General features: G+C 37.2%; 2 protein-coding genes, 2 long non-coding RNA genes and 1 pseudogene across 5 annotated transcripts; 3 read left to right on the top strand and 2 right to left on the bottom strand.

Moving 5' to 3' along the window:
- Positions 1-4,820: 4,820 nt before the first annotated feature.
- LOC110715828 lies at positions 4,821-6,024 on the bottom strand (annotated as a pseudogene).
- Positions 6,025-6,118: 94 nt separating this feature from the next.
- On the bottom strand, positions 6,119-8,944 carry LOC110715334. Its single transcript, XR_002510285.1, has 3 exons — positions 8,379-8,944; positions 8,122-8,257; positions 6,119-6,238 (listed from the first exon to the last, which is right to left on the bottom strand). It is a non-coding gene; the product is annotated as an uncharacterized LOC110715334 (long non-coding RNA).
- A 1,804-nt stretch (positions 8,945-10,748) lies between these two features.
- On the top strand, positions 10,749-12,864 carry LOC110715323 (putative F-box protein At3g25750). The gene has a single exon (XM_021893892.1). It carries the CDS (start codon positions 10,994-10,996, stop codon positions 12,131-12,133), a length of 1,140 nt encoding a protein of 379 aa, XP_021749584.1. The 5' UTR covers positions 10,749-10,993; the 3' UTR covers positions 12,134-12,864.
- A 5,521-nt stretch (positions 12,865-18,385) lies between these two features.
- On the top strand, positions 18,386-20,553 carry LOC110715818. The gene is made up of 3 exons (XM_021894436.1): positions 18,386-19,515; positions 19,870-20,113; positions 20,245-20,553. Exons 1-3 carry the CDS (start codon positions 18,386-18,388, stop codon positions 20,551-20,553), a joined length of 1,683 nt encoding a protein of 560 aa, XP_021750128.1.
- A 1,470-nt stretch (positions 20,554-22,023) lies between these two features.
- On the top strand, positions 22,024-26,803 carry LOC110714915. 2 transcript variants are annotated; one of them, XR_002510174.1, is made up of 3 exons: positions 22,024-22,181; positions 22,325-22,423; positions 26,535-26,803. It is a non-coding gene; the product is annotated as an uncharacterized LOC110714915 (long non-coding RNA). The 2 variants fall into 2 exon arrangements; XR_002510173.1 differs by lacking the exon at positions 22,024-22,181 and having other exon boundaries at positions 22,205-22,423.
- The last annotated feature ends 37,300 nt before the right edge of the window (positions 26,804-64,103 follow it).

Raw genomic sequence — 64,103 nt, 5'->3', positions numbered from 1 at the left:
GGAGGAGGAGGAGAGAGAGGAAAAAAGGGAAGGAGTGGGAGGAGGAGAGAGAGAGAGAGGAGAGAGAGAGAAAGAGAGAGAGAGAGAGGAAAAGAGGGAGGGAGTGGGACGAGAGGGAGAGAGAGATGGATTTAGAGAGAGGGGTGAGAGAGAGAAGGGTTAGGTTAGAGAGAGAGAGTGAGTGAGTGATATAAGCCAGGAGGAGAGGGAGAGAGAGAGGCTGGGAGAAAGTGAGAGAGATAAGGGTCGAAAGAGAAAGAAATAGAGCAATTAAGAGAAAGAGGGGCAGGGAGAGAGAGATAGAGTGATAAAGAGAGAGATAATCCGGGAAAGAGAGAAGGGTCGAGAGAGAGAGAGGCTTACTAAACCCTCAACCTATACAAGAAGAGTGGATAGGAAGGAGAAAAAAAGAACAAGAAGGTGAAAGAAAGTAAGGATGAATAGAAAAGGGAAATGAGATAAGACGAGGAAGAAATATATGAGAGAGGGTATATATGAAGGAAAAAGAGATGGGAAGAACTTAAAAACAAGTTAGTGACTACCACACAAATAAGATCCCCTAATCATCATGTTAATAACACTCCAAACTACGAAACACGATCACAACCACGAATCTTACATATCTTACCGCTGGGGGGGGCACACACGTAGCGCGTTTTCCAATGACTATAATCTTAAATATAAAAAGTGTAAAGTTATTCCCTCCAACCGCATTATCTAAAAATCGTACATTAAATAATTTATAGATAATTAACCAGCAAATAAACTTAAACACATACACATATGATATTTCTCATCCATTTTATACATTCCGTATCGATTACAAACTCTAACAAATATAATTTTCAATAGAAGAACCACTCAAAAATTTTCTACTTTAAAAAGTCTAACAAACAAATATACAATTCTTTCATATATTTTACATTAAATCCATTTTACACAACTTTAACCTTTAGTATTGCATTTCATTATTAGTACTACTTATAATCACAATCATTTTAAAACGAAACTATTTAAAAATTATTTAGGTACTCAATAAGAAACCATATTGCGTTCTAAAATAATATCTAAAACAATAGTATAATTTTTTAAAAAACTGTAAATTCTAACAAATTCTAGATAACTTCACTTATAACAATTGTTTTTCTATAGATATTTCTGCATAGAAACTTTATCACTACTCCTTGTTAGTACTTACAAATTCTTATATCCTTGCTATTACAAAACCCGAACACAACCATGCACGAATGTCACAAAAACTGAACACAACCACGAATTTTACTTATCTTACCGTCGGAGGCGTGCGATCCAACAACTAGTATATATAAAAGTGGTAATTGTGCACGCTTTTAGCTAAAGGTGTGCATCGTGCCGGGCCGTGCCGTGCAACCCAAATTCGCACGCCAGCCCACGGCACGGCACGACCCATGTGCCAAGCGGGCTCGTGCCGGGCTGGCCTGCGTGCTAGCCTGTTGTGCTGGCCTGCTGCTGGCCTGGCGGGCTGCTGCTGGGCTGCCTTTCCTTTCTTCTTATTATAATTTTTTTTTTATTTTTTTATAATTTTTATTATTTATTAATAGTTTATAACTTATAATCTTATATTATTATTTTTCTAAAATAAATTAAGTTTAATATTTATATTTTATTATTTTTTATATTTAATATATATATTTATATATTTAGTTTATACTATTACTTTATAGTTTAATGTTTATAATTTATTATATTTATTTTTGTATTATTAATTATTAATTATTATATATAATTTTTTTTATATGAATTTACATATTATAACTTAACTGGAAAAAAAAGGCAAAATGGACTTTGGATGTGAATAATGCATACTTCATATTATTATTACTTGAAAAAATTGTACAATGATAATAATGATAAAAATCGTACAAGGATATTAAACAAAAATTGGATAATGATAAAAATCGTAAAATGATAATATTGATAATAAAAATCGTACAATATACAAAAATTGTCTATTCTTCTTCTTCTTCTTGGTCGTCTTCGTCTTCGGCTTCGGTTTCAAGGTCATCGGCTAGTTGCATAGATTGGGAACTAATCGAACTCGAACGATCGAAAGCGGAGGTTCCTTCATCGTTGTCGTTGTGTCGTAAGAACGGTATTGTGAGCGATTTTCCGCATCCAACCAATCTTTGAAACACACGCACATTTCAAGTGTTTCGGGTTTTAGACTTGTTCTTCTATCGTCTAAAACCCTCCCGGATGCGCTGAAAGCTCGTTCGGAGGCAACGGAGGAGACTTAGATATCAAGAATGTCTCGTGCCATTGCCGCCATAGTTGGATACTTCGTGCTTTGTTGTTTCCACCATGCAAGGAGGTCGAGGCTGTTTATCTCATCGTCGTCCATGCCCTTGGTGAAGTCGTAACTCAGGTACATTTGCAACTCCGAGACATCGCTTTGCGTTCTCCTTATTGATGAATCACCTGAAAACCTTGAAATCAAGTTAGTAGCTTGTGAAAATAAATGTTTGGCCTTCTTACTTACGTTTTTGGATGGTTGGGAAGGGCCTGAGCAAGGAACGGTGCCATATTTGGTTTCATAGACTCTATATAAAGCAAAAAACTAATCCTTCACACATCATCGTCAAGAAGCATGCATTGAAAATAAATGTCAACTAACATAAATGTATTTTCATACTTTTGTCTAGGATCTAATATGGAAGCAAAAATATAAATCAAAGGAATTTCAGTATAATATTTACGCCATTTTATTTCCATTGCTGAAAGATACTGATCATAATCACTTTGGTTGCGATGATCAGCGAAAAGTTGGGCGAGTAAACATGCATTTGAAAGAAAGTTTTGAGCACAAGGATTATAAACAGAAGAAAAACAATACGTCATGTTATATAATAACTGTAAAAATTGCATAAATCGTTCACATTTATCCCAATCATCCTCATATATAGCATTGTTTGGAAATTTTTTGGTTGTAAAAAATTGTCAACGGATTCTTGTACTCAATTGCCTTGGTTAACATGTCATAGGTGGAATTCCACCTAGTTGGGCAATCGGTTTTGATTTTTATTGTTCTTATCTTTTGTTGTCTTAGAAAACTCTTCCATTCTTGGTATCTCATGTTTGAGCTATTAATAGACATAATAGCATCTCTAATTTTGGTGTAGTATGGACCAATTGCTCTAATTCCATCATGTACACACAAGTTAAGAACACGACAAACACATCTAGTATGAAGTGCGTCACCATCTAATATTACATCGGTCAAGTTTTGTTTGACATAATTAGCGGTATATGTGATTGAGGTTGCATTGTCAAATGTCATAGACATGATTTTTTCTCGAATGTTGTATTCATTTATTGCTTCCATTAAATGGTGAGCAATGTTAATACCGGTGTGGGGGTATTCCAGCATTTTGAAATGGATTATTCGTTTTTCTAACAACCATCACTAGACGAAAAAGATAAAAAGACACCGGTTCAAACCCCCCCTTTGGCACCGGTTTTGAACCGTTGGGTATTTGAGGTATGCCAAATCCATGAAAATTAACTAAAGCATTTAGCACCGGTTAACCGGTGCTAACTACATGATTTGGCACCGGTTAACCGGTGCCAACTACCATGGCGCGATTTTTTTTATTTATTATCAATACTATTGGCACCGGTTCAAAGCAAGAACCGGTGCAAAAAACCCCACTTTTGGCACCGGTTCTGGTCCAAACCAGTGCCAAAAATACCTCAAAAAATAAAAAAAAAAAATTTTTTGCATTTTTTTTCACTTAAATTGATATAGAAACATTAATATATATATAAAGTTACATATTTTCATTAAAAAAGGCTGTAATATTACAATTTTCGTCCAAAAAAATTTAAATAATCCAGACTGCTCTGCTGTTTTTGTTCTGCTGCGCTGCTGTGCCTCTGCCTATTCATGCTGGCTGGGCATCTGTTTGCTTCTGTGGCTGTGTCTCTGTTATGTTCAGGCTGGCTGGGTGACTTGTTTGAGTTCTTGAGCTGCTGTGTTTCTGTTCTGCTCTGGTTAGGCTGTGCTCGATGTTTGCTGCTCTGCTGTAGTGCTTGGTGTTTGCTGCTCTGCTATAGTGCTGTGTTGCTTGCTGGTCAGGCTGCTGTGTTTGCTGGGTTCTGCTGCGTGGTCCTCTGTGTTGCGGTACTGGTGAGCTGCTGTGGTGCTATGCTGGTGGCGCTCTAATGTGCTCCTGTTTGCTGGGCTGTTTTCCTCATTATTGCTCTGATGTCCTAATGCAGTGAAGAAATAAACAATATAGGCAAGCTGATTCTTGTCACAAAGAATATCAACAACTTAAAATACCATGAGAATATAAGATATTGTAAAAAAAATAAAAAGAGTATACCTTCAGCAATATCATGAACTACTGCCATCTTGATACATCTGTGCAAAGCATTGTCAAAAGAAGATAATACAACTCATCAGCAAGGGAAATATCAATATGTCCAAAACAAGCATAATTGGTTAACATCCAACCTCTCCCTGTTCACCACCCGGAATGTCCCCAGCAATCAAACCCATCAACACCATTCGATACATATGATTAGCAATAGTAGTAGCAATTTAATCCTTTTTTTTTATCCCTTGTAATATAATTGTGTATATATGGTAATTATACTAAGAGAAGTGTTTATGTATGTAATACAGGTGACAAAAAATAGCAAATTATTTGTAGAGAACACGACAGATAGGCTAAAGCGGTTTGTCAAGGCATTTTGTGCTAAAGATGATGTATCTTCTCAAGCATTAATCTCTCAAACAAGGTGTTTGGCTGGTAAAGCCAAGAAATTTATCCAGTGCATTAAATAAAAAAAAACAAATGTCTCAGGAGAGGAATTAAAATTAGGCTCACCTCAGTTTCTTTCTAAAGTGGAGTAAGAGCTGTCACAAGAGATCTGGCATTAGGCCTTTCACGAGCTTCATACTGCAAGCAACGTGATGCTAATCGTACTAATTCAGTTCCATCATCATTTGAAAAATGGCCCTCTAAATAGAGTCGATCAACATCAAAAAGTTTTTTCCACGTATGAGATCAAGTGCCTGGGAAAATCAAGAGAATTCTGAGTTAAAATCTTTTGTATTGTGTTCCCAAAACATCTGATAACCATTTAGATTGGTGTGCCAAGACCTAAGGAAATTAGAGAGCCAAAGTGAGCTAAAGAGTTTACAAGATATATACTTTTTTGGGACAGAGGGGTAATTGGAAGGGTGGAGAGCGTGATATGATACTTAACATATTTCGTAGTTTGACAAAACTTAATATCCAAATCCAATTTCTAAAGTATTGCAAACTTTAAATCATTCATGGGAATGTAAAAAGCTAAGCCAACTCCAATAAGAGGACTTACAATTTAGCCCTATAATTCTTTCATGAAAGATTTTTGATGTGTCTAATAAAAACCAAATCTCAAGGATATTTGGATACTAATATATGAGTTCTCAAGGATTCTTAGATGCTTGTTTCTTTCTAGTTCAAGTGGAGTTACTGGAGTAGCACACTGAATATAGAGGTTAATGAAGCATTAAGAGGGTAAAACATGACATGACACACTGAAAGTTGTATGAAAATTTGAAGTTTACATGGCTTGGCGGTATATGTTTCCCACTGAGCAGGTCAAGCAGTAAGGTGCCAAAACTGTAGATCACGCTCTCTGGAGAAATTCGACCTGCCAATTAGAAAGCAGGGCATTAGCTTCCTAGAGAAAGCATGCTTTCAGAAATTAGCAGCTCCATTGCAACAGCTTTATAACGTTCTCTGCACACATAACTAGAGAGAGACCTTCATCATTGAATATGCAATCAGCAAGGAGAACAGGACAAGTCAATATTGTCATGTATACCATTCAGCATAGTCTATATTTACGGCAAAATGAATCATTTAGGAAGGGCCAGGTACCTGTCCTCATGTACTCATGAGGAGTGAAAGCCAAATTTGTACTATAGCTTTTGCCATCTCGGCTGTTTTTCATGAGGCCAAAGCAAGAGAGCCTGGGATTACCATCCTGTCAAAAGCCGAGTCACGACATAGAGTATATGGAGAAAAGGATAGAGACAAGAGAAAAAAATACAAGTTCAATTGTACCTGGTGAAATAGAACTCTATAAGCATTAAGGTGGGGGTGGTACAATGATCTTCCTTTACTGCTACAATATTCCAAGGCTTGTGCTAAACACAATGCCACTCTCAACCTCATAGCCCATTTCAAAGGCTGATTTTCCCCTGAAGTAAATAAACAATTTGAAACTTAAACCAAAATACAATAGCACCATCAACACAACAACTTCACCCATGAATCAAAGTCAACTACATGGAAACTATATCTACAAACGAGCTTTCCTAACCATTTAAGTCTCATAATGAACGTTGTAAAACTGATGTGCACAAACGTACCAAAACCAATCTTAATCAATTAAAAAAACCCTTAAAAAATATTTGAGAGTCCTAAGAAGATTACACCAATGATGTGGTGAAACCCTTTATTAAGAATACACTGGTTGTACATTGACTGTTGCTAACTCGGCACAAACAATTTAGATAGAACTTTTTCTTTTTTTTTTGGTAAATAAGAAATTTTATTACCAAAGAATAAAGAATACAACTTTACAGAATAGCAACCCTGTAAACTCCCAAACAACACAAGCCCTAAAGACAACCAAACTCCGAAAAAACAATCCCAAACTGTTAACCGGCCACCTTCTAGGAAGGGTACCTAAAAACCGAGAGGGAAAACACATTGGACTCAAGTAAACAGGCACCTTCTAGGAAGGATACTGAAAACAAGGACCAGGACAAACAAAAAAAAAAAAATAGCCGAACACCAATATAAACAAAATAGGTAAACAGCAAGACCAACTCAACTAAAACATAATGACCTCCTAAAAAAAAACAGCCTGTAAACAAACACCAAACGAAACGCAGCAAATAAAAACCAGCACCCAGCAAAACATGACAAAAAACAGCAGCAACCAGTTGAGCAGGACCACGCACAACAAGCTAATCAAAAGCATCAGCAAACAAAGTCAGCACAGGACTAGGAACACAGCTTGCACCAGCACCCTAGTAAACCAGCATCACAAGAACTCAGCTACACAGGAACACATCAGCTCCAATCCACATCACAACAACACAGAGCACTGCATAATCAGGAAGAACGAAAACACAGCAGCCAGACAGAAGCTCCCTACAGACCCCCAAAACACAGCCTGCACCAGCACCTCGACAACCCAGAAAACAAGAACTCAGCATCACAAGACCGCTGCAGCTCCAAGACACAACACAGCAACACACAACATTGCAACCCAGAAAAAACGAAAGCACAGCATCAGGCCAGAAACTCCCTGACAGAGACAAAAACTCCCTACAGGCCCTAACAGAGACAGAACCAGCCAGCAACACAATAAAAACAAAGACAAGCACACCCTACTTCACAGAAACGCAGAAACATAGCCCTAGCACTGCACCCAGCCTGCATCAGGAGCACAACAACCCAGCAACTCAAAAAGTCAGCAACACACATCAAAAAACAGCACTCAAGGCCCCAGCACAGAGACAGAAACACGAACAAAAATCAGCATATCCAGATAAGAACACGAGCAGGGATCAGCAGGTCTAGCTAAGGCAGCAGGCAGACAAACATCAGAAGATCAGCAAGCTTACCAGACAGCTTCAGAGACCATTTAAACACAAACAAAAACAGGACCAAAACTCCAGTAACAACCAGAACATCAAACACCAGGCATATTACACTTTAACAATTGCACCCACTTGCAATGATTCCTAGTCCAAGCCCTATCAATCAATTGCTGAATTCTCCCCATCACCTCCACACAAATTAACTTACATAATTTCATAGGAAGGATCACAGCCTTGTCGAAAACATTATACTTTCTCGAAAATTAATAATAGGCATAACCTCTAGCATCTTCAAGCAACGTACCATGGTAATCATACCTCATTGATTATTACATATCGAAAACACAAAAGCAATGCCTAATTCAACACGACACATACAAAGTCCCTTTGATAGAAAAATAACAAATGCATAGTCAAGGTCACAACATTTCAATCTTAAACAGAAAGTTATGAATTTAGATGACACTCACTGTGAAAGAGATGCTTAGAAAGTGTTTCATTGGCCATGAACTCAGCAACTAGCAATCTCTCATCACCCTCACAACAACACCCAACTAAATTTGCCATTTTCTCACTTCTCAGCAGCCCTACTGCTCTTGCTTCCTCCTACATTTTATATCAAAATCCAATCAAACAACCAACTATAAGATCATTTTGTACCATTTTTGCTACTAATAACTAACACATATATAAAACTATAAGAGCATTGGAAAAAATAGCCACTAACCTTTGAATTTGAACTCTTTTTTGAGGAGCAAACAAACTAGATCTACAATTCCTACAAATGATAGAATAAAAAATATTAAAATTAAAAAACTTAGGGTTTATGGTTAATTAATTGAAACTAAATTAAAAAAATAAGAAATAAAACCAGAACCCTAAGATTGCGAAGGAATTTAGTAGATTAAGAAGACCACATTACCTCGAAGCTGCTACAATGGAGGTGAGAAATAAAACAAGAACCCTAAAATTATGAAATTGAAAACCAAATCAACGACAAACCCTAGATTGCGAAGGAATTCAATAGATTAAGAAGACCACATTACCTCGAACCTGCTTCAATGGAGGTGAGAAAGCTCAGAATCGACTTCAATGGAGAATATAGAGCACGAGTTCAATGGAGGCCAGAGATATGGAGAGACAAGGAGGTGCTGCTTCAATGGAGTGAGAAAGCTCGTAAACCACTTCAATGGAGAAGGTGAAAATTCGGGATGGTGGAAGAGAAGGCGAAAACTAGAGGGAAAACAGAAGATGGAAAAAACGGGGGGAAAGAAAGAAAGAAAGAAAAGCAAGAGCCCGGTTTTTTTTTTTTTAATAATTTTTTAAGTGGGCACCGGTTTGAACCGGTGCTAATTAAATGATTGGCACCGGTTTTGGTTGGAACCGGTGCCAACACTGATTTTTTCAATCCCGCCCATTTCTTTTGGCACCGGTTTTCAAGAACCGGTGCTAAAGGGGGGGGGGGGTGCCTATTTCATTTTTTCTACTAGTGCATTGATCATCTACCCAATGACAAGTCACACATAAATAGTGATATTTATAACCACTATCCTAAGAATCGGCAGTCAAAGACACTCTACAATTAAGTTTTTACTCAATTCGTCTTGTAACCGCATTTTGTACTATAGGAAGTTTTTCATGGCGGCGGAACGAACGGTTTTCCTAAAGATTCTTTTATGTTGGGGTTGTAATGCTTTGTTAATGTAAGTGTTAGATGGATCACTTTCGGAGAAAAGAAAAGGTTGTTCGGCGTGTACTATCATTTTCCCTAGTCATCCCTATCCCTCTCATAGTTGTAGGTAAAGCCATGTGGATGGAATTGGGAAATTTTTGGCTGGGTTGGATCACTAGCTGGTTTTGCACAACTTCTCATGTGTCTACTTAAGTGTCCCGTCCCGGACTTGGATTGTGCCGAGTATAATTGACCACATGTTCTACATTTTGCTCTTGTTTGGTTTTTATTTAGGAGGAAATAACGCCATACCTCACTTTTGCGGCTTTTGATATGTACCATCTCACTTTCGGTTAACCATTCCTCATGTGTGTTTGGGAATTGGGTGTTTGTAGAATCGGGGATTTGTTGGTTAGTAGTAGAACCGGAGGCATTTAGGGTATCTTGTTGGCTACCTTGGCTAGAATAAAAATTTTGTGGGTCAAAGAAATTAGGTGGGAATTGACCGAATTGTGGAAATTGGTTTGGTGGTGGAAATTGGTTTGGTGGTGGAAATCCGGGCATATTATTCATGTTATAGGGTTGAAAACCGGAAGTACCATCGTGCCTAATTGGTCAAAGCCTAGAGGGACGTTACCGGGGTCATTGGTTGGAATGGATAGAATCGGAATTTGGGGGCTCGTTGGATTAGGTGATTCCCTAGAACTACTACCACGGACAAGTCGGGCTTTCCCCCTAGATGATGGGTTGTTCGATGCCATAATTAACAATAATAATTTTAATAATAACTAATTAACAATAATAATAATTAATAACAACAATTTTAACAATAATAATAACAATAATTATAACAATAACAATTACAACAATAATAATTAATAACAATAACAACAATAATAAATTAAAGATTAGTTTAGATCTTACAACCGTGCTTCAACGCTTTCCACTAATTACGATTACGAACTTTTAATTTTTTTCGATATTAAGAAATAATAATTAGAGAATTTAAGAGAATTATTAGAAAATATAAGAGATTAAGGATTATTAGAGTTAAGAGAAGAGATTGTGAATTTGTGATTTGGGAAGTGAATGAAATTTGGTATTTATAGGGAATTTGGGAAAAACTAGTCGTTAATGGCCGTTAGAAACAAAGGGGGGCAAGTGGGCAACGGCATTGTAGCCGTTGGCATGCAGGTCGTGCCTGCGGGCCGGCACGCGGGCTCGTGCCGTGCCGTGCTGGAAAAGCAGGACCCTTGTTCGTGACACAGCCCACGGCCCACCGGCGTGTCACCGTGCAGTGCCGGGCCACCACCTCGGGCCGTGCCATGCCCCGCCAAAAATCGTGCTGTGCCGAGCCGCCCGCAGGCCAGCCCGGCCCGTGCCCACCTTTACTTTTAGCTTTTCTATTATAACCTGTACGAATACTTATGTTCAAAATGGAAAAGATGAAAAAGGATAAATTAGTCAACACCAAGCCCAAAAAGCTCTATACTTCCTAAGCCCAAACAAAATCAAGCCCATAAAAAATCATTTAGCTCTATAAATACAGAAGTCACCCTCTCAATTCTGTCATCTGCAATTCAAAAAACCAACCGTAGAGAGTGTTGCCACCTCAAACAATTGCCACCATTACGAAAACCAAAATACATGCTAAATACCACAAACCCTCAATGCCGAAAACCACCATCAACCACCACCGCAAAATCAAACGCTGCAATTCCAGCAACAACGCAAGAAACTGGGCAGATCTTCCCAAAGAATTGCTCGAGAAAATCGGAGAACATCTCAATTCTCGAATCGACGTTTTCCGTTACAGAGCTGTTTGCTCTTCATGGAGGTCCGCCATTTCTCTTTCTCCTTCTTCGTATATCAATGATTTCACATTTCCTTTCATTGTTTGTCGTCTTGAACATAGTCGTCGTAGTTGTTTGGTTAAGCTTATCGAAACGAACCAGGGTGGGTTCAAGGTGTTGAACCCTTTAACTATTCCTAAAGCGGAGTTCATTTGTGGTAAGAGTCTGAATTTGTTGGATTGTCGATTGATTGAATTGGGGGAAGGTTTGCATTTTGATTCGAGTATTGATTATGGTGAATTGAATGTGAAGAAAGCTGTTTTGTTTCGTGGGTTTGGGATTGTTGCTATTTATGATTATGTGAAATTAGGGTTTAGGGGTTTTGGGGATGATAATTGGACCAATTTGGGTAATAATTCGAAAATTCTGTTTACGGATATAGTATTATGTCAGGGTGAAGTTTATGTGATGGATAAAAATGGGAATGTGTATTGGATTGATAAGTTTATGAATGTTGTTAAGTATTTGCCCCGGCTTAATTTGTCGGGGCAACAAAAGAATTTAGTTGAATCTGAAGGGCAATTGTACGTAGTTGACACATATAGTCGTCTGTGGACGGAGTTTGATGAATTTGGGGAGCTTTTTGATAGTGGTACTGAAAAGGTTGATATGAAGGTATACAAGTTGGATGATAAATGGGGGATATGGGTTCAGGTTACTTCGTTGAATGATCGAGTTTTTGTTCTAGGAGAAGATGTTTGTTTCTCTGTTTCGGTTAATGATTTCCCCGGTTGTGAGGGAAATTGCATATATTTCATTGATCGTCTATCTGTGAGGGATGCTGCGTTTTCACATAGGCTTGTAAGATATCATGATGCTAAAATCGGATACTATGTCCCTCGTGTTTTGAAATTGGATGATCGCGTCATGAGAGATATTCAAGTGTCATCACCTAGCCTCAAGCGATTGTTCTCTCCACCCAAGGATTGTTTTTGCTCAACCCTATCCTGCCCCTGATACCAAATGGTAACATTGCACTGTATATACAAGTATTATATTTTCGTTTTGTTTCGTTGAACTAATATGATATATCGGTGCTTCTGTATCCAATGAGGGAGAATCTGCTGCTTTTTGGCATAAGAGTATTGCTGCTGGATATTTGAGCTCTCTAGAAGAAATTGTAACTCAATCTGGTCGTAGTGATCTTGGTGAAATGTAGTCCTTCAAGTTAGTTGTTATTTTTACAGTTTAATTTAGTGGGAATAGGTTGATTAAAAGGGAAAAAAACTTGATCTTGTATATATTTATGCTAAAGCTTTTGAAAGAACCCGGAATCAGCACATTAGTGATACTTTGAGCTTTGTAGTGCTGGGTTCCTAAAGATATGATGGCTGTTGCAAGAAATGTGAGATTGTATATAATGGTCTGTTTGGATTTATGAAATCCTGGAATTGGGCTAAATAGGCTGTTTGGATAACTCAAGAATTTGGAATTGTAATTAGCCCAAATCCAAGCCCTTACAAACATAACTGTAGCTTTAAGAATTTGAAATTCTAATACAGTTGACGTAATTTGAAATTCTTGTTTCTCTCGCCACCACTACCCTCAACTATCACAGCACTCTTCTACCACGATTCTCCCTTCTCCACCATGGCACCGTTGCTTAAATACTTCAACCACCGTCACTTAAACACCATTGCAATGCCACCTAAGCCACCTCCGCCGTCACAATCATTCTAATAATCAATTGGGGAAAAAATTAGGGTTTATAGTCTTAAGTAGAAGCTTTGATTTTGGTTTCACATAAAACAATCAAACTGCAATTTTAATAATAAACTAGATAACACTAAATATAATAGCATAAAATTGTTTTTTTTTTTGGAAGAAATTGACGCTAAAAGAATATTCCAAAACTTTAAATTGATAGTTAGTACAATTATAATTAGTCAATTTTGTTTGTTAATTTTTATTTTTATTTATTTATTTTTTTTTTTTTTTTTTGTTCCTTCAATTAAAAATTATCCACTGATTATAAATTTACCTTTTCAATGTTTGATTACTCTACATATCTGTAGAAAATCTATTCTTCTTCATACATCAGATGGAATTTGAAATCCAGGAATTGAAATTCTACTATTTTCCAAACAAATATTTTGGAATTGAATTCTAAGCATTCAAATTATGAGATTGAAATCTTTCATTTGAAATGAACTGAGTATATCCAAACACAACCTAATGTAATAGTAAGATGCTTATGTTTAATGGTAAATGATTAAGTTTCTTTTCTGACTTAAGTGCAAATTTTAACACATAAAACGAGATATTTACGTTGTTTTTTTTTTATTGTTTGAGAATTTTTTTTTTTCGACAATGTATCAGCATACAAAGTAAGACATTTTTTGACACATAAAACGAGATATTGTCGGTTTTTTTTCTTCACAATTTCGAGCTCAATTTGGCTATTCAAGAGTCAAAATGACCCTAAAATACAAACAAATTGATTTCAGGGCTTGTTTGGTTGGATGCAGGAAGTGGAAATTCCCATGAAAACTCAATGCCCATGAAAATGTAATTCCTATGAATGGCCAAATATTGTTTGGTTGGATGTGGGAATTTCTACTTCCCATGGGAAGTTTCATTTACCTAGGGGGGGGGGGATGCTAGGTAAGTTAATTCCCCTATTTTGTGGGAAGCAGAAGTCCCACTTCCTACATTATTGTTAATCAAACAAGTATACATATATTTATTTCCTAGGTAAATAAACTTCCCATGAATTTGTTAGGCAACCAACAAGTGCTTAGACATGCAAATCAAGGAAAAAAGGTGGGGAGTGGAGCCAACTGACGGTTTCTTTGGCGAAAAACTTTATTTATTATTATTTTTTTTAATAAAGATAGTTAAATTTATAAAAAGTGTGGTAATTAATTGTAAAAGAAAGATAGTATGGTTAATAGTTTATTATAAAGGAAAAATTGAAATTAAAAATCCAACCTTTGCACTTTCTTCCCTTAAAAATCCAACCTTTTATATATCAGAGAAAAATCCAACCCTTACCCCCTATCTTCATCTAAAAATCCATTTGACCTTTAACCTATTAAACAGGTTAATATTTTTTTTTTTTAAATTCTCTCACTTTCCCTTCTCACTCCTCCTCTTTCTCTCTCCTCTCTCCTACACAACAACCCATCACAACAACACCCAATTACATCAGCCTGTGCCGCCACCGTCATCAACCAGCCATCTACTTCCATCATAGCCGCATCAACACCTCGCAGCCCCAGCTCGCCTCCCCACCTAACCAACTCCCAATCGTCACCACCTCAACTGCCACCCTACCAAATAAAACCAAACCACCACCACCTCACCTTCACCCCAAGCCGAAACCACCAAATCACCCCCAACCACTTCTAAGACTACAACCCCCACTCCCCCCACAAAACCCACCACCTATAACCCCACAAAACCCACAAATATCCCACAAAACCCACCACCTACAAACCCACAAAACCCACTACCAAATTGAGCACAAATTAGCGGTGTGGTGAGTGACATTTATGTCACTCCTAGGGTAGTCTTTTCTAGTAGTTTTAGCAATAATTTGGTTCATTCTAGTGTGCTTTTGTTATGTTTTGCCTAATTTAAGTAATCTACCTATGTGTTGTGCAATGTGTTTTTATATGGTCTTAGGTAGTCTTTACTCCCCTCCTTCGTTGTATTACACTTTGCCATCCTATTTCATAATTGCAAATTATTGCTGGTGGTTCGGATTGAGAAGGAACTAGAGCAAGGATCGAAGATATTGCACCAGCGGTTTGGCGCGGGCGAGCAACACCAGCAGCGGTCGCGCCACTTTTGGAGCAGGCGCGCCTCTTCCTGGCGCGGGCGCACGATGAGCTGGCCCAATCCCTTGATACCCATTTTGGAGTGGGCGCGCTTAATCTGGAGTGGCTGCGCCACCATCTAGAGCGCGGGCGCGCCGTTGTTCAGCGCGGGCGCGCCTGTCTGCTGCGATCCGTAACCTAAAATCTGATTAAAATAGCAAGGAAGAGGGAGAGAGGGTGGAGATTTTTTAGAATAGTTTTCAGCAAAAAAAAACTCTCTCTCTTAGTTAGCAACTTCATTAAATTAGTTGATTTAGTTTTAGAAATTTTAAAATCTAATCATTGTAGAAGCAAATTTCAAGATTCATCTTAAGAATTTCAGCAATTATCCAACATTTGTGAAGCTTCAATAGTAACTTCTTTCATTTGTCTTTCATTATTTTCTGATTTAATTTTTGTATTGTAAGTCACTTGATTCTCTCTCAATCTTGATATATTGTTGTTGCATGTTAGCTTTGTCCTTAGATAATCACCTTTTCCCCAATTTTAGAATTACTTATAATCCAAACTTGGAATTTGCACGTTACTCACAATGAATTGTGAGTAGTCCTCTTGGCTAGGGGTTGGGTGAAACTCAACCTATTGGTGATTATGTGAGTATGGGAGTGATTTTGATGATGGATTGCGACTAAATTTGATTATATGGGATTGCTTGTTAGTTCTTCATGATAGGAGTAATTAACCTAGATTATTGAACTTGATGGCATGAAATGTTTGGTTCGACATGAAAATGTGACTTGAATGTTTCATTACCTATTGCAATATGATTATGTGTCTCTTGTTGCTAAGTTAATGAGGGATCTAAGCTTAGTAATTCGAGTTGTTCTCATATCGTTTGATGTTGGTCTTGCATGTGGTCTTTGCTATTCCATTATCCTTATTCCTCCCTACTTGCCTAATTGCTATTGGTTGAGTGAATCCCATTCCCCTAGTGTTCTTAATCCCTTGAATTCAACCCTTAGTTGTAGTTTGTTAGTTAATCACCTCTCATACCTTGATTTCGATTTAGCTTGAGCGTTAAGATTATTTAGCAATTGATTCCCGTTCTCCGTGGACCGAACCCTTGCTTGCCATTGTACTTGTTTGAGTGAGGTGTTTGTTATAAATTTGTTTGAATGAGCCTAAATTGTGCGACCGATTTAGTGCTCGTCAAAATGGCGCCGTTGCCGGGGACCGGCGTTGTTGATTGCTATTTGATTGCTTGAGTCTAATTCATTATAAAAAAAAACACAAAGAGAGTTGTTTTCCTTTTCGGCTACGTTTGTAGCCTTGCTACTAATTGTGTTTGTTGAGTGCGTATGCGTAGGACTCAACATCGTGGGTTGGTGCCTTACGATCCCGAGATTGAGCAAACCTTTAAAAGAAGAAGGAGATCTCGTTCGCGGTCCTCTACTTCCCCAAGAAGAGAGTCCAACCCGGAACCACAAAGAAATCCAATGGGTGACAACCCACCACCACCACCTCCACCTCCAAGACCTTTGAAGGAGATGGGAACTCCAAGAGCTTATAGAGCTTCAAGTGGGATTGCTCCCCCAAACACCCCGGCCAATGACTTCGAGATTAGGCCCGCAATGATAAATTTGATTGAGAGGAGACAATTTAGTGGAGCAAAACACGAGAGCCCTCTTGCACATTTGAACGAGTTTGAGAAATATTGCAACACAATCAAGGTAAATGGGGTTATTCAAGAGTTTGTGAGACTAAAATTATTTCCTTTCTCCTTGATAGGAAGGGCTCTCGAATGGCTTGAAAAGGAGGTGAGACCCAATTCTTTGAGGACTAGGGATGAGGTCACCACAACTTTCTTAGGGTGATTTTACTCTCAAAAGAAAACAGGCGAGGCAAGAGCTCTAATTCAAGGTTTTCGGCAAAGGGGTAGTGAGACTATCTATGAAGCTTGGGAGAGGTACAAGGAGTACCAAAGAGAGTGCCCTCACCATGGAATCCCAACATACCAAGTTTTACAAATCTTCTACGGAGGCTTGAGTCCTCAAGGCAAAACAAGCTTGGATGCGGGAGCCGGTGGGCCAATCATGAATTAAACCGAAGATCAAGTGATTGAGATCATTGAAGATGTGGTAAGGCACCACATGGATTGGCAAGAAAATGAAAGAGAATCCACAAGCAAGAGTGGGGGGGCGGCCTATTCGGTAGATCACCTCAATGCTATAAACAACTTGACATCCCAAATTACAAATCTTGGAAAGGAGATGTCATCGATCAAAGTTAAGCTTGAGTCCTCTACTTCGCGCCAAGATCTTTCCTCCCAATCTAAGGGGAGAGGTATGAGTTCTAACCCTTCTACTTCTACATCTAATAACATTCCCAGTGGATGCTTATTTTGTGATAATTGTGGGTCTTATGACCATGATACATCTTCTTGTAATTTTGATTCCCAATCCCAACCCCTTAATGATGATGGTAATGAGTATGAAAATGAACATGTCAATGCCTTGTCTTATGATAATAGACCTAGGAATGACAACCAACGATACTTACCACCTAATCAAAGAGGGCAAGGGAATAATTTCAATCAAAGAGGAAATGATTATGATTACCACAACCACAACCAATGGGGTGGTAGAAACCAAAGGAACCAAAATCCCCAAGGTAACTACAACCAACAAAGTGGTTATGGTAACCATAACCATAACAATCAAGGAAACTAAGGAAATCAAGGCCAATACCACCAAGGGGGGAGTTCTAATAACCGGAACGATTGGAATAATAATGGTAATAGAGGCTTTAACAACCAAAATGCTAATTCCAATGTGAGAGGTCCTAGAGCACAACAAGACAATTGTTACACTCAACCACCTCCACAAAAGTCTAGCCTAGAAGAGATGATGGAAAGCCAAGCCAAAATGTTTAATACCTTCATGGCCACTAGTGACAAGAAATTCAATGAGGTTATGACTCACAACAAAATGCTAGAAACCCAAATCTCTCAATTAGCCAATGCCATTAAAGAGGGAACTAGCACTTCTAAACTTCCACCCAAGGGATTGACCCCAAGAGACCGGTGAATGCCATTTCTACTAGGAGTGGGAAGTTGTTGAAGGAGAGTGAGCCAAAGAAAACCAATGAGAGAGTGACCGTGAATGAGCCCTCCCTTGAAAGTGAGTTTGAGCAAGAAGATGAGAGAAGTTGTGAAAACGAAAAAAGTGATGAAGTTGAAAAAGAAGTTGGAGTTGAAAATAAATGAGAGATTGAAAATGAAAAGAGAGTTCAAAAAGAGAAAGAGAAAGAGAAGGAACCAACACAATTGCAAAAACTTCCATATCCTCATAAGTTTTTGAGACACAAGCTAGATGTGCAATTTGGTAAGTTCCTAGAAACCTTGAAACAAGTCCACCTCTCAATACCCTTTACCGACGCCATAAAACAAATGCCCAATTATGCTAGGTTTCTAAAGGATATTGTGAGTGGAAGGAGAAGTTGTGATGTTGTTGAAACGGTAAACCTCACCGAAAGTTGTAGTGCTATCATAATGAACAAGATGCCTCCAAAGTTAGGAAATCCGGGTAACTTTTCCATTCCTTGTGCAATAAATCGAATTCAAATTGACAATGCTTTATGTGACTTAGGGGCTAGTGTTAGCCTTATGCCATATACGGTTTACCAAAGACTTGATATAGGGGAGCTTTTGCCTACCAACATTACCCTTCAATTAGCGGATAGATCAATCAAATTTCCTAAGGGTAAGGTAAAGGATGTTCCTCTAAGGGTTGGAAAGTTTGTTATACCGGTTGATTTTGTTGTTCTTGACATGGATGAGGATGTGCATATTCCTATCATTCTAGGGAGACCTTTTCTAGCTACCTCCGGTGCTTTGATTGATGTGAAAAGTGCTAAAATTACACTCAAAGTAGGTGAAGAGGTTCTTGAGTTTGATTTGAATGCAAGCATGAAATATCCTAGTTCTACTTTAGAAAAATGCATGAAAATTGACACCATTGATTGTGTTGTGAATTCTATGCATGAGCACTTGCTCTCTACTAACAATGCCCTTGAGAGTGTCTTGTTAAACAAGGAAAAGATAGGTGATCAAAGCAAGGAAATGGCGTTGTATGAAGAGTTGCTTGATGAGAATGTTGAAGGAAAGGTTGAGCAAGCTTGCATGGGAATCACACTTAAACATGCTATGGAGATTTCCCCTACAATGGAAGGTAAGGGTGTGCCTATGGTAGAGCTAAAACCTTTACCATCACACCTTAGGTATGAATTTCTTGGACCCAATTCCACGTTTCCCGTTATTGTGAATGTATCTTTGAATGAACACCAAACTCGAATGTTATGTGGTGTGTTAAGAAACCACCAAAATGCCTTGGGCTATACCCTTGATAATCTCAAGGGTATTAGTCCCGCTATTTGCATGCACCACATAACATTAGAGAAGGGTGCAAAGCCCTCTATTGAGAGGCAGAGAAAACTCAACCCTCAAATGGGGGAGGTGGTGAAGAAAGAAATCACCAAACTCCTAGATGCCGGCATCATCTTTCCCATTTCGAGCTCAAGGTGGGTTTCCCCCGTGCATGTTGTTCCTAAGAAAGAGGGCATGACCATAGTTGAGAATGAGAATGGTGACCTCATCTCAACTAGGACCGTGACCGGTTGGCGGATGTGCATAGACTATAGACGTCTAAACGCATCTACCAAAAAGGATCATTTCCCTCTCCACTTTATAGATCAAATGCTTGAAAGACTAACTAGGCACAAGTATTATTGCTTTCTCGACGGTTATTCGGGTTTCTTCCAAATTCCCATAAACCCGGATGACCAAGAGAAAACAACCTTTACTTGCCCATATGGTACTTTTGCTTACGGGAGAATGCCATTTGGTCTATGTAATGCACCCACGACGTTTCAAAGATGCATGATGAGCATATTTGGTGACATGCTCGAAGAGGAGATGGAGGTATTCATGGATGATTTTTCGGTTGGTGGCCTTTCATTTGAGGATTGCTTGACAAATTTAGGCAAGTGCTTGGCAAGATGCGAAAAAGTCAATTTGGTCTTGAATTGGGAGAAGTGCCACTTTATGGTTGAGGAAGGAATTGTCCTTGGGCATAAGATCTCCAACAGAGGAATTGAGGTTGACAAAGCCAAGGTTGAAGTAATCGAGAAGCTACACCCCCTATCAACGTGAAGGGAGTAAGATCATTTCTTGGGCATGCGGGGTTTTATAGAAGGTTTATCAAAGACTTCTCATTAATTGCTAGGCCCCTTAATACTCTTCTTCAAAAGGAGGCTGATTTCGTGTTTAATGAAGAGTGCCTCAATGCTTTCAACAAGTTAAAGCAAGCTTTGATTTCTACTCCTATTGTGCAAGGGCTAAGATGGGATTTGCCCTTTGAGCTTATGTGTGATGCTAGTGATGTAGCTATTGGGGGTGTGCTTGGACAAAGAGTTGAAAAGAGACTTTATGTGATCTACTATATGTCCAAGACCTTGAACGAAGCCCAACGCAACTACACCACAACGGAAAAGGAGTTTCTTGCAGTGCACTATAAAAAAATGAAGAATAGGCAACACGTAAAATTGCAACACTATTAAAATTGTTTCCCTTGATTGAGCATGTAAGGCAACAATTCATATATGTTACTTTGAATTAGAACAATCAATACTAGATTGCTAGGAAACATTTATAAAAGTGTTGTTGTAGACCATATAAGGCAACATTTGCTTAAAGTGTTGCCTTTCTAATATCTAAGGCAACATTCACAAAAAAATGTTGCCTGAAAAGATAACAAAAACAAGATTGTTGTTATGTATTATAACACTTATAATTACGTTGCCATCTATAATAACAATTTAAAAAAATAAGGCAATATATAATATGTGATGTTGTCTATAATGTGTGGGAGAATGATTATATGGATATAATCTTAGATTAAATGTTCATTCAAAGAAGTTGTTTTAAAATAAATGAACACATATTTTGGCTTCAAATATTTTGTGCATATTATTTTTCACAATAAATTTTCTATTAAGAAAAAATATAGCAAAAACCTCCTATAGTTTAAAGGATCATCACAGTAATTATACAAAATAGTATATTATAAAACTGTGCATCACAAGGTTGAATTAAATCTAGTAATTACATTTTTATTTTTATTTTGTCAAGATCGAGTAACATTGGGAGCTCTATCAATTAAAATTGAAATCTATGTTCTACAAAATTAAAAGATTATAATATGTGTATTATCTATTTTTTATTTATTTAAAATACAACACAATGAGCGGGTTTAAATAATTTAAGAGCAGGTCGTCGAGTTACTTCGAGTTCAAACTTGATTAGTTCAAATTGTTTACAGTTCGATTTGATAATGGGTACGAGTCATTAACGATTCAATACATTTGGTTCAATTTAACTTCGAGGGAGTTTTTTTTTCCAATAAAGATTTTATAAAAAAAAGTTACGTACAGAGTATATAAAATGATAGTTAGAGATTACAAAAAAAATTTATTTCCTCCGTTCTCCTAAGTGCTACTCACTTATATCATCTTTTTCTTATATATACACAATAATATATTGTATGCGGTTGGTTATACCATATGACCGTTTGTAAAATAACAAAGTAACTCCTATAAAACTAATCGAGTAGTCCTATAATACTACTCGAGTAACACCTATAATGAACACTGATTGAGTAAACCTCATATGTGGCCGGCCACATAACCTCACTTAGGAAAACGGACGTAGTTCTAAATATTATATCCGAAGTAAAAAAAAAATTGTTCATTGTACGGATTTATCTAGTATACTTTATTATGTAATTCATTGAGGTACTTCTCATTAAAATTTTATTTGTGATAGTTTCTTTTGTAAAAATTAAAAGAATATTTTAGTAAACTTAATGCCCACAAATTTATGTTGACAATTTTGGGAAAAACTTGTATATTAGGAGGACAGGATAAGAGAGAAATTAGACCTTTATCTCCAAAAAAATTATTTAATTAAAAAAAAGAGAGAGAGAGAGAGAAATATTATCAATCATATATTTCGGGGTAAATTCATCTGATATGTAAAACCGCGAAAATGGTAAAATAAAAAAAGCTTTGGCTCCAATATTTTCCCACTTAAAATCAGTTACTTATCAGTATCAACTCACTTCACTGCGTCTCACATTCTCACAGGCTGCATCACACTCATATTAACCTCAATTGTCAGTTTCTCAAAGGTATCTCTTTTTACCCTTCATTTTTACCAAATTATGAAATTACTTTGTTTTTCTTGGTTAATTCTATTTAATTTTTTTTTTTATGGGAGTGCTATTGGTATAGATTTGTCGATTAGGGATTAAATTTTCTCACTTGTCTCCAGCGTCTCTCACTCTAAATCCGATTCTGGCTCCCTCAATTTATACAAGAAGTATCTATTGATCTATTAATTTATAGTGGTTATCTCATCCTATATATCAAGGTTAGAATTTTATTATTTTCTCTAAGTTTGTCAATTTTATTGGAATTGGAGTTTGTTTTACTTAATAAATTTAATTCATTATGATTGGCGTGTGAACATGTTGAATTTCAATGTATATAGTCATATCCATACTGATCGATTTTTTACATGCATTTGATTTGGTTGAAGACCTGGAAGTATTTAAATAAGTTTTGGGTTTTTTTCTTCTTCATTATAATTATTGCTACAATGAATTTGTTTTCTATGCCCAATATAGATAGGCGGGATTCGGTTTAGTTTTATCGGCTATGGCTATAGTTTTCGAGGGTGCTGGACTTAATCCATCAATGAAGCAGTTAAGATTATAGCCAATGAGTAGGTCGGCTTGGTAGGATCGTCATGGTTGGGGATAATGTGTTGAGAATCCATAGAGAAGACAACCGAGTATAACAGGAGGAAAACAAAAAAAGATCAAGGCTTTGATATTATATAAGAGAATTTAGAGATAGTTGAAAGTTAGATATTCTCATTAACTTTAGCAAGTACTTTGTATTTATACAAGAAAGATTACAGTGGCTTAACTAATTTTGCTAAAAAAACTTAAGAGTAAGTGTAGGAGTTGTTACGCTAACTATTAAAACACTAAGTAAATGATAAACTTAAGAATAATATCGACAAGAGAAATTCAAGGAGAAAATTGAGTGTGTATTTTGACTTTATATGTAGTTAGATAATTCTGATATACATGAGTTATAACCATTAACATTGTCAAATTAAGGGAGCCGATAAGATAACAAAGCTAGCAACCGGGTTATTAGATATCTTGTTTTGTTCGAACTTATTGAATGATGACAGATCACCTTAATAATTTTATAACTAATATAGGATCTTCTGTAGAACAGGCATTGAGTTATAATATGTCTTAACTTAGCTATTTATAGGTTCCAAATGTTGTTTTTATTAGTGTTTGAAAATATTGAAAACTTGTATTCACAATTATAAGAGTGAACAACATACTTTTGTTTTGTTTTCAGCATGACAAGAAAAAGTCTTAGTTTTAGAAAGAACATTTAAGATGAAGTGAAACATACACACTATACTACGTACTCTTGTGAAAGTTAAATTGAAGAGCATAATAGTTGTCTATGGTTGTCATAAATTAGAGGATTTGTTACTTATTGAATAATTTGATTACGACTAAGTTAGGAATATATTCTTTTATTTATGCATCTCTATGATTCTATGCTAGTGTTATTAGCATTCTTCATATAAATGTTTCTGCGGTTCTTTTAGGTGATTGATGTTCAAGTTAAGGTGGGAATCAACCAATTAATAAACTAATGACCTCATTAGTGTGATGATTAATTTTTTTTTTTATTCCTGATATTTTTGGAGATGAATAGATGTTTGACATATAATTTTTGGTATGTATAAATGAATTTGCTGTGAGGCTCTGGTTGAATGGTCATTTGGCCGGGCACTCATCTTTATGCTTAGTAGAATATAAGTTCATCTTGACCTTAATTACAATTTCCTAATGATTCAAGTAGCTAGTAAAAATAAAATTTTGTATCATCATTTTTATAATAAAAAGCCATGGTGGATGACATGGATCTGATACATATAAATCTCTGAAGCCCATTTTTTTTTTATCAATGATGTTACATCATCAATTGGCCTTGAAAAAGCAAATATTATCTCGGATGTTGGAACTAGAAACGACCCTAGGTATAGTTTAACTAACCCCATACTATGTCAGCCCCAATAATTTTAAGAATAAATGCTTTCATTAACAATTGATATACATTTATTAAAGTATGTATGATATTAGATAATATTGTTCATTAAGAATTGATATACATTTATTAAAGTATGTATGTTATTAGATAATATTGAAATATCAAAATTGATCCAATGATTATGCTGATGATCCGATAATGATAATAGATGCTTAGATTAGCCTGATGATCTGATAAAGTGTAGTGCTATCCACTTGTCTTATTAATATGGCAATTTGCATTTACACTCATAGGACTTATTACTGAAAATGTCCATTTTGAATTGAGAAACTAGCTAGCTTGTATTTTCTAAGTTAATTGTTATTTATCATTTTAAATTTGGATACGCTTCACTGCTTTTTTTTACATGTTTTAGGCTACATATTGGCCAACTTTGGCTAGTCTAACAATTTAAAAAGAAAATCTTAGCCATTTGAAGTAGAATCTAAGTGTCTAACCGGCTTGCAATCCAAGTCCATATTCTAAATAAAATTCCACAGAGAGTAACTGGCTTGCATTCCAAGTTTTGCTCGAAAATTTAATGAAGTGAGCATAACTAAGCTGGGTCCTAAAGGCTCCAAACTTTACTTACAATTCTAATTTTGAACATATATGTTAACCCTTGAACAATTGAGTTGAGGACTATTAGTGTTAAGATCAATTAAAAGTAGCTCGAGATTTGGGATGTGTGTTAAAAAATGTGTAGAACTACCCCTAGATTATTTTCTTGCCCAAGGCACCACCCATGGTTCCTGCTGCCTCTGGTGCCTGTTGTTGTACACTGTTGCTACTGGCGCTACCCACTACTAATCCTCTAAAATGCCAGCACCAACTCCTACACAAACCCCCTTCCTCTGCCTACATGCTGAATCTTAGAAGGCAGTTGAATTAGGACAATTAGTTGAAGACCATGGGTCTTGAATCCTAGGGCATCAGTTGGATTATGTCAAATGAGTTTAAATTTAAAATTCCTAAGTCAAATGACGAAGTCAAAGACAGTGTTCAAGTTGGAGATTGGAGTGATTTGAAGATTCTTTTGATATACATTGTCAAGGAGAATATACTTCAAAAAACTGGGGATTAGGGAAGAAAGGGAGGTTAAGAAATTAAATTTGGAAAAGAGCAAAATCGAGATATGTTGTCGATTGACTGAATAGCTATCTGATAACTTTTGGTATCGATTACTTGTTATTATTAAGTCGAGTGTATCAATAACCAAGGGTTTCTTTTAATTATGTGCCTTATCTGTTGAAGTTCGCTTCTTAGGCATGCCCATATGTTCCTCCCAAGATTTGTTGTTGTTTTCCACAGTCAAATTTAATTTTTTGATGAGTTCATTAGATATCTATATCCCTTTTTCTATTATATTAGACCAAACTAATAAGAAACTAATTTTTGAAGTGATGTTGCGTTGATGGTACTAGCTGTTGGATGAACCTAGATTCTAAGTTATTGGAAGTTTGCCCTCATTCACTCTTGTAATTTTTATTTTTTTTTCCTTATTACAGATATGCTGTACATATAAACATATCTATGAATTTTATACAGGGTACTTTGGGTGTTGTACAGTAAAGAGTCATTAACCTGTTTTGTGGTTTTTTTTTATTAGAGATTTGCTTTAGTACTATAGTTTCATGTTTTTACTGAAACTAATTTACAAGCACTTTATGCAAGAATTAAGAAGGTGAGGGCTTATTTGTCACAAAAAACCAAAAAAAAAAAAAAAAAGGTGGGGGCTGGGGGAGGGGGGAGATAATGAATTAGATGACAATTAAGCTTAATGACACTCAATATTACTAACCCTTCATATGATCCATAAATAGTAACCTGAACTAAGAGTAGAATTCAGGTAGGACCTAAAAATTGTTAGTCTTCAAAGGATTCTTGATCTTATAATTTGTTTTCTTTGTCGATGATCTTTGTTAATTTCACCAACAATTTGGGATACATACTATGCCTAAATTATGGGTCAGCCACATTTTTTTCTTTCTTTTTGTACATCCAAGGTTAAAATTTATGTTACTCCTCAAATCATGTTTATTAATTATATGTGGACATTTGGTTTAGAATGTTAGGTTTTATTCTGCTATACTTAGGACAAGATTGTTCTATGAATGCAATGATTCAATGTAGTGTGCAAATGACAAATTTTTATGGGAATCTAGCTTGTATTTTTGAGGTTTTTTTTTAATCATTTAAAATTTGGATCATCACTGCTTTTGCATGTTTTAGGCTGTATGTTTGTTAGCTTTGGCCTGTTATGATGTTTCAAATTAATACTCAGAGCATGGCAACTATGTACATCCAAAATATACTTATTCTACTCCTTTTCTTTTCTTTATTTATTTGTATAGGTATTAACAAAAAAGTAAGGAAGGGGAAGAAGAAAAAGAAGGCAACAAGTAAAACGAAGAATGTGATGACATTGATCAAATGGGATTTATTTTAGCTTCTCCATCGTTATTCCTCGTTTGGACATTATTTTTTTCTTCTATTTATTAGCTAGACTAATAGTATACTCATCAAGATGGATTTGGTATTGAAAATTAGTGGTTATTACTTTTGATTATATATTCACTATTTTTATTGGTTTGGGATTATCTATTCAAATGTTTATTATTTACTTGTCTTTTGTACTTAACATTTCTCTACTCTAATAACTTCACAAGAATGCAACGATATCTTTCCACTCCTTCAACTTATTATAGCAATATATAAATATTTACAATAGAAAAAAGTAACAATTTATTTTAGTTTGTTCAATTTGTAGGTAACATTTTCCAAGGCGTTGTCTTTAAGATATCTGGCAACACTTTTGTATTATTACTAGTAAATACAACAAGTGAAAAGGTTATTGCTTATTATGACTTAGGATGACAATTTTGAACTATTACCTAAGGTTGCAACAGTTTTTAGTTGTTGCCTTTGTAAAAGTGTTACCTTAGATACTATTTTACCTTGCCTTTTAAAAACGTTGCCTTTGGATAAAAATGTGTTGCCTTAAGAATAGACAACGGGGGCATAAACTACGCCTCATATGTGTTGCCTTAGCTACAAGGCAACACTTTTTTAGATTTAGGCAATGATTTTTCAATGTTACCTATGCTTCATTTTGTTGTAGTGGTGGTACACGCTTTTGAGAAGTTTTGGAACTACCTCATTGGTTCCAAAACTATTGTCTACATCGATAATGCGGCTATTAGGTACCTTGTGGCAAAGAAAGAGTCCAAGCCTCATCTTCTTCGTTGGGTGCTATCACTTCAACAATTCGATGTAGAGATCCAGGACAAAAGAGGGGCCGAAAATGTGGTTGCGGATCATCTATCCCGGTTAGAGAACGTGCAAGCCTATGATGATGGGGCTCCTATTTGCGATGAATTGAAGGATGATGTGCTCTATGTATTGAATAAAAAAGATCTTCCTTGGTTCGCCGACTTGGTGAATTATTTGGCATGTGGGGAATTTCCTCCCGATTCCTCCAAGAACCAAAGGAAGAAGCTCAAAAGAGATGCAAGACACTATATATGGGATGACCCCATTCTCTACAAGAGAGGAGTAGATGGTTTACTCCGTAGATGTGTCCCGGATGAAGAGATGCAAAATGTTTTGAAGATGTGCCATTCCGATCCTTGTGGAGGCCACATGGGGGCCAACAAAATAGCGTTGAAAGTGTTGCAAAGCGGCTTGTGGTGGCCTCATATATTCAAGGATGCTTGGGGGTTTGTAAAGACTTGTGATTCATGTCAAAGAACCGGCAATATAACAAGGAGAAATGAGATGCCGCAACAACCAATTCTTGAGCTTGAAGTTTTTGATGTGTGGGGCATCGACTTTATGGGACCATTTCCCTCATCTCATGGAAATCAATACATCCTTGTGGCGGTTGATTATGTTTCTAAATGGGTTGAAGCCATTGCCTCCCCAACTAATGACCACAAGGTAGTGATGAAGATGTTAAAAAAGGTGATATTTCCAAGATTTGGGATCCCTAGAGCAGTGGTTAGCGATAATGGTTCTCACTTTGTTCACAATGTTTTTCAAAGAATGTTGAGGAAGAATGGAGTTCATCAACGGTTCGGTTCGACCTATCACCCACAAACTAGTGGGCAAGCGGAGGTTTCCAATCGTCAAATCAAGGTGATTCTGGAGAAAACAGTGGCTAGAAATAGAAAAGATTGGTCGGACAAGCTAGTTGATGCCCTTTGAGCCTATAGAACCGCTTTCAAAACCCCCATTGGTACTACCCCCGATTGAACTTGAACACCGTGCTCAATGGGCTATCAAAAAGATCAACTTTGATTTGGCAAGTGCGGGTGAACAAAGGTGGCTAGATTTGCATGAGTTAGAGGAACTAAGGATGGATGCGTATGATTGTGCAAGCTTGTACAAAACCCGTTCAAAGGAGTGGCATGACCGACAAATCGGAAAGAAGACCTTCAATGTTGGTGATAAGGTGTTTCTTTACAATTCAAGGATGAAACTATTTCCCGGAAAACTCATGTCAAGGTGGAGTGGTCCTTTCACCGTTAAGGAGGTGTTCCCCCATGGAGCCGTTGAGCTCAATGATTTGGATGGAACGAGGTCATTCAAGGTCAATGGGCATCGCCTCAAGCTTTACTATGAGGGTGCTCATGTTGGTTTAATTGAAGTGTTGCAATGCAATCTCATCTTTTGAGAGTGAAGTACGTCAAGCTAGTGACGTTAAAGAAGCGCTTACGGGAAGCAACCCGGTTTCTAACCTTTTTTATTCTATTTTCTTCCAAACCGCTTAAATTAATCTCTCCAACACTTTTCTTGTATAATGTGATGTAGGTGTTGTCAAATGTGCTTTAGAGAAAAGAGAGGAGATGAAGCAAAAGTGATTTTTTTGAGAGCTAAAGGTCTTCTGAAGGCGCGGGCGCGTCCAATACAGTTCTGCTAATTGAAGAAAAGACAGTAGGGATCGCGGTTTGTGCGCGACAGAGGGGCGCCCGCGATCTTCTTCTAGCGCGGGCGCGCCATTTGGCGAGCGGCCACGCCTCATCAGGGGTCTTATAATGAAGTAAAAAAAAGCAAAAAGGTTCGCGGTTTGTGCGCGTCTAAGGAGAGAACGTGTTTCAACTGAGGCGCGGGCGTGCTTAATCAGGAGCGGGCGCGCCATTCATGGAGCCATAAATTTCAGTAAAAAAACAGAAGGGTGCGCGGTTTGTGCGCAACTGAGGAGAGATCGCGCATCTGTAGGTAGCGCGATCGCGCCTCTTCCCGTCGCGGGCGCGCCTGTAGATCTGAAGAAACTTTGTATAACCTCTCAGACAAACGTCGCGGGCGTGTGACCTTCAAGAGTAGGCGTACCTGTAAATGGCGCGGTCGCGCCTATGTTGGGAGCGGGCGCGCCTACTGAGTTCGTAAAAAAAAATAGAGTAAAAGAGCCCCTAAAATCCGAAACCCCCTATCTCTCCTCTCACTCTCAGAAAAATAAAACTCTCCTCTCACTCTCTCTCTAAAACTCAAAAAACCCTACCTTTTCCATCCTTCAAATCCACTTCCACCATCATCAACTCAAGTTTCAAAATCATTCTTCACCATCATCGCGGCCGCGCCATCATCATCTCACCACCGCGCCATCATCAACTTCTTCAAGTCCATAAAAACACCAAATTTTCGCACAAAAGGGATAGGTATTCGAATTCTTTGTTCTCTTTATATATTTTGGTTTGTTTGAAGAAAAGATTTTGGTTGCTTTTGGTTAGTATTGAAATACTGCTAATTATTTGTGAAGTTTTGTTGTCTATTATTGATTATTGCCGGATATTCTTGTTGCTCATTGAAAATTGTTGTTAGAATTGTAGACATATTTGGTTGTTGTTGGACTATTATTGTTATAAAGCAGGTACATTGTAGTTTGTGGAGGTTGTGGTTGGAATTAGCCGGAGTTGGCTTGTGTTAAAAAAGAGTGTAGTCATGAGTTCTTTTAGGATTGTGAAAAAGAGGAAAACCGCCAATTCGGGACAATCGTCCCAAAACCCTGATTCCAACACCCCAAGCACTCTTCCTATCCTAAAATTCAGCAACAAAAGCCATACCTCCATCTATAATGATATGAAAAAACGAAAATTCAGACCTTCAAGGCATTACCATAGAGGGGATATGGAGAAATTGGGAATAAATGATGACCTGTGGTTTCTTTTTGAGAATTTGAGGATGGGATCTTTTGTTAACTCCTCATTTACGACTTATTTAGAGCCCTGTTTGGAATTCTTCTCCTCCTTTTCTGTATATACCTTGGATCTGGATAATGATGTTTATAAGATTAAATTCCAACTTTTCAACACCCCACATGAGCTGAATTTAGAGCAATTCAACCAAGCCCTAGATTTCCACCCTGAAGGAGATATCTACCGCCCTCTTTATGAAAACTTTAGAGATTACAATGAGACTAGTTGGTGGCGTCACGTTTCTGGTAGGGATGAATTCACCACGAGGAAATCCATTTCCAGTGAGATGTACCACCCGGCCCTTAGGGTCTTGCACCGGTTGTTAGGATACTCAATTATTAGCAAGCAAGATCTAGGGAAGTTGACTAAAGAGGAGGTGTGTATTTTGTGGATAGCTTCTAGGAGAGAGCAACCCCGTAGGCTTAACTTGGGTTTTCTTTTCATGACCACCTGTGTAGCCATCGCTAAGGGTAAGAGGTCGGGAGACATACATTGCGGAGCAATGGTCACTACGTTGGCCATTAAGTTGGGGCACACCGATATGCTACCTCTTTGCACACTTGTGGGGAGTAGAGGTGACATTTACCTTGACCTAGAACAGCTTTGTAGGTCCGACTTTATCCTGCCAACCACTAACCCTACCTACTACAGTTGGCTTGTGAGAGGGGGACACCACTGCTTTCTTCCCAAACCCCACCTTACCTCCATCACCCGTGACACTGATTATGTGTGGAGAGTCCTGAGAGACAATGGGCGTGTACCCGATATAGAGGGAGAGGATGAGGCACAGGAGGAGTCGGAGGAGAGGCTTAGTAATGGGGGGCAGCAGCAGCAGGTGGGTGCTAAGAAACCCGCAGGTACAGGTACATTTCAGCTATCTGTTATAGCTAGCCAGTTGCAAGCAATTTATGAGTCACAGCAGGGCCATCATTTGCAACAGCAGGCCCTCTATGACTCAGCTATGGATAGAGGAGAGATTGCTCCCCTTGTGAACTACCCTAATTGGCCGCCTCAGCACGACCCTGTTCCTTCTTGGGGGGGGGGGGGCAATCTCCCCACTTACCCCTACTGGCAAGGTCTTTCTGAGCCTAGTAGGTAGCTCCACAGCTTCCCAGAGGATGGGCAATACGATTATCGTGTGCCCGGCGGGTGTGACTTTAGAGGGGACCCTGCTTACCCCTATGTGTATCCTGATCACCCCGCCCCTCTGTATTCCCAGTCTGAGGACACTCCCTCTGATCCTTTGCCCAGTTGGCAAGAGGATCTTTTCAGGGGGCACTACGGTTGGCCGCCGGGCTTTGACAATGGTTGGGGCCTTTTCGGCCCCCCTAGTGGCTTCACTTATGATAAGCCTGGCTCACCTAATGGGCCTAGCTCTAATGGCCAGTAGGCTACGTTCCTTGGGTACATCTCTCTCCCATGTTTTTGCATGCTTATTTTGATGAGTAGGAGATATACTCTTGGTAGGGAGCGACTTGGCTGAGATTCTTACTTGCTTGCCTGCCGGTTTTTCATTGTTTTACTTGTACCTTTATGCTGCTGATTTTGCACCTGTTTTCTTTGGTTGATTTTGCACCTGTTCACTGACACTATTGATGAGTTTTGATATAGCCTTGATGATGATGCTGTTTTGGGGACGCTTCTCTCGGTTTGATGGATACCGGCGAGTCTGCCTCCCCTGTTTTTCCTGTTGATGATGAAGATGATGATTACTGGTATTCGCCGACATGGCGTTTGACCGGTGTATATATGGTTCGACGATTCTTGAGGTAATGTTGATTTTGGAGGAGATCTAGAAATTTTGTCAAGGGTAGATTAGTTTATAGTGAAGCAAAAAAAAAACGATGGAGATTTTGACGTCGGTTACTCCCTCGTTTGAGCATTGAGGACAATGCTCCATTTAAGCTTGGGGGAGAAGTTCTATGCTTTTTGTCTATAGCTTTGTGAGTTTGTGTTGGATAAGCTTGGGGTAGATGTATAATTTTTTTTTTTTTTTTTTTTTTTTGGAAATTGGTGATATTACACTTTGTCTTTGGAGAATTGGCTCCATTCTTTGCTTCACAACTAGGATTTACCACCAAATTTTCATATTTTCCTCACCTTTACCTCCTAGCCTACGCTACAACCCCTTTTAAAGTCCTTTTGACTTTGATTAGTTGAGTCACTAGTCGATGGAGGGAGCTAGATTTCAAGCATATGGAGAGAGCATGACTTGGTAAGATGTCGGGTCACCCTTGTTTCATTTGTTCCGGCTCCTTCGTGGAGTCATGAGATGCTACCTTGAAGGGTGGATTTGAATCTAGATGAGGGAACGCGGTTAGAATGTATAGAATGCGGGTGGAGTGGAGCATGTTAGAGTTCTCTATGCTTAGCATAACTTATCTTTCAATCAACCATTGGTATCCAAAAATGTGCTTACTCTTATTGCTTAGAAAGATTGTCATCCATCTATGCTTGTCTTTTCAATATGCTTTTCATTTCCATGTTTTGTTCCGTGTTTGTAGTTGATTTTCTTTTTTATTTGCTCCTTTGTTTTGGAATTGTTTTGAGCATGTTGCCAAGAGTTGTGGGTTAAACTCTTTGGAAACCCCCACGAGAGCATACTCGTCCTCATTGGCGAATTTGAGGTTTAAATGGCTTGTTGTTTATGCTAAAAACAACCGTGATTCCTAAGAAAGTGAGTTAGTGTATACACCTTTTCCCTTCTTTTCTATTTTCTCATGTTTGAATAATTGCGTCTTATTCTTCTTTATCTTTAGCTTTGCTCGAGGACGAGCAAAGGTTTAGCTTGGGGGAATTTGATGAGTGACATTTATGTCACTCCTAGGGTAGTCTTTTCTAGTAGTTTTAGCAATAATTTGGTTCATTCTAGTGTGCTTTTGTTATGTTTTGCCTAATTTAAGTAGTCTACCTATGTGTTGTGCAATGTGTTTTTATATGGTTTTAGGTAGTCTTTACTCCCCTCCTTCGTTGTATTACGCTTTGCCTTCCTATTTCATAATTGCACATTATTGCTGGTGGTTCGGATTGAGAAGGAACTAGACTAAGGATCGAAGATATTGCACCAGCGATTTGGCGCAGGCAAGCAACACCAGCAGCGGTCGCGCCACTTTTGGAGCGGGCGCGCCTCTTCCTGGCACGGGCGCATGATGAGTTGGCCCAATCCCTTGATACCCATTTTGGAGCGGGCGCGCTTAATCTGGAGTGGCTGCGCCACCATCTAGAGCGCGGGCGCGCCTGTCTGCTGCGATCCATAACCTAAAATATAATTAAAACAGCAAGGAGGAGGGAGAGAGGGCGGAGATTTTTTAGAATAGTTTTCAGCAAAAAAAAAAACTCTCTCTCTTAGTTAGCAACTTCATTAAATTAGCTGATTTAGTTTTAGAAATTTTAAAATCTAATCATTGTAGAAGCAAATTTCAAGATTCATCTTAAGAATTTCAGCAATTATCCAACATTTGTGAAGCTTCAATAGTAACTTCTTTCATTTGTCTTTCATTATTTTCTGATTTTATTTTTGTATTGTAAGTCACTTGATTCTCTCTCAATCTTGATATATTGTTGTTGCATGTTAGCTTTGTCCTTAGATAATCACCTTTTCCCCAATTTTAGAATTACTTATAATCCAAACTTGGAATTTGCACGTTACTCACAATGAATTGTGAGTAGTCCTCTTGGCTAGGGGTTGGGTGGAACTCAACCTATTGGTGATTATGTGAGTTTGGGAGTGATTTTGATGATGGATTGCGATTAAATTTGATTATATGGGATTGCTTGTTAGTTCTTCATGATAGGAGTAATTAACCTAGATTATTGAACTTGATGGCATGAAATGTTTGGTTCGATATGGAAATGTGAGTTGAATGTTTCATTACCTATTGCAATATGATTATGTGTCTCTTGTTGCTAAGTTAATGAGGGATCTAAGCTTAGTAATCCGAGTTGTTCTCATATCGTTTGATGTTGGTCTTGCATGTGGTCTTTGCTATTCCATTATCCTTATTCCTCCCTACTTGCCTAATTGCTATTGGTTGAGTGAATCCCATTCCCCTAGTGTTCTTAATCCCTTGAATTCAACCCTTAGTTGTAGTTTGTTAGTTAATCACCTCGCATACCTTGATTTCGATTTAGCTTGAGCGTTAAGATTATTTAGCAATTGATTCCCGTTCTCCGTGGACCGAACCCTTGCTTGTCATTGTACTTGTTTGAGTGAGGTGTTTGTTATAAATTTGTTTGAATGAGCCTAAATTGTGCGACCGATTTAGTGCTCGTCACGATGGCGGAGCTTCAAACACGGCAGTTGAAGGCGACCTTTAGGGCGGCATTTGAACAAATCGTTTGGGTTGGTTCGAAAAACGGAGGAATGAGTTTCTAATTTGTTTGTGGGTCTTTAAATTTCTGGGCAAAAATCGAAAAAAGATGGTTTTTTTTTGGGTGGATTCTCGCCGAAAGAACAACAGAGGTGGCTTGATTTCAAAAATGGCGAGATGAAGTTTATGGGGTTGTAGGTGGTGGGTTTTGTGAGGTTGTAGGTGGTGGGTGGTGGGTTTTGTGGCAAGTACGGCGGTGGTGATGGTGGGTTGGGTTGCCGGGGAAGAAGAGGTGAGGACGGGGAGAGGAAGGGGGTGGGCCTGCTATTTCGATCGGAATGGCGGGCAAGGGTGGTCATTTGGCCATAAAAGGGGCTAGGTCTTTGCCTTTCTTTTAATTATTTTTGTTTTTATTAATTATTAAAAATAATAATAGGCCTATTTGATGACTCCACCTTGATCTGCTAATTAGATTATATGCTTTACATTTATTTTTGTATGATGGAAGTCAAAAGAGTCCACATGTATATGGAGTCCAACGTAATTTGCTCATGTATGATGGTTTATTTTATCTCTTCATATTTTGTTGGAAGTCTTTATAAAGATAAGTTTCTGACTTCACTTATATTTTTATCCATATGCTATGATTAAGTTTGTTAAAGATAAATATATTTCTCAGTCATATTTTTATCTCTTTATAACTACTATTTAATTTTTTTCAGATTATTTTTGAATAATTATATCTTGTGCTACCTAACCTAGTTTCAAGGATATTGTTAGCTTTATTGTTGCACAGGATAAGGCTGATGTTTTATTCAAAGATGAACGTTGAAACAAAACAGCAAGATGAATCCAACGTTTGAATTTTGAAAGCTGCTAATTTGAAGGAGCTGTTTTGAAGGGATTCGGTTGAAGTTTCAAACATTCAAAATCAGCCATACATCTCTATAAATATTGTTCAAGTGTGCTGAAGAAACAACGTAGAACAAGAACACTCAATAATTATCAAGCTTTATACACTATAGCAAGAGTGTTAAATTTTTTCTCTCTAAGTTCTTTAATACCTTATTGTGTGATTAAATTGAGAGAAAAGAAAAGTGTATCTTAGAGTGGAAAAAGAATATATCAAAAGATAGATATACTTAGAGTAATTCTATAATACTCAAAGTGTTTTAGGTAGTCTTTTATTTCTCGGAATTAAGTTGCTAAAGTGTAGCCGGGCGGTTACGGAGAGAAGAGAGGTCATCTTCTAGGTGCTTTAGGACTCTAAGGGACTAAATAAAGGAAGTTTAAAATCCTACGGGTTGGATAACCCTAGGCGGAGACGTAGGCACATTTGCCGAATTTCGTAAAAATTGCTCTGTCTCTTGGCTCATGTTTTTATTTGTTTTACTTTACTCGTATTTATTTTTGCTTAATTCGTAAATTACATTCTGTCTAAGTTTCAAAGCCTTGACTCTGATAAGTAAATCGGTTTTATTTTATAAACTGTTTTCAAAGCTTTGAATTTAAAACTGAGATTAGTTTATTCCGCCTTGAAACTAATCTTAAGACCTTGAAATATTTGTTTTTTGCGAAAATTGCCCATACTCTATTCACCCCCCCCCTTCTAGAGTATTATTGTATTCATTCCATTACCATTGTGATCCTTTCACTATTAAAAGTTGACATGTGTCATATAACTTATAAAAACCGGTCACCAACAAGTAATGGATTTTTATATGAAGATAGGGGGTAAAGGTTGGATTTTTCTGGGATGAACAAAATGTTGGATTTTTAAGGGAAGAATGTGCAAAGGTTGGATTTTTAATTTCCATTTTCCTATTATAAATTAATGAATGTGAGAAAATAATTACTATTAAAACAGTGTAATAGTGAATTTTTTTTTGTTTTGATGGGAATGTAATAGTGAATTTAGATGAGACTAAAGAAAGATATAATATTTTAATGTAATTTGTATATATTTTTTTTGCTATAAAAGAAAATGTAACACTAACAAAAGGACTGTATTTAATAAAATTAACACTAAAAAACAGAGGGAGTATCTAAAAGGTAAAATTTCCACAAAAAAATTAAAACAATTCCGAATATAGTTGATCATTCCCCCAGCAATTTAAGGTGTGTTTATGGCCCAATAAGGTAGGCACATTGCGCAGTGCCACGAACACGAGTTGAACCAAATCGGCCGCATAGCAGTAGCGATGCACGTGTGGGGATGTCCCCTTCTAGCCCACAGCACAAAGGATAGTATTTTAAACATTTATGTTTAAACACACATATTTTAACCATGCATGTAAAACTTTTCTTCTCTCACCAATGTGGGACAAATCCATTTCCTCCAAAATATAAAACAAGTAAAATCTTCTTTAACGTGGGATAACATATTTTCCTCCAAAACAAATATGTTGTTTATATGAATATTGGAGGGGGTAGCTTAATTAAATTCTATAGCATCATTTATTCGAATGGATCTCCAATTAAACTTACTTGTCTTATTCTAATGTATACGTCTGTTTAGTTCTTACTATTCGACTTACCTCATTTCATCATCTCCATGTTTTGAGTTTTAAAAATGAGTTATAGTTTAAACAAATTTTGAATGCATGTTTGTTTAGATTCTTTAGTATCAATTGGACATTGATTTCAAATGCATTCTCATATGTAGTCCAAGTGACCGAAACAAAATTAGTATCTTAGCATGTAGAATATTGACAACAATTTTCCATTAATCTAGGTAGGGTCATTAAGTGCGTAGAGAAAGCATATTAAAGAACAAAAAAACCCACGAGACAATCACCCGAAATAATCTACTATATGAAAAACCCACGACTAGGAGTAGTACAAAAGGAGTGAAGTCGAAATAAAGAAGGTGGATATATAGAATACAAGGAGGGTAGATTAGGAAGATCTGTGTGTATATATGACCTCTTGTGTGTGTATGCCTTCATTGAATGCTCATCACCAATATTTATAGTTGAAGATGGAAGTTGAAAGAAATGGCTAGAATATTCCAAAACTCCCTTCATCGTTCTTGTAGTCATAATATTCTGGAATTTTCACAAACTATATCTTCTATTTGCTTTTATTTTCTAGAACATTCAAATAAATAATTCTAAAGAGATCATGAGCAAATACCTTGCTTGCTTTTTGCGGAAATATCTTACAAAATTTTCCCTAGACCCAAGTGTATCTATTACTACCTACACCCCTATCAAACTACATCGTTTTAATTAATATTCTCAAGCCCCTATTTACTCAAAGAGTATTACTCTAATAGTAAACCACTGCTTTCCACCGCCGCTCTTCCACAACAAGCAAATCATGAGTATAATCGTAGCAGCGAAGCCATTTCAGCAAACTAACATTAATCATTCAAATAATTTGATCCAAAATTGCTTATTGTTGTTGATTTGTTGTGGTAGTGACGATGACGAGGCAACAATAGTTGAAGTTCAAATATTTAATTTGCTTATTATAATTATATTTGTGTTTATTTAGTTAAATAGGGTTTATGATGGGTAATTTCACTTGGTTGAATAGGTTGTTTTGATTTTGAGGTGTATTTGACTGCCATGGGAGGTAGCTTGCTTTGAGGTGCCTCCTCGATTGACGAAATTATTGACGAAATTCTGGAAGTTACTTAGTGTAATTGAGGATTGTGATAAATAATTGGATGTGTAATTACTCCCTCCATTGATGAATTCTTGTGGTATGAGCGTTATGAGAAAGAAATTTGAAGCTTCATAAGGTATCCGTGGTGTTGAAAAAAAAGAGAAAAGTTACGGATGTGATTTTCCATTTGTTTTTTTCCTTTTTTTAAAACTTATTTGTTTCGGGGTTTTTGGAGTCCCTCGGGAGAGTTACAATTCTAGGAATGCGCGCCGACCGTCTGTACCTGCAAAACAACCAAACTCCGGTTGGGTGGAGTTCCGCCTCCGACGATCAAGTTAGTATGTCTCCGGATGTAGAAGAGTGCGGAATGTAAATGGGTTTTTCTCTCTGATTCAGAGAGATTCCGCAATTAATATTGCTCGTTTTTTGTGTTTGTATTTGTGTGTATGCAATAAATGAGGAGTTTCCTCTATTTATAGCAGATGAAGATCTGCTCCCCCATTAGGGTTACAATGCTGCCACGTGTCAGCTTGCTATTGGGCCACGTGGCATAGGGTTTTTTACCCCAAACATTATTGATTTTTTTTTAATAAAGGTATATAATTCTATAAGTGAACGTGTATAACTTTATAAGTGAACATACATTTTGTAAATGAACATATTTTTGTAATGGTTATAAATAAATATGTAATTATTTCTCCGACTGTGAACCACCGGCTGCCCCGGTACAATAAGAACCCGGCTCTATTGGGAAAGAAATGCGCCCTCCCCAAGATACCGGCGAGGTCTTGGGATGTCATTATGGATCCGGGGCTTTTTAAGAAGACTACAATGCCACTGGATGATGGGACACAAGTTATTGTCCCCAAGTTCTGGGACCCTCATCCGGACTGGTTCAAAGATGAGGCGTTCCTTTCCGCCTGTGGTCTTAGCATGTTTTGGAGCAAACATAGGTTTATTGCTAAACCGGCGTTTTATGCCGCCTGTATGGTGTTTGAATGCTCTCTAATTTTTTTTGTATTTGCAGAGAAAGGACTCGAGATGACTCCTCCCGAGAAAACGCCGGCTAAGTCAGCTGCTGAAATTAGGAAGGAGCAGCTTGAGAAGAAAATGGCCCAACTTGCAGCCAAAGGCGATAGGGTAGGCACCGGCTGATCTTTTTACCGCCTGTATGCCTTTTAACCCATCTTAGTTCTGATCGGTTACTTTGCTTTGTTTTGCAGTCGGGGAGCCAAAACGTCCCTCAGTCTTTAAGGAACATGCTAAAGAGATCGAGAGAGGAACCTGCCCAACCATCTTCACAGAGGCGGAAGGTTCCGCCTGCCCCTGTCATTGTCTCAGCCGGAAGACAGCCGGCTCCTGAGAGGCCTACGTCCGTAGGCAAAAGTCTACGCGATCTGGGCTTAGGCTTAGGGCCGGCTGAGGCCGGATCTAGGGAACTTGAGGTTCCCTCTAACCGGGTGCTTGTTGTTGCACCCAGCTTAAATGCGGCTGGGGGTGGTCTCACCCCTCAGCCTGAAAACCAAGGTACGGATTTCACTTTTGACCCCCCTTGGTCGCTTAGGCCTGTTCGAGTCAAGTCACAAGCTTCTCAGTCAGGGGATTCTTCAAGCAGCCGGCTGAATAAAGGAGCTGCTTATGCCCAACACTTAACAAATATATCTCATGATGCAGATGCCGCTTCTCGTTGGCCGGATATGCAAAGCTACGCCAAGAGAATGCTAAGGACCCTCACTCGATCCGAGAAAGAGGCGGTACTGGGTATCAACCAAGTCAACATTGACTACATCACCTCACTGCTGGCTGAGGTAATATACTGGTTGGGGTACTTTTGGGCAACTTTGCTGACATAACGTATGGGGTACTTTTGGGAAATTTTGCTAATTGCCGGTTGTAATATAACTGAACTAACTTCTTTTCCGGCTGACTTTGCAGGTAATTGAGGGTTGAAAGCCCCCTTACGGAAGCAGCAAGAGGTGGTAAGGGATGCCCAAAGACAGGCATCCGAATTAATTGATGTCTGTCAATATAACTCCCTTATGCTTAAAATCCAAACTAAAGCCTGGGAGATGAAACAGGAGGAACTCATTCGGGAGCTGACGGCTGCTGCTGATACAGCCAACAAAAATGCTACCGACTGGCAACTCCAAGTTAACCAACTCAAAGATGATGTCAAGTCCTTAGGGGAGGCTGATAAGGAGAACATTGGCTGAAAGCTGAGGTCACCCGGCTGAAGGACGAGCTGGTTAAGACCAAGAAGAAGCATCTGGACAAGCTGTCGGCTGAACAGAACCGGCTGGTCACCGAGAATGAGCGCGACTGCGAAGCGCGCATGAAGATGGCATGGTCCATGATCCACCCGAACACCGACTATGCTTTCTTCGACTTGAGGTACAGATACGCAACCGAGGTATTTGACGCTCAAGTTCTCGGAATTGAGAAGTCAGCTCCCTTCAAGGAGTGGGCCAGCATGGAGGAAGAGCAGGCGGAGGAGAATGCGCCGGGTGGGGCTGGAGAAGCCCAAACCCAGGAAAATCAAGGAGCCCCTCTTTCCGGCTAGGACCAGCCGTCAGATCAGCAACAGGAACAGCAGCAGTAGCAGTAACTCTATTATTTTTTAACCCTGCTTTCATCCGGCCTGCGTGCCGTGTACTTTTTGTATCACTTTCTCCGGACAAGGGCCTGGCTAACATTTGAATTTGAAATATTTATATATATGCCGAATGTGTCGGTTTGCTTTGCCACTATTTGTTTCATTTTTTTTGCCTTGAATGAAATCTTTGTTGCAATTTGAATTAATATAAATGTCGGATGCATTAGCCCTGTCTGCCTTGATGTATTCGTTTTATATATTATTTTATCCCCGTCCCATGATCATAGTTAGGAGTATTTTTGGCTCTTTAGAGCCAATTTTATTACTAATACGCGTTTTCTAGTGTTTTCGTAGTTGTGGCATTATTTTACAGGAAATTGCAGATTTGGTGCATTTCCCGGCATTTAGTGGAGCCACCGCGAGCATTGAAGTTGAAACGTATTTATATGATCGTGTTTCGAAGCCCAAGACCGTAATTGATGATTCAATCCGGTGATTAAGGGCTCAATGAGGAGATTTGAAGTTTGGGCAATTCGATCCAACCGGGCAGTGCCCTCGCCCTGAGGCGCGCCCGGCCGGGCGAGAGGAGAAGGTTCGGGCACGCTTCGCCCGGATACGCACCCGACCGGGCGCGAGGAAGCTTCAGGACACGCAAAAGGCGCGCCCGGCCGAGCGGCCCTTTGCCCGACCGGGCGCGTGTTTCTGAAGGGAATTTTTATTTATTCTTTTTGTAATTTTTATCTTTGGTTTATTTTCAGTAGGAGTATAAATACGATTTTGAGTGAATAATTAAGCACGCTTTTTTTTACGTTTTCATTAGTATTAGCTAGTATTATTTTCTTGGAGATTAGATTTTCAGCTATTGATTGTTCTTAAGTACTTTCTCTCTCTAAAACTTTTAATCAATAAATTCCATATTTTTTCGTTAATTCTTGGTACGATTTCTTACTTACTTTATTTTCCGTTAATTTGTTATTTTCATGCATTCTTTGATTATCATGTCTAATTTAGATTTAATTATGTTCGAGTAGATTTTATTCTAGGGTTTGGGAATCCATGAATAATACGAAGGGGTAATTTATTATTGTTAATTATTGATGATTGATTAATTTCCTATTGATTGATTTAATGCTATGCAATTAGATTTGCGCAGGTTTAATTGTATGAGTTTTGCAATATTGATTCGAGATTCGAGAGATGAGAATTGATATTTAGGCTTAGTTTCAATAGGCATGTTAATCTATTAATGGTTAGGTCAACATTCGAGAGATGAGATTTAATACCAGTAGATTAATTATGTGATTATAATACGTAGCGACAGCCCTTTATAATCTGGTTTATTTATGCATTGATAATTGATCGTATGTTTTACCCTGGAATATTATTTATTGGTGAACCTATACCCTAGAGCTTTTATTATTGATTATTCCTTTGTTTAATTTGCTTAGCTTTAATTATTAGTTTAATTCCTTCAAATACAATTTGGTTACTTAATAATTTAGATTATAATTATTGATTAAGAATAAAAGAACACTGTTTCCCTGTGGATTCGACCCTACTTCCCTATCTGCTTTAGTTAGAGGACTTAGGAATTTCTTTTGATTAGGTGATACGACTAGATCCTGTCATGCCCCTGGATGGTTGTTTGCTTAATAGTTACCAACTTTAAATAAGCAGCTGTCCATAAGCATCTGGATGGTTGAATACGCTGTCCTTGACCGTTTTAAAACAGAATTGTTCCCAAGTTGAATCTGCCGGCTGTGCCGGCTAAATCAAACTTGGAATACACGTTTAACCGGCTGCGGACTACCCCTTGGGTATCCGACAATGCCGTTGGTTGGTATGCAGGCAGCCTGTAGCCGAACGTATGCATTTTAAACAATTGCGGATTAAGCGACAAGGTTTTGACCTTGATTATGGAAATGGTAGCCGGCTGTATTTCTTTTTGGCAAAAGCCAGCTGCGGACCAAGATTTAATTCACTGCCTGTATTGCCTTGGGGCAATAATAGGGTGTCTCTTGATTTTAACAAGGTTTTGACCTTGTTTATGGAAGCAGGAGTCGGTTGGAGTGCTTTTTGGCAAAAGCCAGTTGCAGATCAAGATTTAATTCACCGCTTGTATTGTCCTAGGGCAATAACCGGGTGTATCTTGATTTTGATAGGTCATTCAAGCGGCTATGGGTTATCTTTAACCTAACCGGTTAAAGTCGTTTGAGTCTATGACCTGTAGAACAATGTACTACCGGAAGGGAGATGTTCTCTTCGACAAATTCACCCAAATTGGCGTCACCGGATGCCTCCTCATGGTTAGAGCAGGTGGTTTAAAATATGGTGGCCTTTGGCCTTTTGAATAACTAAGTTAGGTACTTAGCTTTCTACTCAATTTGAGCAAACGGGTGCCCGGTTGTGCATTGCACAGATGGGACTTGGTAGTTGCCCGGTTGTGCATTGGACATGGGACTTGGAAGTAGCCCGGTTGTGCATTGCACATGGGACTTGATACAGAAAAACAATTGAAATAAAGTACTCCTTCATTAATATACTCTATTTACAAAAAATTTACAAATCCTTAGAAGTAGTACTTTTTCAAGTTATCTACATTCCAGGTTCTGGCTAGCTGCCTGCCGTCTAGTGTTTCAAGGCGGTAGGTGCTGCCTCTAACTTCTTCAAAAATCCAATAGGGGCCCTCCCATTTAAGGGTTAGCTTCCCTTGCTCATTTGCCCTACCGGTTGCCTCCATTTTCCGTAGCACAAAGTCCCCCACTTTGAGGGGTCGTTTGTGTACTCTTTTGTTGTAGGCCCTCGTCATTCTCAAACGTTATATCTCATGACGCAAGGCGGCATTGCCCCTACGCTCTGGGAGTGAGTCTAGTGCAAGACGCATGGCCTCCCAATTAGCCTCTTCATCATAAAGCATGACTCGGAGTGTTGGCTCATAAAACTCGATTGGTAGGACGGCTTCAGTGCCGTATGTCATGAGAAACGGGGTTTCACCGGTTGCCCTCTTTTCAGTTGTTCTGATGGCCCAAAGGACATGAGGTAATTCATATGCCCATAGGCCACCAACCTTTTCTATTTTCTTCTTTATGTCGTCTGAGATGAGCTTGTTGAAGGCTTCAACTTGGTCGTTTGCTTGGGGGCGACCAACAGATGCAAAACAATATGAGATCCCTTGATCTCCTAACCAGCTCTTGAGGGTAGGCGTTTCAAACTGAGGGCCATTGTCAAAGACCATAGACATAGGAACCCCAAACCGGGTGATGATGTTTCTCCAAATGAAGGAGATGACATCCTTTGTCTTAATGCCCTTGACTGCCTCTGCCCGAACCCATTTGGTGAAGTAATCCACAGCCACCAGAATGTACCTCCGCCTGCCTGTGGAGGGCGTATATGGACCCAAGATGTCTATGCCCCATTTTGCAAATGGAACCGGGCTGTAGATAGCCGTCAGGTCTGTATCCGGACGGTGTATGAGCCGGCCAAATCTCTAGCACTTGTCACACTTTTTCACCATTTCCATGGCGTCTGCCTCAAGAGTAGGCCAAAAATAACCCTGCCGCTGGCCCTTTTTGCTAGAGTTCTGCCGCCTATATGTGATGCACAAAAGCCCGAGTGCAGATCCTCTAGAACCTCTTTGCCCCTTTCAGGGTAACACACTTTAGCAATGGCTGGAGGTAACCCTTTCTGAAAAGCTCCCCCTTGTAAATTTCAAAGCTTAAAGCTCGCTTTTTCAATGATGTCGCTTCTAAAGGGGCATCCGGCAAGGTGTCGTCTACCAAATAATCTCGGATGGGGTCCATCCAGGTAGAACTTTGGTCGAGAACTCCAATGGGATCATGCTCAATACTTCTTTTTTCCATTACTTCCCAAAAGACTGACCTAGGCGTATCACAAGTGGCGGATGACGCTAGTTTGGACAATGCATCCGCCTAATTGTTTTCTGACCTGGGTACCTGACTTAAATGGAATTCGTCAAGTGTCCCGACATCGTCTTTGACCGCCTGCAAATACTTGATCATCGCCGGATGGGTGGCCTCATAGTCACCATTGAATTGGCTAACGATCAATTAAGAATCTGAGGAGGTGTCAACTTTCCTTGCCCCTGTCGCCTTACACATGCGTATACCGGCTAGCAGGGCCTCGTACTCCGCCTCATTATTGGAGGCTTGGAACTTGAACCGTAGTGCGTATTCATATTTGTCCACTTCCGGAGATATGCATATTACGCCTGCACCACGGCCGTTCATAGTAGAGCTCCCGTCTACATATAACTTCCAAACCTGATCAACATTTTCCGGCTGTGCCGGTTTTGTCATTTCAACAATGAAGTCAGTGAACGCCTGGCCCTTCCCTGCCTTTCTAGGCTCGAATGAAATTTCCAGACTTTGCAATTCAATAGCCCACTTGAGCATTTTGCCGGATGACTCCAAGGTTGTCATTGGTCGCTTGAGGGGTTGGTCTGCGTAGACCACCACCGGATGTGCCAAGAAGTATGGTTTTAACTTCTTGACTGCCATGAACAGAGCGAGGCCAAATTTTTCAACCAGGGGGTGATAAGTCGTGTTTTGTGCATATTTGTTAGCTTATTTTTAGTTGGTTTTATTAGCTTAGTCGAGTGTTTTAGTCTATTTTGGTGTAATTTGGTTTAGTTTCGATGATTCGATGCTTTTATGGGTAGTTTCGTTGTTTTTGATGTATTTCAGGATTAATGGAGCTAATTTAGATATTTTACGAAGTCACGAAGCTAAACCGAGGTCCACGAACCTTCACAAGGCTTTTTGATTGAAGAACGAGCTATTTAGGGACTTTTGGAGTGAGGCACGTTCGTGCCAAGCAGAGGCACGTCCGTGCCTCCAAGTCAGTTTACACAACTATGAGTTTCGAAATTAGGCACGTCCGTGCCTAGCAGGGGCACGTTCGTGCCTAAGACTGCAGAATTACACTCATCAAGAGGCACGTCCGTGCCAAGCACAGGCACGTCCGTGCCTGGAAGTCATAAGCCAAGGAAGTTTGCACTCGATCAGAGGCACGTCCGTGCCTCTTGTAGGCACGTCCGTGCCTCCTGGAAGGATTATGCGCCAAAAAATTTAATTATCTTCTTATATTTCTAGGGCTATAAATACACTAAGTATTGTTTTATTTGATGATTAAGTTTTTATTAGTCTAGTTTTACATTGTTAAAACCTAGTACTCTCCATTATTTTGCTTTAGCTTTTGTAATTCAAGATTTCTACTTTCCGTTTTCCATTCAATTTAAGATTCGGTATTTTCTTTTCATCTTTAATTTTCTTAATTATGTTTTCCTTAATTATTTCTGTTATTGTTTATTTCATTATGAGTGAGTTGTTTCTTTATTCCAAGATCTAGGGTAGCCCAATTATGATTGATGTATGAATTAATTCTTTAAATTCTCTAATGACTTTTGCAATTGCTTATGCTAAATTGATTGTGATTATGCCAATACTAGATTAGAGATAATTAGTATTATTTTTCTTCCATTGTTTCTATCACAGCGAGAGTTGGGTTTAAATGGATTTGAGTAGATCAATTTAGGGTTTGAGATTCAACATGAGAATTGTTGGGTTGATAATTGGGAAGTTAGAGTAATGTGTTTAATGTCTCTAATTTGCATGATACCATGAGAATAGGCTTGATTGTATGTTAGGGAAGCCATTGATACTCGAGAGAGGTCCTTGGTATTGATTAGGGTTTACTTTTCCCCATTCGATTAGAATCGTATGTTAGGGGTAGAAATATAATTGCATCGATCGTAATTGTGGTGATACTTGATCTTGGATGTTTTAGTTATTTGATTTATCATATTCGTTTGATTTATTTCTAATTTTCCATATTTTAGTTTATAGTTTATTCCACCATTTTTGATCCTTGCTTAGTAATTACTTGAGTCTAGATAATTATAGGTGAACCATAGTCTCTATGGGATCGACCCTGACTTGCCCTACTACATAGTTAGGAGGATTAGTTAGGTTATTTTTGCTAGGTGTGCGACCGCCTATCAGGGGGTATCGCAGCTCAGCATTCCGGAGAACATGGCTAATGAAATAGACCGGGAGCTGAATGTCGTCTCTCTCTCAGCTAGGAGAACGGTACTGAGGGCATGATCTGAGACGGCCAAGTACATGTAGATAACCTCTCCTGCTAGAGGGCTGACAAGCCGTGGCAAAGAGTGGAGGTGCTCCTTCAATTTCTGAAATGCCGCCTCAGCATTCTCCCCCTATTCAAATCTAGTCTTCTTCTTGATTGCATGGAAGAAGTAGAGGCACTTGTCACCTGACCGGCTGAGGAATCTCCCCAATGCCGCCAAACAACCGGTGAGTTTTTGGACTTCTCTGACAGTGCCGGGTGACTTCATGTCAATCACCACCTGCACTTTTTCCGGATTGGCCTCTATCCCCCTTTGATCAATCAAGAATCCGAGAAACTTCCCAGACTCAATACCAAAGACACACTTTTTGGGATTAAGCATGACCTTATGCCACCTGAGGGTGGTGAAGGTTTCTCGGAGGTCAGCAAGGTGATCTGTCTGAAGCTTGGATTTGACTATCATGTCATCAATGTACGCCTCTACATTCCTCCCAATTTGATTAATGAAGACCGTATTAATCATCCGTTGGAAGGTAGCAGGCACATTCTTCAACCCAAACGGCATCACCGTATAACAAAACAACCCTTGATCAGTGACGAATGTTGTCTTCTCTTGATCTTTTTTCCACAAGGGTATTTGATGGAAGCCTGAGTAGGCATCCATGAAGCTCATCAGGGCATGACCAGCTGTAGAGTCGACTAGATTGTCGATCTTTGGAAGTGGATAGCTATCTTTCGAACATGCCTTGTTCAGATCTGTGTAATCAACACACATCCGCTAGGTCCCATTCGGTTTTTTGACAAGGACGACATTGGCTACCCAATCCGAGTAGTAGCATTGTCGAATGAACCTGGCATCCAGTAGCTTCTTGACCTCAACAGCTGCCACCTGAGATCTTTCCTCGCCGTGGTTCCTTTTTTTTTTTTTGCCTAACCAGCTTCTTTTTCGGATCCACGACAAGTTTGTGGACAGCAAGATATGGGCTGACGCCTGGCATCTCTTCCACTTCAAAGGAAAAGATGTCTTTGAATTCTTTCAGCAGTTGGTGCAAGTCTGCATTCAACTTTGCAAAAGCAACCGTCCCCACTTTAACGGTTCTTTTCGGACAGCTTTCGTCTAGAATAATATCAATAGTATCACCAGCTGGCTTAGTATGGAGATCCTTTGATCGTTCCCCGATCAGTGATTGCTATTGCTTCTCTTTTTTTATGGCCACTAGGTGGTCCGCCTTTCTCTTTTTGCCGGCTGCCTTGGGAACAGGCGCGGCTTCCTTGAAGTCATATCAAGGTCAATGGGCTCCTCATTTTGGTCGGCTGCAGCAGTAGTCGGCTTGACGTAAGAGAGGTAGCACTCCCTAGCCATCTTCTAATCCCCATTCAGGGAACCTACTGACCTGTCATCCCTCTCAAACTTGATCAGCATGAGGGATGGGATGATGACTGCCTTGGACTCATTGAGGGTAGGACGGCCTAGAATGAGATTATAGGCGATCAATTCCTCGACCACCAAAAACTTGATGACCATGTGTCGTCCTTTCCCCTTCTCTCCTAGCCGGATGGGTAGGTCAATCATCCCCACCGGATGCACTACTCCTCCCCTAAAGCCGACTAGTGGGTGAGAAGCCTTGTGCATACTGCTAGGCTTGTACTTGAACTTTGTTAAGCACTGATAACTGATCAGGTCAGACGAGCTCCCGGTATCGATGAGGATCCAGCCCACTCGTTGGTTGGCAACCTTGCATTCGATGACAATTGGGTCATCATGGGGCCGCCTGACCATACCCTGATCCTTCTCAAAGATGAAGACCTTAGGGAAGGTGTCTTTCGACGCCTGACCCTCATCCTCTGGGTTGGATAGTTTCCGGATGTTATCCTTGGTACCCCGGATGGTAGGACCACCGCTCGCGAAGCCGCCTGCTATGGTGAAGATGTGCTCTTCATCAGTGTCAGAGCTCACAGCCGGCTTCTTTGACGGTTGTCCATTGTTGGTTTTGGGGTTACCTTTGGACTTCACCAGGTAGGATTTCAAAGCACCCTCATCAGCCAGACGGTCCAATAGCCGCCTGAGGCTATAGCAACCATTGGTGTCATGGCCGACATCCTCATGGAACTGACAGTACTTGCTCTTGTCCCGGTTCTTGATGGAACTCTTCATTACAGCCGGTTTCTCAATGGTCAACTGGTCTTTAATCTCCATGAGGATGGAGGAGCAGTCCTTGTTGAACTCGTACTTGAAGACGTACGGTTCCAACTTTCTCTGTTTCTTCTAGGACGGCTGACTAGAGCGATCTGCCGCCCAGACTTCTTTTCTTTTCTTGCCATCTTCTTTTTTGGCCGGGTGGGCAAGCCGGCTCTCTCTTTTGTCGAACCTCTTGGGTTCCGACGAGTGCTTGATGACACAGAGCTCCGTCGCCTGTATAAAGGCTTCAGCTTCCATCAACGCCTCTTGGAGGGTAGCCACCCTCTTACGGACCAGGTCGAACTTAAAAGTCGACCCGTCTTGCAAACCCTTGAAGAAGTCTGTGTATGCAACTTCGTCAAACAGCCCCTGAATCTGAATTCTCATCAGATTGAACCGCCTGACATAGGACCGTAGTCCCTCTTTGTCTCCCTGCTGAATAGCCCCTAGGTCGAGACTTATCTTTTTGGCAGGGATGTTCATGGAGAATTTGGACGGGAGCAGGTTTGCAAGCGTCTTAAAATTGTTGATGCCCGGCTGGGAGGTTGCCAAACCATAGTTGGGCTATGCCCTTCAATGTTGTCGGGAAGCATCTGCACCAGGCGGCATCTTCCAACCCCTGTAGGTACATGAGGTTGGTGTAAGCCATTAGGTGATCTTCCGAGTTGGTGGTACCGTCGTAGGTACCGACCAACACATTCTTAACCTTGGCCGGCTGAGTCGCCTCGGTTATCTCCCTGGAGAAAGACGATGGTTGTTCCCCAAGGTTTAGAAGCCGGAGCTGCCAGTCCATAGGCTGGACCTGCTGTGCCGCCGGACTCCCGAAGAAAGCCGGTTGCATGTAAAGTGATCCATACAGCACGTATGGCTGTTGGGGCACATACGGAACCGGCTGGGTGATATGAGGGCCAGTACGTGCGGACATGCCGCGTGACTGACTCCCTTAGTTTGTCTCCAAATACTTCATTGAAGTATTACGGAAACTGTCTGAGTAATCGACGTCGAGGCCGACTCAAACATGTGTTGACTTCTCTTCTCCTAGATGAACATCTGGGCGTCAAAGTAAGTCTTTTTTTACCCATCCGGCTGAACTTGCCGGATGACCTTCCTTTGCCTAGATTCAGGGAAACGAAGTTGGAGAGGTTGATCAAGGGCCCATCTGTCCCCTTTGGTTTAGGGTGAGGAGTAGGCACCCGGTCTTTGAGTTGCTTCTTCCCGGAGGAAGAAGGCTTCTTTGCCAACTGACCCTTGTTTGAGCCAGTTGACTTCTTGATTATGTTCTTGATTTCCCCCTTGAAACTCGTCATGAATTTCATGAGCTCGTCTCTGGTGATGGGGGTTGTGCCCTCCACCGCCTGAGGTTGCCCAGCAGGCTTGCCGACTTGGTTGCTGAGACTAGCTTTGTCTTAGCCCCGTTCCCTTGTTTCTTTGGAACGGGTGCGCCTTGATCGAAGTGACCCGTTTGGGGCCACATAGGTGTCGACCTCATATTCGTCACCACTATCCTAGTCCATATCTCAGGCTCGGCCGAAGGTCGTCTGCCCTCACCAGGCGGTACAATGTCGGATGCCATCTCAGAAGTACTATCCCCATAGACGGCGCCAAATTTTTCGGGGTTTTTGGAGTCCCTCGGGAGAGTTACAATATTGGGAATGCACGCCGACCGTCTGTACCTGCAAAACAACGAAACTCCGGTTGGGTAGAGTTCCGCCTCCGACGATTAAGTTAGTATGTCTCTGGATGTAGAAGAGTGCGGAAAGTAAATGGGTTTTTCTCTCTGATTCAGAGAGATTCCGCAATTAATATTGCTCGGTTTTTGTGTTTGTATTTGTGTGCATGCAATAAATGAGGAGTTTCCTCTATTTATAGCAGATGAAGATTTACTCCCCCATTAGGGTTACAATGTTGCGTGTCAGCATCCGATTGGATACCATTGGGCCTTTCAAGGGCTGCCACGTGTCAGCTTGCTATTGGGCCACGTGGCATAGGGGTTTTTTTTTACCCCAAACATTATTGATTTTTTTTTAATAAAAGTTATATAATTCTATAAGTGAACGTGTATAACTTTATAAGTGAACATACATTTTGTAAATGAACATATTTTTGTAATGGTTATAAATAAATATGTAATTATTTCATAATTGAACATATAATATTTATTAAATGAACATATAATTATTTATAATTGAACATTTAATTGTGGACCATTATTATAGAAAAAATGTATTAAATTTATATATTTTGTACTTATTTTCTTAAAGAATTTGTAGGTAATGATAGATGCTCATGGAAAGAAATATTGATTTATTAGTTCCTTTCAAAAAAATTCTTATCGCGATTAACATATCATTTGCAAATTAATGAATAGATTAGTGAACAAACAACTTTCAAATGATTATTATTGAAAAAATAAGTATCTAAAGTTGTAATATTTTCTTTTTTGAAGAATCTAAAATTAAATAGCCTAAAAGCTATAACATATGTTACACAAGTACAGTAGAGTATTCAATATATGAAAATGAACAAAATAGAAGTATGGTTATGTATTAGTTAATTATTCATTTTTGTATATGTAAATGATTATTTTTGTTTATAAGGAGTATTGTAGTCAAATTTATGGTTATCTTATAAGGTTTTTAGATTTTTTTGGTTTCAAAATTATGTCTAAAAATTCAATATTAAACAAAATTAATCTAATTAAATATATAAGAATGAAATTGGGCATATACCAATATGAAAATGAACATTTATATATAACAAAAATGAATTCATCTTTTGAAAAGTTAATAAGCGTATAACATGTATACTATGAAAAGAGGGGGGTTTAATATATGATAATTATTGATCATTTTATATATTTGTGTTCCGCAATGTATTTTATGTTTTTTGTTGTCGTTGTACTTGATCAAATAATTTTTTTTGCATATTTTTATGATTAAATAATTTACTATTGTTATGTACAATTATCACATATAAGGTTTTGTAAATTTTATGTGTTATTAGTTGTACATTTGCAATATTAATTATGATAAATATATACTATTATTGTATTTCTAGTTGAACATAAGTGTATTATTAGTGAACATTTATTATTACATGTTATATTTGTTGTTTAAGAAATTTGTTCATCTATGTAATAATAAATGAACATTGTTTTTGGTATTTATTATGTGTTTGATATTCTGTAATTGATCATGTGCTTTTTGGTTAGTGAACATTTTATCATTTATTGTATTGCCAAGGTTATATTTCTTTTTTGGTTTATTAATAGTTTTGTAAATGAGCATTTATTATGTTTATAATGATTAATAAACAATACATACTATTGTATGAATTATGACATATAAAGTATAACTTGTTTCTCAAATATTCAAATATAGTTAATGAAGGTTTAAATTTACAATTGTTATTGCTCAATCACCAATTCAAGTTGTTATGAATATTTTAGTTTCTTCTTTATGAACATGTTGCTTTTCTAATATGAACATTATCTATATGCTATCCACATGTTTGCTTTTGAAGGGTGTGATTTATAGTAATACTCAAAGAAAAAGAAAAATTCATGTCCTTCTTTATGAAATCAAAATGAAATTGTATATCACCAAAAAATGAACTATTGGATATTAATATATAAAATACAATTCCACATATATTATCAAACACAATAAACTTCTCAATCCAAATTCGAACAATTCAAGTTTGTGTTATTAGTTTAAGTTGCTTGGCGACTCCATGCATTCTTGATTTTTTTTTCTTTTTTCTTTTTGCCATCTTTAATTTTTCCTTGCTATTGTGTGGTCCAATTTAACTCACTATATCCACGATTCATTTTAACTAATAGACAAAAACATATAAATTATTAGATTTGAACAAGAATGTGTGTTGAAATGAACCAATTTTTATATGAATATGAACATGGATGACTATAACAATTGACATGGTCAATAAGAAATAAACATCTATTAATATATGAATGAACATATATTAGTTTGGAAATAACCATCTATTATTATGGAAACGAATATTTATTAATATTTAAATGAACATATACAAGTATTAGTTTCAAATGACCATCTATTATTATGGAAATGAACATCTATCAATATATAAATGAACATCTATTAATATATAAATGAACATCTATTAATTTGAAAATGACCGTGAAAGATAACGATCAATGAACATGAAATATATATGTGAATAAACCCTTGAAGCTAATATGTGATTGACCATATATTCATATGAGAAAAGACATAAATTGAAATTCAAAATTGAAATGAACATGAAATATTGGGAAGAGGATGACACAAATATAAACTTTCATCAAAATGTTGTAATCGCATGTTAATATGTAAAATTGTGAATGACTTTATACTATTATGTAATTAAACATCTAACAATAATAAAAATGAACATTCATCGAAATAATTTTCCACTCCAAACTATGAAAAAGAATTAACATTATTACTTGAATGACGATGTACTAATACATAAATGAAATTTTTAATAATCATCTATTAATATGTGAATGACAGTATACTAATATATATATATATATATATATATATATACGGGGAGGTTCCGCTAAAAACAGAGCTTATGGTGAAAACTAAAAACAAGCAATCTTAGCCATTCATTACTAGCACAAAAGATCAGACGGTTCTAAAGCCCTAAGATCATTCCAACCTTACATATAATCAATTCAACCGTTTTAAAGGTCTTTTTGTTTTTTTTTTTTTTTTTGACAAACACAACGTTTTAAAAGTCACTACATGCTAAAATAAGGTAACTTTATCTAATTGACGATATTTACATAGAGTCACTATATATAAAAATAACATAACTATATACAAAAATAGGGTAGCTATATCAATTTTTACAATATTTACATTAAGGTCACTATATACAAAAATAGGGTAACTATTTCAATTTTGACCATATTTACATAGAGGTCACTATATGCAAAAATAGGGTAACTATAACAATTTTTACAACATTTACATTAAGGTCACTATATACAAAATTAAAGTAACTATATCGACTGAGTTTTTGACACCATTTACATAAAGGTCACTATATACAAAAATAAAGGTCACTATATATAAAAATAAGGTGACTGAAACAAAATTTACAACATTTCCATAATTCTAAGGTCATTATATTGAAAATAGGTAACTATATATTAACTTCGGGTAATTATATCAATTTGACACCATTTACCCAGAGGTCAATAAATATAAAAATAAGTATTAAAAAAGTCTATGTAGGATTCGAACCTACATCCCGTGATTACACGGTGCTCGACCAATTGAGCTAATAGGCTTTCAACATGCCAAAACAGCCAATAAAAGCATACCAACATCATACAGACTGAAGCAAAACAAGCTTGACAAGATCAACGTTTCAAGAACAGAAGCAGAGGCAAATATAAGCATACCAAGATATCATGATACGAGCAAGCCACCTGTATATGAGGAATCCCAACTAAATGTAGATATTGAACAGGCAGGCACCAAAAATCATACAATCAGAGATAAATCTTCACAAAGGCTGAAGAAGGTTACTACACTAACTCCAGCTGACAAGGTAAGATCAGGCATGATAGAGCTCGCAATAACGCAAACTAGCATACTCGAATTCTAGGAATAAATTTCTAAAGACACGCTTCTACCATTTAACAGATATAAGCCTATGAGGCTATGATTCACAAAACAATACATGTCTAGCTCGGTATCAGAGTGCACTTAGATTCTGGTACCATTACCTCAAAAGAAAGTCTATAGTAGGATAACAATACAATTGACCACTTGGTACTAACATTTAACTCTCTGACTCTCTGAGTGGAATAATAACAATAACTCAAATGTCTAGACTGTCATGGATGAACTGCACTACTGTTCGAATAAAATCTTAAATGAAAATGTACAAATCTGCTGCAGAATTAAACAAAATATCGTTCACAATCACAAGCAGAACTTAACCAATCACATTCTTTCTTATACACAACATATAACAACCCATTAATAGGCAAAATCACATATCTAGACATCACAGCACACAGGAGTGAAATCAACACGCTCACAATCACAAGCAGAACTTTCACCCAATCACACACCTATACACAAACGAGCAGCTTACAGTCCATTCACAAAAGAGCAGCTTACTGTCCAATTATAGGTTGTATATATAAACAATTTCTACGGCAATACAAAAGCAAGGAAATCACATTTATGACAATCAGACTAAATACATCAATAAAATGTAGAAACATTAGAAAAATATCATCAAAATAATCAAATAAAACATCAAGTTCAGAAAATTTGATGATGAAATTGAAAATCGAACACAAAGTGATAAACTAAGCCGAAAAAATCGAGTGCCTATGATGAATAAAAACAAAACCAATCAAAGAGTGGGAAAAGACAACAACTTGAAAATTTCTACTAGGTATTTCATCGAACAGGTGGTGTGAACTATCAAAATATTGAATGAGCAGAGCACAAAACCTCCATTGAAACTCAAATATCCAAAAAAAAAATGTGAAAAATAACTCAAATCTATCATCAAACTCAATAAATTTAGGAAGAGGGAACAATTTCGATCAGATTAAAATATTCTGGTCGTCGCATGCACAAATACACATTATTAACACATCGTAAATTGGACAATCAAGTTAAAGAAATAAACAATAATACAGATTAAATATTTCTACTGGGCATTTCGTCGAACAGGTTGTGGACACTATAAAAAATAATGCATGAACACTAAACTTCCATTGAAGCTAAATCTGCAACAAGATAACAACTCAAACCAAAAAATGTGTACAAAATCGATTTCATACCATCATAGTCTTACAGAAAGATAACAACATAACAACAAAGTAAACAATTTGTATGGTTAATCAACAATCATAAGCTTACCACCACTCATTTTCTTCGTTCTTCTCTATCTCTTCCTTTACAATCACATGCATCTACTCTTACATCTTTCGCAACCTATAATATACAAGCACAAAATCAAATCAGCACAAAAAAAAAAAAAACAATTCACACGCTCAAAGTTTTAGAATCGGATGGGAAAAATTGAGATTCTGAGAGAGGTTGAGTAATTACATAAAAGCCTAATCTACTAAAATCAAGAAAAATTACACAAAATGCAGCTCAAAACTACTCCTATGAAGCTAAATTTGAAATCGAAAGTAAAAAAATTGAAATCGAAAAATCAGTTTGATTTTCTGAAGGAAAAGTACAAGACACAAAATTAAACATAAATTAAAAACCTAGAAATAACATCATAGCTCACATAATAGATTGTTAATTGAGAAATTGAACAAAATCGAATAGGAAATCGCAAAATCAAACAAAATCGAACAAAATTTATATTCTATTCAAGAATAGAATTGAAACAGCGAATTTTGATTTTAAAATTGATAGAGTAAGAAGATGAAGATGAAGATGATATCAAACCAGAGGAAGATCGGAGATTTCTGGATTCGGAGAGTTCAAGATCTTCAAGAAATTGGGGGAAAAATGTCGAGAAATTAGGAGAGAGGAGAGAGAAGGAGGAGAGATAAATCTGACGGCTTATAACGCGAGTTTCATCTAATCCATCCGATACAAATCTGACGGTCATAATCATCCGTTTTCAGTTTTCACACTAAGATTTGTTTTCACATGATCCACACTATATATATATATATATATATATATATATATATATATATATATATATATATATAAATGAACATTTATCAAAATGAAAATGAACATTCGTAAAAAAAAATAAAAAACTATGAACTAATTATTAATACTACTATTTCCTTCGCTCTGTAAAAAAAAAAAATAAAAAAAATAAAAAATAAAAAAAATAAAAAAAATAAAAAAAAAATTAAAGAATGTACTGGTTTAATTTACTAGTTTTTGAACAAAAAAAAATACTAAAACAATAGAATGATACTTACAATGATACATTTTTCAATGTTTATGTTTCGATTATGCTTCTAAAATACAATCACAACAAAAAATTTAGTGAAACTATACTATTTTTCGTTCCAAATTTGAACAAATAACTTACTCTTTCAAATTTGTCTTGTTTTATTGAATTTCGTAGTAATAGAAAGATAATTTGTGATAATTTTGTATAATTTTGCAATTAAAGTTTTTGATGAGAGAGAAAATGGAAGAGAAATAGTGTAAAGAGAGAATGGGTGAGGAGAGAGAATGCGCAAAGAAAGTGAAATGAAGAAATGAAAATGGTGGGTTTTTTTATTTTCAAAATATGTAGTAGTTGTTGTGCAGTGGTATTATGCTCGTCATTTAGAAGGGGGTGTAGGTATAGGTGCCTAGTCTTGAGTGTAGGGATAAACTATTAGAAATATCTAGAATATGCACAAATGCTCTACCAAACAATGGGCCTATAAAATGTGGGTCACACCCAACAAATCTATTTTGAATAACTTGCTTACACCAGAATTAAAATATTTATATGCAAAAAAATTAAAATATTTTTATTATTTAAAGTTTCACTCTTATAAATGAACAATTTTTGTTGTAAAATAGTATAGTACATGTTCAATTGCACTATTTATATATACAAGTAGGAAATTTTGTCAAACCACTTATTAATAATCTTTGGTTATCTTTTTTTTTTTTTTTTTTTTTTGAAAAACCACCTTTTAAAAAAGTGTTGTAAAAAATCACCTAATTTAATTTTTTTTTGTTTTAATTCACCACTTACAATAGAACAAATGGCGATTGATTTGTTAGTGGTCAAAGCTCAATTTCCTCCAGCAAGTGGTTTTTTACAATAAAAATTTTAAACTTAGTGGTTTGTTACAACTTTTTTTTAAAGATGGGTTCGTTTTTCACGAAAATAAAGATTTGAAAGTTGGTTTTTGAAAAAAATTCATATACTCTATCCGTCCCATAATACTTGGGACGTTAGGGTGGACACGTAGTTTAAGAAAATTACAAGTGAGTCTATTTAAAATATTTGTTTATTGTATAAAATATTCTCTTTTGTATTTTTATACTACAAGAAAACAACAAATGGGAAGGGAGTGGGGTAGGTGAGGAGAGAGAAAATGTGAAAAAATATTTTTTTTTTATTAATAGCCCATTCCATATCGGTAACGTGTCAAGTATTGTGGGACGAACGAAAATGGAAACTGTGTCAAGTATTATGGGACGGAGGGAGTATATAAGTATCAATTTTGCAAAAAAATTTAAATTTATTTGGTTAGCTATAGTAGAATCTTCTCTAAGAAATTGTCTTGAAAAAAAATATTATTTGTTTGTCTTTTAATTGCTTTTCAATAAATAAATCTCATCATTGAAATGAAGATTTTTCTCGTTTTTTTTTTCCTTTTGTATGACAAGAATTGAACATCTAGGGTTTTATAATCTCCATAAGAATTTAGAGGACCATATGATTATTTACACTCAAACGACTACAGATCAGTGTACTTTAAGTTGAATGAGTGTTAACTCACATATTGTATTGCTTCAGATAAAATTTTCTATTAAACCGATTGTTGGTCGAATTTGTGATAATGTAATTAGTTTTTAAGGTGTTATATACTTGTGCTAGAACTCTTGATTTCTTAGGAATTATAGGTTAGCTTAGCGCCATTTGACTATATTTTATTAATCAAATCCCTTTTTTTCTTGTTAAAAAAAAAAAAAAAAGAAAAAGAATTTGTCTTGATAGTTTTCTATTATATTTTTTTTTCATTTATTACTCTTATTCTCTTATAGGAATAAACACATTTAACATGTTTTTTTTTTGTTTTGAATAGTCACATTAAATAGTGTTTGAACTTAAACCTTGATTGCAAAAATATGATGCTTTGTTTTACAAATTACTAATTCCATACATTAATGTTCTTAATAATGAATACAAACTTACATTAATTTATAAAAATATTTTAAATAATGTCTAGCACGAGAGTTTTAAGCATAGACATTAAATAAATTCAAATTTCAAAATAAAGATGTTAGATAAGTCATTTCATTTAAACTAACTTCATTTTAATTGACTTTTATTATTTATAATTATTATATAGCCGTGCATTGCACAAGGCAAAAACTAGTAATTACTCCATGCGCAAGAACCAACAAAATGAGAAAGAGAGTGAAAAAATAGGGGGTGCAACACTAGAAGAAAAAACGTCTTTTACCTCGTAAAAATGCTTCGGTTAATTAGAAAAAAGGAGCATATTAAGCATATTTCCGCGCTTAAAATAAAAAACACATAGAAGGCTTCGGTTAAAAAAAATAAGCGGACCATTTACTCTTATATACTTTGGTCCTTTTAAAAACTGGAGTGTATTCTTGTAAATACTCCGGCTTGTTTTAACCGAAGCATTATGAAATGTGAAGTACGCCCAAAATTAAGTTTGCTAGGGCACCGCGTACAACCGTAGAAGAACATTTCATTCTCTCTTCTCCTTCAGTTCCCAAATCTCCTTCAACTCATGTTATTCTTTGCTCTCATCTTCTTCCTTGCCGCCGATGTTGCTCTTACTTTACCGATCAGTCTTTATCTCAATTATATAATCCAAGAGGAAAGGCTTTGGTGCCCCCTTAAAAATAATTTAATACCCCTCTTAGCTTATACTAAAATGAAGTTAATTCTTTTTTTCTACGTTTTTGTTTTTTTTATCATTCATTCATTAATCATAATTGATTCAATGAATCAATTTTTATCTTCAATTAATTGAACATCTCATAAGATTATATCATAATTTACTCCATAATATTCAAACAATTTTCGTAATTTCATCAAGCCGACAATCAGTGCATTTCCCTCCTCCTCCTTGCTTGACTAATCCCATAAGTAGGGTCGGCTACATGAACCAATACGAGGACTTCCTAGGAGGTCACCTATCCTAGAACTACTTTCAATCATTATAGCTCGTGTCATGTGATTTGTCAAAGTTTTACAATGGTTGTCACTGTCCTACCAAAACCCTCTTCCTTTATCCAAGCTAAGGACTTGCAACGGAAAACCTACTGGTAAAATTGTAATCAAAATTTTCCTATCATAGTATAATTGATCCCTCATTAATCAAAATTTTCATCCACAAAACAATATTCACTCAATTAAATAAAATTATAGTACTTTTATATATTATTTATACCACTATTCATATTCATATATTCACGCACGCATTTGCTATGCACTATTTTTATACATAAATTTATGAAAGGATAATTTTCATAATTAGACCATATAATTGATTAATTTTCTATTGCTTGTTACAATTTTATTTTATTTTAGTTTTATGTAAGTAGGACGGCTAACGCACGCGATGCGCGTGTCGTATATAGCTAGCAATATCCGTGAAACTCCTTCGATTTAGTCTTTAGATATAACAAGGTTGATGTAATCATTCAGTTACATTTTATAGAATTATTTAATTAAGTTTAAAACCAAAAAATTAAAGCAATTATATTTAATTTTGAGAACAACTATCATTTAATGTGGTAGTGTTACTCAAAGTTTTGGTATTTTTGTGGTAAAATTTTCAAATAAAAAATTTAAATGGTAGTTGTTCTCAAAAGTTGTCATTTAAATGGTAGTTGTCGGCAAATTTTCTATATTTAATTAAGGGTAAATATTGTGAATAAATATTTAAGGACATAATCGTCTCAACACTATTGATAAAAGCTTAACCATACTTTTAAAAAGGGGTAAATATGCAAATAAACATTTTTAAGGGTATAATCGTCTCTACACTATTCACAACAGTTTAGTTATATTTTTAAAAAGGTAATGATTTAGAAGGCGATCTTATTCGTTGATGTTAGTTATGTGTAAATTAATTTATAGTTTGTAAAAATATTTATATATATGATTTTTCATGAGATTTTTCTATAAAAAAAATATATTAAAATATTGTTATAAGTTAAATTGCTTACAAGATTTATCATGTAAAAAAAAACACTAAAACTAACTATACTTCATCTCCCACGCACCCTTCATCTTCATCTCCCCCCTTCAGTTCAATTTTCCTTCACTCTCTCTAATTTTAGTCCCACCAGAGCAACCACCTTCTTTTTCATAAGCCTCATTTTGAATTAAATTCCCAAAAAAATTCAAGAGTCAATGACATAAGATATGGAGGAGTCCAATGACATAAGAGATGGAGGAGTCCAAAAAGAAAACAAAAAATCATGACGTGAAGATGTGGATGCTAAATTTCGAATGATATCATTTCATTCTCCACATCCTATTATCCTACTCTGTATGTAAACATAGTTACCTTAAACACATATTCAAAAATACTATTCTGATCTATCTTCCTAACTATCTATATGGTTTTTAAAATCCTAAAATCAACATATACATTACATTCATTAAAGTGTCTTACCCCATTTATCCTTTCCAAATACCCATAACAATCAATATTTAAAATCACACAAACCAAATAAAAAACACCAATAATAATTCGGGCCAGTCATCATGGGGTTACTTTGTTTGGGTTATAGTTAGCGGTTACTCAGTTAGTAATATAACGGGGCGTTTGGTAGGAGAGATGAGATTAAGTGGGATAAGATGGTGAAACTAATAGATGGAATAAGGATAAAAATAGTGTATTCCATTGTTTAGGAATGGGTTGGGACTAGATTAGAATAACTGATAAAAATACAAAATTACCCTTACTATCCTTTCTTCACTCTCTTCTTCTTTCTCTTTCATTAAGGGTAGAAATGGTTTTTATCCATTAAATTTAATCCTCATCCCTTATATCACCCCCTAGTTATTAATTTGAAGGGATAACTCCCTTTTTTATCCCCCTCCTATCCTCGCTCCTAATCCCCATCCCTTTAAACAAACAAAAGACTTGTTAAATCCCTCATCTTTTATACTACCCCCCCTCTTCTATCCTTCTAAACAAACACCACCTGAGGGTTACTCTATTAGTGTTGTTTCTTGTTAAAAAATCTTAGAGTCTAACTAAGATTTTTCTTTTTTATTTTTTATTTCTATTATATTATTTTACGTATACAAAAATCATGCATCGCACGGACTTTTATTTCGTACTCCATAATATTTAAATTTAGTGTTTTTAACCTAAAAGAAAATGTAACATTTAAAAAAAACGTATTTGATAAAGTTAACTTTAAAAAAAAATACAGAGGGAGTAGTGTAAAAGTTAAAATTTCCTTTATCTATTAATTATTACTAAAACAGAGTATGCTGGTGTCATCAATGTCCACATGTCATTCTTTTAATAAAGTTTTTCCCGATTAAATACAAGGATGATGTCATCTTTTTTTTTTTTGCAACAACCATATTTAAGATTTTTGAAATTTGAATATTTGAAGTTTCTATATTACAAATACAACCTATTAATAAGTCTAGGAAATTGAAATAATTTTAAATAGCACACTAATAATAAATGACCTCCTACATTGAAATATATATTACACGACATTGAACATTACTATATCATAACTTTGATTAAAATTTAATATTTTAAAATTACAAATATTTTTGTACAAGGTGTATAATTCTTATTTTTATATAATGTATAAAAGCCAATAGCCTTTTTTTTTAAATGTACATATTAAATAATAGGTTTTATATAACAAGTGCAACGCACGGTTTCTAACCTACATAATCTAGATATTCATCCTAGACTTATTTTTAAAAAAAAAATAATAATATCCTAGTCATTATTAAAAATTTTGCGCATTTTCTGTGCAACTGGGCCACACACCAATTCAAAATACTAAACGGGTAACCCTTTGCTGATTGGGTAACCCCTGACTGACCAGAGTAACCCCTGAATAAGTAACCCCTGACCGACTGAATAACCCCTGACCAAGTAACCCTTGACCGAGTAACCCCTGATTGACCGAGTAATCATTAACCGAGTAATCCTTAACCGAATAAACTTCTAAATAAGTGACCCCGCGCATACGGTGTAACCAGCCATATGTGAAACTTTGTGTTAAACCATACCGAAGTAGTTAGACCCGGATAATAGAGTAACAAAAATCTGCAATAAGCTAAGAAAATTCATCTCTTATTCTCTGTTCAGTCTTAACAAACATTTTATTGTAAAAAAGTAACCGTAGAAAGCAGTGCCACCATAACCAAAAACTAAAGCTAGGCATGGGTCAAGCCAGCCTGCAGGCGGCCCAACACGGCACGCCCAGCGACGCGGCCTGGCACGGCTCGCCACCAGGCAGAGCCCACCACGGTGGTCGCCAGGCGGACCATGGGCCATGCCGCGTGCAAGCCAGCAAGAAAACAGGCACGGCACGGTACGAGCCCGCCGTTCTTGCCCGTTTTTTGGCGCGTGGGCGGCCCGCCAGGCATGGCCCGCGTGCCGGCACGGCCTGGCACGCCATTAACGGCTATAACGGCCATTATAGTCGTTGCTCTTCTTCCTAGTCGTTGCTCTTCTAACGGCTCTTTGCTCCAATTTTTCCTATAAATACCAAATTTCACTTCACTTCCAAACCACAATTCAACTCATCTCTTCTCTTAATCTCTTCTATTCTCTAATTATTATTTATTAATATCGAAAAAAATTAAAAGTTCGTAATCTTAATTAGTGGAAAGCGTTGAAGCACGGTTGTAAGATCTAACTAATTTTTTTTATTGTTGTTGTTATTATTGTTATTACTTATTATTATTGTTATAATTATTGTTATTAATTATTATTATTGTTATTGTTATTGTTATAATTGTTGTTATTAATTATTATTATTATTGTTATTGTTATATTATTATTGTTATTATTAAAATTGTTAATTTGTTAATTATGGCATCACCAAACATGAACAACCCATCATCCTCTAGGAAAACTCAATTTGTCCGTGGTAATAGTTTTAGGGAATCACCTAATCCAATGACCCCCCCAATTCCGAGTCCGACCAATGAACCCGAAACCGCCCCCTTAGGTTTTGAGCAAT

This window comes from Chenopodium quinoa, unplaced genomic scaffold (assembly GCF_001683475.1).
Source record: "Chenopodium quinoa cultivar QQ74 unplaced genomic scaffold, ASM168347v1, whole genome shotgun sequence".
NCBI lineage: Eukaryota > Viridiplantae > Streptophyta > Magnoliopsida > Caryophyllales > Amaranthaceae > Chenopodium > Chenopodium quinoa.
Note: the sequence above shows the minus strand (reverse complement) of the source record. Positions and strands in the feature narration are given on the sequence as shown.

Coding starts and splice junctions, on each gene's coding strand:
- LOC110715323 (XM_021893892.1), top strand. CDS start 10,994: ATGCCGAAAACCACCATCAACCACCACCGCAAAATCAAACGCTGCAAT.
- LOC110715818 (XM_021894436.1), top strand. CDS start 18,386: ATGCCCAATTATGCTAGGTTTCTAAAGGATATTGTGAGTGGAAGGAGA. Junction 19,516..19,869: donor TTTCCCATTTCGAGCTCAAG/GTGGGTTTCCCC, acceptor GACGTTTCAAAG/ATGCATGATGAGCATATTTG. Junction 20,114..20,244: donor TTGACAAAGCCAAGGTTGAA/GTAATCGAGAAG, acceptor CTTCTTCAAAAG/GAGGCTGATTTCGTGTTTAA.